This window comes from Silene latifolia, chromosome 3 (genome assembly GCF_048544455.1).
Source record: "Silene latifolia isolate original U9 population chromosome 3, ASM4854445v1, whole genome shotgun sequence".
In the NCBI taxonomy this organism is placed as follows: Eukaryota; Viridiplantae; Streptophyta; class Magnoliopsida; order Caryophyllales; family Caryophyllaceae; genus Silene; species Silene latifolia.
The window spans coordinates 133,613,432-133,685,520 of NC_133528.1; positions in this window are offsets into that span (position 1 = coordinate 133,613,432).

The following is a 72,089-nucleotide window of genomic DNA, read 5'->3' on the forward strand; positions in this document are numbered from 1 at the left end:
TCTACTCCTAATCTAATCTAAAGGAGGATTTTCTACTCTCAAAACTTGATAAAGAGATGCCCCTTTGATTATTTACAAATGGGATATTTATAGTAGAAATTAGGTGGATGCATTAGGGTTAACTAAGGGCTAAACTAGTAATTACACTTTTGGGATTGAGCAGGGAGGAGCCGGTATTCCTTGAAGGAAGGGCGTCTTTCACGGAGCTTGAAGAAGACGAAAATGTGCTAGGCAGGAATCCGAGCGGATTGGGGTGAAGACGGGCGGATTGTTGAAGAGGAAAACGGGCGGATTGGGGTGAAGACGCACGGATCCTGTGTATTGGAGACGGCCGGATTTCAGAGAATCCGCACGGGTTGGACTTCAATTTTCGTTTTCTCCTCCATTCTTTCCTTTTATTTTTGTAAGCTTGGCCTTTAGTTCTTGCTTCCTCCTCATACTAGTCCATCAAATATCGTCAAGTAGCTTCCGAATACGCACGAAAGACGGGAATTTCCGCCTTATTCTCTTCTTTCCTACAAAACATATAGAATGCGATAGAAAAGCAAATAGGAAGGTTTTGACGGATAAAATGGCCATGAAATGCTATAATAGTATGCAAAATAGGCTCAATTAGGGGACTAAATGTGCGCAAATAATGTTCACATCACTTATAGCCGTCATTATTGTTGTTCTGCCCTTCACGATTGCCCCATGACCCAGATGGCTTGTTAATAATATAACTTTGGCTAAGAGCCTGCGAAAAGTTCCCCTGATAAGTCCCCGGAAAACCTCCTCCTCCTCTAGCACTGGTGCACTCATGCCTCTTATAACCCACTCCGCCACAGTTGAAACATGTAAGGTTGGAGTTGTCACTAGTACTCCGACCACCTCCTCTTCCCCAAGCCCGAGACCCCCCTGCATACCCAGACCCTTTAGAAAAAGCCCTAGCCTGACCGTGATTGCCCTTCTTGTGGCCCGAATGGTTGCCACCCTCACTCTCCGCCTTTCTCTTTTCATCATTCCTTTCCTTATCCTCCTTGGCCAACTCCACTAACCTCTCAGCATGCCTTGCTCGTGCATATAATTCTTTCAGGTCAGTAAGTACCCCAGTTGGTAGTCTACCATTATCTTAGGTGCCAACCCCTTTTCAGAACGAAGAGCTAAACCTCATTGACCCAACTGCATGTCCTCTGTGTAGCATGACAACTCTAGGAACCGGTGATAGTACTCAATGACGGTCATATCATCACCCATGGTGAAAGAATCGAACTCGGCCCTCAGCTTATGACGGATGTGTTCCAGCATAAAATGCTCCCTCATAGCGCTCTTGAAGCCTGCCCATGGTATAGCATTGTGTCCTAGGTCCTTGTAGTTTGCTCTAGCATCCTCTGTTACATTCTGCCACTAGACCTCAACCTCACCCCTTAGGTAGAACGCAACCTATTCTACCACCATCTCCGCCGGACACTTCACGACCTCTAGAAGACTCTATATCTTGTGATGCCAATTATCGAGCAACTTTGGCTCACCGGTGCTCTCATAAGTATAGGGGTGGAAGAAAGAAATGGTGGTGCTTAGTTGGGATGCGTCCACCGGTTTCTCACTGCCCTTTCCCACGTTCTTGAGTGCCTCCATGAGCGCATCTTGCTGCTCAATCATACATGCAATCTCATCCACAGTCATCTCGGTATCTTGAATGTAAGCAACTGACCTCTTTGGCGGCATTTTGAACTGATATAACCAAGGAAATGTAAGCACATAGCCTACGGGTCATAATAAACAAACCCTCCTCTAAAGAATTACTCGGCAGAGTACTGTGAAATACTTGGTCGAGTAAGGACTACTCATTCGAGTAATGAGACAACTCGACCGAGTATTCCACACAAGTAGCCAACCTCAAAAACACATAAAACATACTCGATCGAGTATACATGTTACTCGGTCGAGTATGCCTCACTCGGTCGAGTACCCCTCTTACTCGGCCAAGTGATCACAACCAGTAGCTACTGCTTCATACACACAAATAAACGCTCGATCAAGTGCTTGGTTACTCGGCCGACCAATCCCCAACTCGGTCGAGTACCCGCCTTGCTCGGCCGAGTCATGCCAAAATGAGCTATCTAATTACGGAAAACATACTTAAACATGCATACGATACTTCTGTGGACATGGGTTGTCATTTTAGCTAAATGAAATGCATATTTTGTAATGTAAACTTTTAGTTTAGCCCAAAGAAGTGACATGGGACTCAAAATGAGAATAATCATGACATTTTATGACATCCTAACCTTAGGTAGACAAGCACATTGCTTTAACTCGGGATTTGACGGTTTTAAGAAATGAAGACGGTTTTTGACCCGAACTCCAAATGAACTCTAATTACTGCCAAAACGACCGTAATGATACCTAGATGACGACCTTGAGGTAGAAACAAGTATTTGAGCGACCACTTGATGATAAACTTATGAACTGTCACAAATCATTCCGCGTACCAAACATGCGGCCCAATCATCACCAGGTGGTTTGCGGGAGATGCAGAAATGAAGTGTCTACAGAGCCCCCACTTTGACTGAGGCTTGGACAAGTCGAAATTCAAAGTATAGCCATCAGGTCAATCAAAGATTACAACCTGACAACTATGGCGTCGCGAGGCGGCTTAAGGGGTCTGAACCAAAGACCTGTCGTCGGAAACATTTTAGAGTCTGTCGACTATCGGGGAGGGTCGTTTAAAGTCCATTAGACTACGTAAGGAGGCTCGCCAGCCATAAGAAGAGACCATACCTGAGATACCCCTGGGTGAAACGGGACTGATGACGCTTCGGCAAACTCTTTGGTTTGAAGATAACTTGGTGTCTGAAGGCATTAGGGGTCACAGGGATTCTGAAGAAACTTCTTAACACTTTCGAAGGCTAACTCTGAAGGCTATCTCTCACTAAAGGAAAGGGTGAAGGACAACTCTCTCTAAAGGAATGAAAGGGGACTTAACTGAAAATGGGTTATCTGAAGGTTACTGAAAGGATTATCGTGAAGTGTCTGTAGAAATAAAGGATCATCTGAAGGGAGGAAGGCTGAAGGAAGGATTATGTTTCAAGGGATAAGGCTGAAGGAGGGATTATCCTGAAAGGGTTATCTAAAGGTTATCTAAAGGGTCATCTAAAAGATTAAGGCAAGTTTCTGAAAGATCTGAAGAATTTATCATGAAAAGGGTTACCTAAAGGGATGAAGGATCGCCTGGGGGTATCTGCCTGTCTCTGTCCTCAAGCAAACTCTCATTGGGGAATAAAACGATGATTTTGGGGAATCTGCCTGTCTCTATCCTTAAGAAAACTCTCGTTGGGTGATTATTGTGGTTGAATTTCCATGTCTCGAGAAGAACAGTGAACTCTTGCTGGGGAATTGTTGAGGTGTGTCGAAACATCGTCAGATAAAATCCGCTCGTTGTTGCAAGCGAAGTCTTGATAAAGTACTGCTTCGGATACTTACCTACATGGTTAGTAGCCACACAAGAATGCAATCTAATATATGCACGTAAGCAATTATCACATGGACCTCGAATGAGGGAACACATAGGCTTTGCAAAAGTCGTTTCTTTATAAAAGTCGTTTAAAACTTGTTCAAAGAAGTTTGTCGTTTGTAATGCGTTATGCATATTCAATGGGCTTTAGACATAGGACTTGACATGACACATACCTACTAGGACACGACGCGAAATGTAGACTTAGGTTGGACTGACGCGATACTAACTTAGATTTGACGCGACACAGGGATGACTTTGACAGAGTTTGTTTAAGTATGCGCAACCCCTAGCCAAATATGGGTGACAATGCATATCAGTTCCAAAGGTAGAAGAATTGCAAGAATGATGAAGGCATATTAAAGGCAAGGCATGAGCCATGAATCATCTGTCTACTAGGACTTTTTTCACCACCGTTTACTGTAAAAGAGACCCCTCTTGAGGCACGATGACTTGGAGAATTGATCTAAGATCTTTGTCATTGTCCGGACCGAGCACTAGCTAGACTTACAGGAATAAAGAAAGGGTGGCATCTTGGAAGAGAAGCCCCCAGGATGAGAAGATGACTCTGGACTTTGGTGAAAAAGAGGTTGGGCGACAATAAGGAGCCCCCGGTATAAAGGTGTTGGTTGAGGAAGGGTTGTTAATTGAGATTGGAAGGTTGGAAGTTGGGATGGTTGAAAGTTGATAATTGAGATGGTTGAAAGTTGTTAATTGAGGTGGTTGATGGTCGAGGTTGAAAGTTGATAATTAAGGCTGAAAGTTGGGATGGTGGTGTCCTTGAGGACTGCCTACGTATTCACGTGAAGTGAAATCAAACCAGATCGTAGTTCTGAGGTTTGGTTAATTTTGTTTGGGTGTTATGGTTGTATCCTTCTTGTGTAAGAAAGGACTGCCTACGTATTCACGTGTAGAGGTGAAATCAAACCATGCTCGTAGTTCAAGTGTGTGCCTAAGCTATGTTGTTAGGACCTTGAAGTGCAGGGGTCACAAGGGTATTTTCCTTTGGTGACTCGAAGAATCGATTTGAGATAACTCCCTCTGATCATAGACCAAAGAGGTATAACTAATTTTGTAAAAAAAAATTCCTTGTCATATGAGCGCACTTAGTGGACCCTAAGGATGATATGGGTATGTCCCGTTCTAGGTTGCAAAGTATTGAAGACTCCGTGTCTGGGTCAAGGTGAAACTGGATTAGATATTTGGAATGTGGAGCTCGGTAATAAGAGGCTTTGATGAACAAATCTCTGGAGCTTGATTTTGTGGAGTTAAGGCTATATGGGGCTATGGCTTGTAATGTGGTTTGGAAATGGAGTCTCTTGGCTTGATGCAGCCTGAGCACATAAAGGTAGGTTAAAATGACGTGGGTTCAAGTTTCCATGTCTTGGCCCTAAGGGATGGGTATACTCGACAAGCTTGAGAGGATTCTCAAAATTCCTAACTATCTCCCCGTAACGGTATCGAGAAGGACTTAGGGTGTGTGATGTATGAAAGGCTAAATGAGGGTGCTAGCTGACCATCTTCATCGATGTCTTGATTCTTTATAGACTTTAGCAGTATTCCGTTTATCATTTGATTTCAGCCTTGTTCTTGATTCAGACTCAGATTCTTGGTCTAGAATATATCTCGGATTTGATTTAGATTCTTGATTCAGGTTTTTGAAGATAACTTTGACTTTGGATATTGACTTGCTTGATTGAGCCTTCTTCTTTTGATTCTTTTTTCTTGGATATTGATCTTTGGTCATTTCTCCTGATTGAGCCTTTGGTCTTTGATCATGGCTCGTATCGTCTTGGATTTGCTTGTTACCATGGACTTGGGTTAGACTAGCACCTTTGGTGTGAAACGGGTTGGTATTTAGTAAAGAGGTGGTTTATTGTGGGGAATGGGCTTGCCTTCCGTCATGGATCGTTAACAAGGAAGACGGTCTGGATTCGTCCTAAAATCTCTTGAGATAGGCTCGTCCTAAACTAGGGTTATAGTGAGGTTTCTATTGCCAGACATGGAATAGGTAAGAAAAGAACACGGAGTTTTGGATCCTCTACAACTTGGAATGGAACATCATTTAAGTGTACTCACATCGACTTGCCATACGTTGTTCGTTTTAAAATGTCTCAAATCAATTCTTGTTGTCACAGGAAAAGGGTAAAGGAAGAGATGTGGATAGAATATATGGATTGAATAGGGTACTTTTATTGAAATGAATAATGAATGTATTTAACATAGACTCGAGGAGACACGTGACTCATGGGACAACCCCCAGGTTGTCACTAGGAATGAAAATTGAGAAAGATACTAGAACAAATATGAGATAGAAAGCCTAAGCCTCGGACTCGGACCCGGACTTTGACGCGATCTTAGACCTAGACTCGTAATCATCAGCCCATGCTTGAGCATTTTCCCTTCCAGAAACTGGCTTCGACATCCGGCTTTGAGCATTCACCCATTTGAGCACCTCGTCCTCATCATTGGGAACACTGAAAGGATAATAGTCAAGAAAAGTTTCCTAATAAGTTGCATATCCATGAGGATCGCCTAAGCTACCTTGTGGGTTAAAAGTTGAGAGGGACAACTTCCCGTTTTCGATAATATCCTGAATGACATTTTTTAATTTGTAACTGATACGTGTATTTTATATAGTCTTTTTAGCCTATTTTATGCACGTATTTCTATGCTTTTATCGTGGTTTTAGGCTACGAAATGCCCCGAATATGCTACTTTGGGTTACTTTGTCTTATTTGCAGGAATGAACCAGAAAGTAGCGAAATCAAGTCATTTACCGTCCGTTTAGCATGCATTTGGAGGAAGAGATAATTTGGAGCGGGAAATATTGCTGTCTTGGGATGCGTGAAGGTGTTTCGGGAGCTAAAAGGACAAGTCAAAGTCAAATTGACGAGAATGATGAGCTGCTGAAGTCAAGTTTCACTTGATCGAGTGATTTATTACTCGATCGAGTGGTTTTAGGTGCAATAGATAGTCGATCGAGCACATTATTTAGTCGATCGACCAGTTCCTTATATAGCCTTACTCGATCGAGCACATTACTTAGTCGATCGAGTAGTTTTGAGTCCAGTTTGCTCGATTGAGTGGTTGTTTTCACTCGATCGAGTGGATTTTTGCTGACGGGCTGGGCTTTTAAGCTCTAATTCCGTCATTAGGTTTAGCAATTCCTATTTTCTTATAAATAGGAAGCTTTAGGAGTCATTTACACACACTCTATACTCTCCCTTTCTCTCTGGTTCGAATACACTGCTACTCTTGTTACTGTTACTTTGCTCTTATTTTCCGGATCATTTATATCAGTAATTTCTTCTCTCCTTTCTCTCTTTTTATTCAATGTTTATTGTTCCCTCTCCTTCTTTATTTATTGTTCTTATTTATTCCATGTCTAGCTAAATCCCCGTAGTATGTTAGGATTAGGGAAGCCGTGGTAGCGATGTTTTAATTGTATTAAATAGATTAGCCCTGCGATAAGAATTGTATTAGGCAATTTAACTGTTATCCGGTCGAATGAATGCATGCAGGAGACCATAAACCTAGTTAACCCCGACCTAGATCGAAAGATTGGAAGGGAAGGCTTGCTTAATTACAATAGGGTATTGCAGCGAGGGCGAAAGTTAAGCTGTTTACGCTCTAGGGCGGTTTAAGGACCGAAAGGTGACGACCATAGCTCTTCTTATCAATAGTCTAATCGCCTTAGTATTCCCGATAGTATAAGATCTGATAGCTGCCACGGTGGACCGACTCCTAGCATACTCCCTTCTCTCTTGCTGTTAATTTCTCTTATTTATTTCCCTCGCTTTAGTCTTTAGTTTAGAATATCACTTTCAAAACCCCCACACTGTGACATCCGACAGATCAAATTAGACAGATATTTAGCAACTTAGCCTCCTTGTGGAGATCGACCCTACTTGCTGCTAGCTTCTGTTAGTTGTAACTTAGGTATTTATTTTTGGTACGAAACGACAGTATCAAATTTTGGCGCCGTTGCCGGGGAGGCGACGCTTTGTATCTGTTTTATTTTGTTTGTCCTTTTGCCTCAAGGGAAGACTAAGTACCTTGAGGCTGTTCTTATCTTTTTCTTTAGTGCTGTTTTGATAGGCCTACAGGTTTATTAGACAGCACGAGGGAGATTATCGAAGGGAAGGCTTGAGTACCTTCGATCCCTCTTGCCAAGATGACATCTGTCTCCCGACTAATTGCTCAGTTTGAAGCCCAAGCTGAAAAACCTGCTAGTTGGGAAAGGAAGAAATCTTGGGGATGTGGTACTGCTGAGCGCAATGCAGCTGTAGTTGTGCCGCCACATCCACCCTATCAATGGCCACCGCAACAAGATCCTCCTGATATACGAGAAGAAGAATTTGCGGAGCTGAAATCCTTGATGGAGACACTTGCATTCCAAGCGCAAGAGTATGTCTCGCGAGTTGATAATCTTGAGTCTGTAGTTGCTCAGTTAGCAGCTGAGATGGAGAAAGAAGAAATCGCGGAGTTGACATATTCAATGGTAACGCTTGTATCACAAATGCAAGAGAGTGATAGATATATGGACACTCGAATCCTTGCGCTGAAGTCACAAATAGCTCAGTTAGCAGCTGAGATGCAAGAAGAAGAGGTTTATCTTGCTGAGAGCGGTTTTTCTCCTGAGGAATCCGTGTTGCCCAATGATGAGGATGACTTCTATGACTCGGACGACGAGTTCCTATCATATTTCACTGCCCCACACGAAGATTTCAGCCCTATGCAGAAAGAATCACTCGATCGAGTGACTAAAACTAGTCGATCGAGTGCAATTTCAGAAGGAAGCCCTCGATCGAGTAGTATTTTTACTCGATCGAGTGGAATGCAGGAGGATGATTCTCGATCGAGTGATTTTCTTACTCGATCGAGTGAGATGCGGGAGGAAAGTGGTCGATCGAGTGATTATTCTGCTCGATCGACTGAATTGGCCATTGGGAGCTTTAATTCGTCACTTGGGTTCATATTGGATGACGAGTTTGACGATGATGAAGGTTACGGTGAACCTCCCTTATTCACAGCCGAGTCGGATACACTTGAAGCTGCGATCTACGGGATGGATTCCACTGAGGAGGTTGATGAAGAAGCAGCTGAGACGGTAATTGCTCCTAGCACGGATGAGGTAATCCATTCCTTTGTCAGTGACTCCGTCGTTGAGAGCGACCAACCCGAGGTAGTAAGCGATAATTTCATTATTGTTTGTTTTAACAGTATATTGCCTCGTTTAATTTGTGCTCCTTCTTTTAATGCTACACCCTCTCATAAGTGGACGCATAATTTAACGAATTTTCACCGTCCTTATCATTTCAAGTTTGCTAATCTGAATCGGGACCCTTATATATTGACAATTGCTCCCGCGCTCCTTTATTTTGTGGATAAATTTAGGAGCGCCCATAGGAAATTTATTCGGCTTAAAAAGTTAAACATTTTTATTTCCTATTTCTGTATTCCACTTTGGTGCTACTTATGCTGTTGTGTAGCACATGCGCAGCTATTTGACAGGTTGCTGCGCGCTTTGAGCTGTTTTGATTGTATTTAATTAGAGAGGCTCGAAGAAAAGAAGGTCGAGCTGGGACCTGTCTGAAGCTAGCGCTACCAGGGAGGCAACCCGGCGATTTTATTTTGCATTTTTATTTACTTTCAGTTGTAATAAATGGTTTTATACCATAGACTATCTCAGTATGCTTGTTTTTGTCAGTTGCGGGCTGTTTTTCATTGTGTTTTGCAGGTACACGCTGAGGATCGCTCGATCGAGTGGTTTTTCCACTCGATCGAGTACTTTTTCTGAGAAATCCTCTCGATCGAGCTACTATTCTTTTCGATCGAGTGCCTGCAGGAAGAAATCCACTCGATCGACCACTATTCCAGTCGATCGAGCAGTTTTTGAGCGCCCATGTTACTCGATCAGCTACTATCCCTCTTAACCGAGTATTGTTGACTTGGATTAGCTTCCTGAGACGGTTTTCCGGACCTTTAGCAACCTCCCATGTTCATGGTCGGTTTGGGGAGGTCCCTTATTTCGCATATTCTTGTAAGTTTTCCGCATTTACTCTCTTTATCCTTTCAGTTTGCATTTCCTTTCCATGTTTTGGTACAATGAGGGCATTGTACAGTTTGGTTTGGGGAGGTTATGCATCCATATCTGTGTCTGCATATTGTTTTTATTTGCATTTCAGTAATCACGTTTAATTTCCGTTTGCATTGTTGTTTATTCTTATTAAAATTTGAAATTCCATAAAAATCGGAAAATTGTTCAAAATTTCAAAAATTCATGTTTATTTAGCATATAGGTTGAGTCGGAACGGTAGATTTCAATGATGATATTGCTCTGCAACTGTCTTTTTGCTTAAGCCCTGCATTGAACTATTATCTTTTTAGCTTTGTCTTTTGCATATCTACGAGTTAATGTTTAATTTAGCTGAACGAATAGACTTGACCTGAAATTTTGGCAACCTACTTATAATTTCTAAGATTTAGAGCCGTATAAACTGGTGTCATTTGTGACCGGTTTCATGTAGGATTGTGAGTAGTTACTCCTTGCATAACATGTATCATCAATTTGCACGTATATGAAATTCAATTGCTTTTTGCCGTCATACATTCGGGTTAGTGGTTGGTGTCACTGCTGGGGAGGTGCTTACATTCCCTTTCTTTCATTTTTACCCATTTAACTCCACATTAGCCAAATTTGCCAGTTGACCCTTTAGCTACATCCAAATTTAGCCTGCCTTGTCAAGCTAGTTTAGATTGTTGTTTTGCGGTATATATTTCATTGTATCAAATATTGGCGCATATTCTATTGAATCGGAGTTGGTAATCTATGAAGAAAGGGAGGATGATGAAAAGAAAAAAAAACGTGATGAAAAAAGAAAAAAAATGACGTGAAAAAGAAATGAAAAATGAAAAAAAGAAAAAAAAAATTCGAAGAAAAGAAAAAGAAACCGAAATAGAAATAAGAAAAGAAAAGAGAAAAAAAGATGTTGTTTGGTTGACGGTTTCTACTCCTATGTTCTATCTTACATAATTTGAGGAGTATGTTTGGTTCGGTTTGGTGAGATTTTATGCCAAGTAAGGGCATGTGTTTATTTCATAATTGAGTTGGAAATGGATGTTGATATATGGTTCTGTTTAGGTACTAGCTTGATCACCTATACCTCCACATTCCCATAATTGTTTTGCCTTTTCTTACCCATTGCCTCACTTTACCATATTTTTGTAAGCCCTCGGCTGTGACAGGACCTTGTTGGTTGGAATGTATGTTCGGTAGTTAGAATTGTCTATCATATGAGTTGCATGCATGTTTATGTGGGTCGTAGTTTAGGTGAGCGACTATTTTTCTTTCTCTCTTATACATATATATGTTCACCCTTTGCTTCATGAGAGAAGAGTGATCCGCGAGAGTCCATTATTAAAGGTCTTGCAAGGTCGACGGTTCAGCTTTATTTATAAACATCTTATAACTCGTTTGCATTTGACTGTCTTGCTTTAAGTGTTAGTTTGCTTGCATTAAATTGGCTTAAGTGGGCATTTGTAGCTGGCTCTGAGTTATCTTTTTCCGTTCCTTTAGTTGCATTTTAGTTTACTCGGGGACGAGTAAAGGTTTGGTTTGGGGAGATTTGATACGTGCATTTTATATAGTCTTTTTAGCCTATTTTATGCACGTATTTCTATGCTTTTATCGTGGTTTTATGCTACGAAATGCCCCGAATATGCTACTTTGGGTTACTTTGTCTTATTTGCAGGAATGAACCAGAAAGTAGCGAAATCAAGTCATTTACCGTCCGTTTAGCATGCATTTGGAGGAAGAGATAATTTGGAGCGGGAAATATTGATGTCTTGGGATGCGTGAAGGTGTTTCGGGAGCTAAAAGGACAAGTCAAAGTCAAATTGACGAGAATGATGAGCTGCTGAAGTCAAGTTTCACTTGATCGAGTGATTTATTACTCGATCGAGTGGTTTTAGGTGCAATAAATAGTCGATCGAGCACATTATTTAGTCGATCGACCAGTTCCTTATATAGCCTTACTCGATCGAGCACATTACTTAGTCGATCGAGTAGTTTTGAGTCCAGTTTGCTCGATCGAGTGGTTGTTTTCACTCGATCGAGTGGATTTTTGCTGACGGGCTGGGCTTTTAAGCTCTAATTCCGTCATTAGGTTTAGCAATTCCTATTTTCTTATAAATAGGAAGCTTTAGGAGTCATTTACACACACTCTATACTCTCCCTTTCTCTCTGGTTCGAATACACTGCTACTCTTGTTACTGTTACTTTGCTCTTATTTTCCGGATCATTTATATCAGTAATTTCTTCTCTCCTTTCTCTCTTTTTATTCAATGTTTATTGTTCCCTCTCCTTCTTTATTTATTGTTCTTATTTATTCCATGTCTAGCTAAATCCCCGTAGTATGTTAGGATTAGGGAAGCCGTGGTAGCGATGTTTTAATTGTATTAAATAGATTAGCCCTGCGATAAGAATTGTATTAGGCAATTTAACTGTTATCCGGTCGAATGAATGCATGCAGGAGACCATAAACCTAGTTAACCCCGACCTAGATCGAAAGATTGGAAGGGAAGGCTTGCTTAATTACAATAGGGTATTGCAGCGAGGGCGAAAGTTAAGCTGTTTACGCTCTAGAGCGGTTTAAGGACCGAAAGGTGACGACCATAGCTCTTCTTATCAATAGTCTAATCGCCTTAGTATTCCCGATAGTATAAGATCTGATAGCTGCCACGGTGGACCGACTCCTAGCATACTCCCTTCTCTCTTGCTGTTAATTTCTCTTATTTATTTCCCTCGCTTTAGTCTTTAGTTTAGAATATCACTTTCAAAACCCCCACACTGTGACATCCGACAGACCAAATTAGACAGATATTTAGCAACTTAGCCTCCCTGTGGAGATCGACCCTACTTGCTGCTAGCTTCTGTTAGTTGTAACTTAGGTATTTATTTTTGGTACGAAACGACAGTATCAGTAACATTTCTCTGTATCATGCCCATTGCCTCTATGATATTTGCAGTAGGCATTCTCATCCCAGAATTTGGATTTCTTCTCTGGGTTAGGCGTAGGTCCTATAGGCTTCAACATTCGTTGTTCCCCGAGTCTCTGAAAGGCATCGGCGTATCTAATACCAATGTTGGTAAATTTCCTAGGAGGTGTGCCCTTCTTTTCGGAAGCCTTTGTGAGTGATCTTGGAGGGTTGTTAGGAATAAATCGTTCACTAGTTACTTTCTCCTTAAGACTGTCAAATTGAGGGTTTGTCTGGACACTTTTCATCTTAAGAGGTTGGGCATCAAGCTTCTTACCCATTTCAGCAAACTGTTTCTCCATGTTGGAAAGCCGAGAGTTTAGAGTATCAATGGCTCCTTCTATTTTGGAAAATTTATTGTCAAAGGCCCTGAAAAGCATGAGCATTCCATTTTGGATATCTTCGCCTTCGAGGACATTGATTTCTTTGTCATCATGACGATCGAGGAGATGAGAACAATCCAGGAATGATTCTTCATCATGTTTAGTGATATTGGACCCAAGAGGGTCGGTCTTCTTGGATTTCTTGGCGGAAGGTGGCACAGGAAGCTTGCGATCCTCGATCATATCCTGAATAATATGCTTTAGACAAAAGCATTCCTCCGTATCGTGTCCCCTACCTCGATGGTACTGACAATATGAATCGCCCTTCCATCTAGGGAATATCTTTTCAGGGTCTGGGGTTGGACCAATTGGTTGAAGTTTTCCTTGGGAAATCAGTCTTTGTAGAGCTACTTCATACGTGGTTTCGAGGTCATGGAATTACCTATGAGCTCGTCCCGGCCTTCTGGGTGGAGTTTGCAAGAGGTTAACTCCCTTGCCTTCATTGGCCTTCTTAGATGGGTGACTCGTGTTGAAGCTATGCCCTGGCCTTAGGGTATGAGAAGATGGTAAAGGTTTCATCATATCTATCTTGTTTTCCATATTGATGACACGAGCGCTCAAGTCTTCAATGGTGGCCTGAAGCTTAATGATTGCAGCACTTAGTCCCTTGACGTCGACAGATAAACGTTCTTGAACACTTTCATTGGAAATTGCGGAATTCCTACCGAGAAGAAAATGATGCGCATTACAACTTGATTTGACATGGGATCACGCATACTAAGGCAACAAACAAAGGACATGCAACGAGACACGATGACTAGACTCTTGATTTGTGAATCCAGGAAATGTCGTGAGTGACCTCCCGTGTTTGGACTCATGGTGTTTTGACCTTGACCTTTAGACTCGAGTGTTGATTTTGACAGAGTGACATTTATGTGATTGACCTTATTGACGAGATTGATGACACGTGTTGATTCTAATTTGTGTGTTTAAGACAGACTTGACTCGAGGTTCGGGTATGTGTGTCCCGAACGTGTACTAGGAGAATTCAAGGAACGGATATGGGAATGACTCGATGTGTTAGCCTCGAGTGTGTGAGACTAGGTTTGGAAATGTGATCTAGCTCCTAATTGAGTTGGGGTAGGGAGTCCAAAATGACGGCGTGACGCCTTAGGACTTGACTTGAAATTTGAAAAGACCCAAAATGTAAAGAGAGACGGGTTTATGACTTGACAGAGTTCCGACTAAGACATAGTCGCTTTGAACTTTGACTCTAACTTAGCCCAATTGAATTTACACATTTACATTTACACGGTTTGAAAATATTTTGAATAAAACGTTTTTGTTGCTTTTTTTTTTCGGACTTTTTATTTTTCGGTTTCTTTATTGGACTTTATTTCATTTTTTTTTTTGAATTTTTTTTTCGTTTTTTTTTGCACAGGTTTTGCAATGGGTATTAGGCCCGAAGTTTGACTCGATATTTGGACAGAGTTTCGGCTTATTTTGTGCTATTTTGAAAATGTTTACATTTTGAAAAGGATTTTATTTTATAAAATTTCGTCATGGTTTTGTTTATAAAATGGTGATCACATATGATACAAGCATATATACAAGCATTATAACGGGATGCTGAGTGCATTTAAAAGGGTTTTGGTTTAAAGGGTGGGTTGCCATACCGAACAATCAAACCCGAAGTCTGTGGAGAGGCTCGTACCAAACAAGAGTGAGGCCGATTACTAGTCCATTTCCTCAAGTAGTGAAAGTCCTTGATACAAACAAGAGTAAGTACCATGGTATGGATGACGTCAATCGCTATCCATCCTTAGGCCCAAATAAGAATTAGGACCGTTTAGACGGGACGATTGGCCGAATGGGTTGGGATGGGCCTAGGAAGGCCGAATAAACGATCTAGGAAGACCGAGTTATGAAAACCGACAATTGTCTTGTACAAACTATTTCCTAACCTTATTCAAGTTTCACCTTTTTGGCTACACGTAAGTGTATATTATCCCCAGCGGAGTCGCCAAACAGTGGACGCGGGCCACGGGGGCGCTTGGGAAACAAGCGTTTGCATTTGTGGAGTCGCCATCAATTTATTGTGGAAAATTGGAAACTGTTCGAATACCTCGTGCCATGTCAAGATACAAAGTAGTGACATGAACACCAAGAACTCGTTACCCTTAGCATTCTATGTCTAGAATGACTCTCGTGGATGCCAATGAACATGGATGTTCACAGAGATCTGGAGTAAGGGGTGAGGGTATGTATTAGGAAGCTCTTTTGATCGAACACCTAATCCCGCCCGCTTCGATAGCGGCCTCTACTAATGATTAGGGAAATTATTTATACTTGATATATTGTCGATTATATGCATGCAATGCAACATCCATTAGATTAATCCTAGCATGTGAGAATTAACTAAGTCGGTTATCACGTAATTTAACATGCAATAAATTTCGAGTCGGGGTTTAAGTCCAATTACATGTGAAGGCATGCAAGTGATACAATAATAGAAATACAATAAAGAAAAATTACAATAATTACATCGGATTAAATGATTTATGTCGAGAATACATTCAAAACGGATAATTTGAGAAAGAATAAATAAAAAAATAAACGAACAGAAATTAGGGTGATAATACGAGTAATAGTTAATTAATACGTAAGCTAAAACTAGGTCAAAGCAAGACGGGAGTTCAGAGACAGAAATCAACCAGGAACAGGCGCAGCAGAGCTGCGCCCTTTGGAAGAGGCGCAACAGTTGTTGCGTCCGTTCCTTGGCTCAGTTCTGGCTGTGAAGCCGGAATTGCAAATCGTTAATGTTAATCGGTGATTTTAAGGCTTGATTATACTATTTGACTCGGGTGAAAGTGATTAGCAGATTATTTATATGCGATTAATGGTTATGAAAGCAATAAACATGGGTGAAACCGACTAATATGAATTAATTGTATGATTAAAAAGGGTTAATTAGCAAACTAAGAACTAAACAAACTAATTAGGTTAAATATGATGAATTAACGATGGACTAATGATGAATATGATAATAAACAGGTTAGAAATATATCAAAGATCGAATTCCGGAAACTCAATATGAATGAATCGAATTTCTACAACCCGGTTTGACTTTAATGACGAAAACCCGCAAATATTGGTTATTTGGGATTTGAGTCGGGGATTAATGATAAATTATTTGTTAATGATGATGAACAATATGTTAAATTTTCACGTGGATGAAATAAGAACAAAAAAAAGACGAAAGAAAACAAAAGGACGAAACCAACAGAAGACGAAGGAAGAAGAAGAGAAGCAAGAACGGCGGCAACCTCAGGAAGAGGTGCATCAAGTGCTGCGTCCTTTCCAAGAGGCGCAGCAGTTGCTGCGTCCCTTCTCGACGTCTGTCTCCTGTTAATCCGTAAAAGGGTTTAAACAAAGGGGTTTTAGAAATCGGTTTTAATTGTATTTTCGACATAAATCTTACAATATTATTACAACAATAAAGAACAATAAATAAAAGAAGGATTTACACCCTCAGACTTACATGTTTGAGGAAACGAGATGAACTAAGTTTACGATTAGTGATGCTCGACTCGAATGTAGACGAAAGTGCCCTCGTAAGAGGAAAGAAACAAAGTTGAATAAAGTTGATTATGGTGTAGTTGGTCAAATTGGTAGGTTATGCAAAACGAGGCTGGTACTTAGAAAGATCCAAGCTTACGTGGTCGAAAGTTCAAGCACGTAGACGCCAAAAAGTAAGAATGTGGTCTAGAATGCAAAGGGAGAAGAGAAGGGCGGACACTCGCGTAAGAAATATGAGAGACCAAAGGTCTCTATTTATACTAATCACGGAATTAGGGAAGGAGAGAAAGATCCGGAAATAACCGACTTAGGTTAAACACGGAAACTTGGACAAAAAGAAAACCTTGAGGAAAAGACGCAGCAAGTGCTGCGTCCCTTGGAAGAGGCGCAGCACTTGCTGCGTCCTTTCCTCAGCGGGTTCCTCCTGCGCAAGAAAGCGAGTTTGACAGCCTGTCGTATTTTCTGCATAACTTTATCTACAAGACTCGGAGTAAGGTGATTTTGGTGGCGTTGGAAAGCTAAGAAAGATATCTAGAACTTTTTGTGAAATAGGCCTGACCCAAAAAAGTCGTTATCGCCTCGTAAAACGGGCCTAAAGGTCGGGTTGTCATTTTAGCTAAATGAAATGCACATTTTGTAATGTAAACTTTTAGTTTAGCCCAAAGAAGTGACATGAGACTCAAAATGAGAATAATCATGACATTTTATGACATCCTAACCTTAGGTAGACAAGCACATTGCTTTGACTCGGGATTTGACGCTTTTAAGAAACGAAGACGGTTTTTAACCCGGACTCCAAATGAACTCTAATTACTGCCAAAACGACCGTAATGACACCTAGATGACGACCATGAGGTAGAAACAAGTATTTGAGCGACCACTTGACGGTAAACTTATGAACTGTCACAAATCATTCCGCGTATCAAACATGCGGCCCAATCATCACCGGGTGGTTTGCGGGAGGTGCAGAAATGAGGTGTCTACAACTTCCAACATATTACTACCCTTCCAAAACCAAGTAATAAATCATACATCATGTTCAAATACTACCATGTTCATGATACGTATTTCACTTTCTCATTTCATCCAACAACTTCATAAAAATTATGGTTACAAGTACGACACAAAACGACTCCCAAGACACCCCCATGTTCACCGGCTCGAAATTGTAAGGTCCTCAATGTGACTTCGGGACATCTCCCAAGTCTTTGCGGTAGCTCCAAACAAATCCTACCTAGGTTCATTTTATTTAAACTCTCTATGTTCTTTAGGTTCATTGGTTTTAGGTTCCAGAATCGTCGCTATTATACCACTTTGTAACACCCTCACATACCAAGGTGCCTTAACAAGGACCACCCTAGCATGAGAAGCTGTAACCATCTCGGTTACCCGAGGCTAGTATATCAAAAGTAACCATTCCAAAACATTTATTAAAGTATAAGTTAAACGATTATATTGTCTGAAAACCAAAGCAAAAGAAAGTGTATATGAATCTCAATACAACTGAAACCAAAACAGCTAAAATCATAACAGCGGAAGCTAAACTCGAAGTGAGGACATCTGATGAGTCATAATTATATACATATTTATGCCTCCCCTTAATTGCTTTTGATACGATTTCGTGCTGAATTATGTCATTTACATGCCTTTTATGTTAGAATGTCGATACTTCCGCCTTTTGATGTTTAATGCAGGAATGATGCATTTGAGGAGCAAAGGAATGAAATGGGCATCACGGAGTGGGCATGAAGGGATACACGAAGCATGGCACGAGTATCCAAAAGAATGAAGGAAGAGAAGTTAAGAAGAAAACACGAAGAAAAGAACTTTTTATTACAAGTGCCTACTTTGAAGAGCCATATCTCAAGTTCTACAACTGATTTTCAAGTGATTCCTATTGGAGATGAAAGATTATCTTCTTAATCTTCCAACGCCGCAAAAATCGCTTGTTTCTGATAAGCAACGAAGAAATGGCGGCCGTTTGAAGTTCAGTGCGCGAAGCAGGAAGTTGGTGCCTCGATCGAGTACAGTGAGGCTCGATCGAGGAACTTCATGATCGATCGAGTACACCTTGAGCTCGATCGAGGAACCAACCTAATCAATAAACTTTGCAATGTCGATAGTTGGGGTATCTGGGAATTGGTGCCTCGATCGAGTGCACCTAGGCTCGATCGAGGAACCACTTGTTTTCATAATATTCCGCAAATTTCCTTAAGTTGGTTATGACTACTATAAATACCTAAACTCGTTCTCTAGGTTATTTTTATGCTTTTATTTCAGTAGTTTAGTATAGCTACCTTAGAAAACTCTCTCAAATACTTAGTTTAGTTTATTTATTGTTCTTCCTTCCAGATCTAAACATTGCTATTTTACGGTATTGTTCTAATCTTTCAATAATTATTATTTCAATTACTTGTTCATCTTTTATGTTCTTAATTATGCTTTCTTATATCGTTATTGTTGTTATTGTTATTAGTATGAGTAGCTAAGCCTTTAATCTAGGGTGAAAGGGGATCTAGGTTGTTAGAAAAAGGGATTATTATGAGTTGATTGTTAAATTGCTTTTAATTGTTGTTTGATTATCGTATTACTTCTAATTAGTTAATTACTGATCAGAATTGATTAATTAGTCTTGCATAAACTAGGATTATCACCGACCGGGTTAAGACTAGTATAGGCCACGATAATTGAATAGAGATAATTTAATGATAGCGATCGCATGTTAAATTAGATCTAAAAGAAATATTGAATCGACTGATCATATGACTTTCAACAATATAAATTGCTCAATCAATGAATTAAATTCCACCCTTTGATGACTACCTAGTGAACCCGAATCCCTAGACTCTTTAATATTATTGTTATTTATCTTTTAATTACTTGCAATTAGCTGTTAGCATACAAACAATCAAATCCCCCACAATTGGTTACTTTAGGACAGATTTAAATATAAACAAGCTAGATAATCACCGCCTCCCTGTGGATTCGACCCTGACTTACCGCTAGCTATTTTGTTAGTACTAAGCTAGGATTTATTTTGATTAAGGTGATACGACTTAAAATAACGTTATCAAATTTGGCGCCGTTGCCGGGGAGGCAACAATTGTTCTGTTTGTTTCTGTTTATTTTTGTCTTTTGTTTCAGGAAACTTCAGTTCCTTGAGACAATTTTATGTTTTCTTGTTGTTTTCGTGTATGCCCAGGTCTAACAGGTTAGAGATCCTACCGTTTGATCCCGAGCCAGAAAAGACTTTTCGCTACAGACGAAAATTTCAAAGAGAAGTAAGTCAAGTGGAAGACTTGAGCACACTTGACTACGAGAAGTATACTTTCCCAGTAGACTCGTCCTTAGAAGAGGACACACTTATTTCTGCAGTTGTGACTTCTACAACACCAAAGATTCCTACATTAACAAGTCACTCTGAACCCACGGTTGATTCTATTCCTAAAGGCTTCAAGTTCCCTACCGCTGATAAGGGAACTTTTGAGATCAAGCCTTCTTACATAAGTTTGATAGAGAGGAATTTATTTGGAGAAAAAGTAGGAGAGGACCCCGCAAAGCATATTGAGAAATTTGTTACTTATTGCTGTTCTTTTCCTTTGACAGCTGGGGTGTCTCAAGATCAGGTCAAGCAAACTTTATTTCCTTTCTCTTTGAGAGACGATGCAACTGAGTGGTTAAAGGACTTGGATATGGAGACCGACGCAATTACCAACTGGACTTCTCTAGCACTTGCATTCTACAAGAGGTATTTTCCACCACAGAAAACTAATGCATTGAGAAGTCAGATTACAAGTTTTAAACAGGGTCCTACTGAGGATATTAATGAAGCTTGGATCCGTTTCAAAAGACTAGTTCGCTCCGTCCCTCACCATGGTTTTGAGATTTGGTTCCTTTGCAACCAGTTTTACAACGGGTTGTATGATGATCATAGAGCTTTACTTGATTCTTCTGTTAATGGGAGATTCGAAGATAACACTAATGACAGTAATGCTTGGAAGTTGATTGATCAGATAGCTACTCACACAGCTGAGTATGGTAATCCCAGAAGAAAGTAAGAGATGAAGTGGCTCAGATAGTGCGGTTGCGGCACAGTTTGAGACTATATTGGCTCAAATAGCTGAATTGAAGACTACTCAATCTTTGGGTAAGCAAGAGATGGTTCATATGGTTCAACAAGAAGTGTCCTGCGAGAGACGTGGTATAGATGGCCACACTGCGGCCAAGTGTATGAGTACTATTGAGCAAGTTCATGCATTTCAGTCTTTCAAGCAAGGTACTCCATATTCCAACTTCTTCACTGAAAGGAGTCCGATTGCTTATGCTCAAGCTCCTTAACAAAATCCATATATTATTCCTCCAAACCGTGGTTATCAACCACAAGGAGGTTATCAAAGGCCAAATCAAGGAGGTTTTCAACAATTTCAACCTCCTCCTCAAGTTCCAAGTAATGAGGTGTCGGAGTTAAAAGCTCTATTGCAACAAACTTTGATGATGCAACAAAAGCAAATGGCTCAAATCTCCGAACTTATGGCTCATAACAAGATGTTGGATACTCAAGTTGCTCAAATGGCGGCTCAAAATCCTTCAAAACAGTCCGGCCTTCCTCCTCAAGGTAAACAAGCACATGAGCACGTTAATTCTATTTCTTTGAGGAGCGGTACTTCTTATAAGGGTCCGGACATGCCCACTAATGAAGATGAGGTTCCCTACATGCATCCTAAGGGATTGGGGAATTTGGGGCTAAGTGATGACGAGAAAGAAAATTGCAAAGATCAAACACGGGTTGAGAGGAAAGACAAAAAAGCGAGGAAAAGCCAGGTTCCTCGATCGAGTAGACATGGGCTCGATCGAGGATCTTCCTTACTCGATCGAGTGCACATCGGGCTCGATCGAGGCACCTCTTTTGACAGTGTTTCAGCTACGACAATGGATAAAAATATGTTCCTCGATCGAGTAACTACTGGGCTCGATCAAGGCACCTCTGTAACTGACGTTGATGTTTCTAAACGTAATCCTAATGTAAAAGAAGCAGAGCCAATTAAAATTCAACTACCTTTTCCCCAAAGATTGCAGAAAACCAAACTTGAACAACAGTTTGGAAGGTTCATGGAGGTAGTAAAGAATTTTCAAGTGACAGTGCCATTTACTGAATTGGTAGCTTAAGTGCCGGCTTATGCTAAGTTCTTAAAGGAAATTTTGTCAAAGAAGCGGTCTTTTGATGAAGTGGAGACTGTCGCGTTCATTCATGAATGTTACGCCGCGTTACAAGCCAATTCTCCACCTAAGCTTAAGGATCCATGGAGTTTTTCTATTCCTTGTACTATAGGCCCTTTAAATATTGACAATGCTTTATGTGATTTAGGAGCAAGCGTTAGTGTCATGCCTTATAAAATTTGCAAGTAATTAAACATGACTAAGCTTAAATGTACTAATATGACTATCCAATTGGCTGACAGGTCTGTTAAGCACCCCATGGGTATCTTAGAAGATGTGCCAGTTAAGATAGGGAAGTTTTTCATTCCAGTCGATTTTGTAGTGATAGATATAGCTGAGGATTCTCGTGTTCCTATTATTCTAGGACGACCATTCTTACATACTGCAGGAGCGGTTATAGATGTTAGACATGGGAGTCTTACGTTTAGTATTAGAGAATATAGTATCACTTTTGGTCTTAACAAAGCATCACGCCCTCCTGATTTAAAAGCTTCTTGTCATATGATTAATGCTCTTGATCCTACTTTTGATGATTGTCTTGCTTGGTGTTTTGACAGGAATCCACTTGATGCCCCTGCTGCTGCGTCATATCCATGGAGCAAGAAAGTGGACGAGATAAAGAAGCTTATTTATGGAGATGATCCTCCTCCTGAGATGATTTACAGCTGTGATGAGAATGTTGACATAGAAGCTGAATTGGATGCTTTTGAAGCTGAAATTTTCAGAGAAGAGCCAGTTAGAGTTTTTGATGAAGCTTCTATGACAGACGGAGTGCCTTATCTCCTTCCTCAAGAGGATGACCTGAAAAATGATAAACATTGGTCATATTTTATAATAAACTTTGAGTTTGATGAGCCAGGACATTTTTCATTGTTTTTATTCTTTGCTTGGACTATTTATTGGTGCTACTTATGCTTGTGTGTAGCACATGCGCTACTTTTTGATTTACTATTACGAGCTTTAACTTGCATTGATTATGATTTGTGTACGCATTTATTTTAAATGTAGGAAGTCGTTCGTCCAGATGGTTCCTCGATCGAGTAAGACGAGGCTCGATCGAGTAACCACGTCTTTTGGGTATTTTTCGTAGCTGGCGATGATAGGAATTGCGCGGATGATTAATTTCCCCTATTTTTGCAGCTGGGTTGGGGGAATCATAAGCTCTTACCCGATATTCTCTTCCCTTGTACCTTCTTTAATTGTATTATATATTTCTTTTCCATTCCTTTTGTTAGTTGTGTCGTTTAGGTTGTTGGATTTGTGTGTGATTGCTATGTTGTAGGTGTCACAATGAGGACACTATGACATTTAGGTTTAGGGGAGGAGTTTAATTATGTTGTGTGATTTATTTATGTTGTGTGATTTACTTATTGTTGTGTGCATTTATATAAAAAATCCATAAAAATTAAAAAATTTCAAAATATAAAAACATGTTTTTCCTTTGTTTTAGGTCGAGTCTTGGTGAATTTAAAAACAATGATGTTAAAATTGCATTGTTTTTGCATTTGAATCTCAAATAGTTGTTCATGTACATTGTTTTGACTCGTTAGCCATGAAAACAAAGCTCATAATTCAAGTCTTAACCGTATTGACATGCCTTATATTGATTAGATTTGACACAATTATGTTGGTAAACTACTTAAATTCTGAGATTTATAGAGCTTCCTAGGCCAGGAACATCAATAAACTGGTCTCATTGTCAATTAAGCTTGAGTGTGGTTTCTCCTTGTGAAATATGTAATATCAAACTGCATAAGTGTGACATTGATTTCTTGATACTTTTATTGCTTTCATTCGACTAAGTACATGTGGATAGGCGGTTCTTACCGTTCAAATAAGCCTCACAATTGCCTTTTTGTTAGCCCGTTTGAATCCTTGTAGCCAATCTCAAATTACATCTTATGAGCTACAATCCAAGAATTTGCCTAGCTTTTCGGGACAGTTTCAGTTGCTTATTTATCATGTTTATTTTGCTATTATGGTCGGGTTGGGACTTCTTGTTGTCATGTGGGTTTAGCAAAGTATTTATTTAGCAATTGTGTTGTATCCTTGTGTTGGAAAAAGAAAAATATGAAGCGAAAGAAAAAAGAAAAAAAAGAAAAAAAAGAAAAAAAAAAGACAGAAAAAATCGAAAAAGAGGAAAAGAAAAGAAAAGAAAAGAGATTGCTTCAAAGAAAAGAAAAGAGATTGCTTCATTTGGTTTTTGTCAAAGATCAAAAGGATGTTTGTTAGAGTCTAATGCATAATTGGAGAGTAGTTTGTTAGCTTTCATATGTTGTAAAGTTGAGATCATTTCTCTAAGTTGGGTTCATTTATTATCAAAGATTTGGTTTTGGTTTAGCGCTACGACTACCGTCTTAGCTCCACATATCCATAACGTGCTTTGGCACAAACCACTTCTATTCCTTTAACCCATTTGCCACCCTTATTGTCCTTGATACATGTACTTTTGTCTACATATGGTGATTGCATATTAGTTGGGGAAATCTCTATCACATTAGATTGCATGCATGTTTCCTAATTTTAGTGAGTGTTTCTACTTCTTTCTATCTTCACATATAACTCACCCTATATACTTATGAGTGCATGAGTGAATCCGCGAGAATCCGACTAATTTGTCTTACAAGATCGAAAGGTATTTGGCATTTGTCTATAGTATGGTGACTTGAGACTTGAGCTACGTTTTCTATTTCCCGTACCTTTGAATTTGTTTTATTGGTACACATTTAGTCATACTTTGTTACAGATATGGATGGCTAGGGATTTGTATGTGCATTAAACATTAGCTCTGAGTTGTTTATTCGCCATTTGTATGATTCCCTATTGTATTGTGTGCTGCTTTGCTTGAGGACAAGCAAAGAGATGGTTTGGGGGAGTTTGATGAGTCATAATTATATACATATTTATGCCTCCCCTTAATTGCTTTTGATACGATTTCGTGCTAAATTATATCATTTACATGCCTTTTATGTTAGAATGTCGATACTTCTGCCTTTTGATGTTTAATGCATGAATGATGCATTTGAGGAGCAAAGGAATGAAATGGGCATCACGGAGTGGGCATGAAGGGATACACGAAGCATGGCACGAGAATCCATAAGAATGAAGGAAGAGAAGTTAAGAAGAAAACACGAAGAAAAGAGCTTCTTATTACAAGTGCCTAATTTGAAGAGCCATATCTCGAGTTCTACAACTGATTTTCAGGTGATTCAAATTGTAGGTGAAATATTATCTTCTTATCCTTCCAACACCGCAAAAATCGCTTGTTTCTGACAAGCAACGAAGAAATGGCGGCCGTTTGAAGTTCAGTGCGCGAAGCAGGAAGTTGGTGCCTCGATCGAGTACAGTGAGGCTCGATCGAGAAACTTCATGCTCAATCGAGTACACCTTGGGGTTGATCGAGGAACCAACCTAATCAATAAACTTTGCAATGTCGAGAGTTGGGGTATCTGGGAATTGGTGCCTCGATCGAGTGCACCTAGGCTCGATCGAGGAACCACTTGTTTTCATAATATTTCGCAAATTTCCTTAAGTTGGTTATGACTACTATAAATACCTAAACTCATTCTCTAGGTTATTTTTATGCTTTTATTTCAGTAGTTTAGTATAGCTACCTTAGAAAACTCTCTCAAATACTTAGTTTAGTTTATTTATTGTTCTTCCTTACAGATCTAAACATTGCTATTTTACGGTATTGTTCTAATCTTTCAATAATTATTATTTCAATTACTTGTTCATCTTTTATGTTCTTAATTATGCTTTCTTATATCGTTATTGTTGTTATTGTTATTAGTATGAGTAGCTAAGACTTTAATCTAGGATGAAAGAGGATCTAGGTTGTTAGAAAAGGGATAATTATGAGTTGATTGTTAAATTGGTTTTAATTGTTGTTTGATTATCGTATTACTTCTAATTAGTTAATTACTGATCAAAATTGAGTAATTAGTCTTGCATAAACTAGGATTATCACCGACTGGGTTAAGACTAGTATAGGCCACGATAATTGAATAGAGATAATTTAATGATAGCGATCGCATGTTAAATTAGATCTAAAAGAAATATTGAATCGACTGATCATATGACTTTTAACAATATAAATTGCTCAATCAATGAATTAAATTCCACCCTTTTATGACTACCTAGTGAACCCGAATCCCTAGACTCTTTAATATTATTGTTATTTGTCTTTTAATTACTTGCAATTAGCTGTTAGCATACAAACAATCAAAACCCCCACAATTCGTTACTTAAGGACAGATTTAAATATAAACAAACTAGATAATCACCGCCTCCCTGTGGATTCGACCCTGACTTACCGCTAGCTATTTTGTTAGTACTAAGCTAGGATTTATTTTGATTAAGGTGATACGACTTAAAATAACCTTATCAACATCCCATCTCGTCCCCATAACTAAAGACAACCTTTACCTGTCACAATCTGCTCACCATCCCTGAATGGATAACCACATTTTTACAAAACAACGGGGTTAGTTCACTGCATAATTAAGATAAGAAAAATACAACAATATCGATAACAACTATTCCACAACCATTCACCCTTCCCAATCATGCCACATAACTGACTACATACTTAAGTGTGTAGTCTTGCCAGATCACTGCCGCAACAAATGATCCACACCGCTAGTGGGGGACCGCAGCCTTGCCCACCTAAGCCCCGCTCATCGCAATGAGCAATAACCCATGTTCCTTAATATGCACATCCCCTTTGTGGCGGGTTCCACAAGGGGCGAATCAAGGGCGTGAAGCCACTCCCACAAGTGACTCCACTCAGCCGAGGACGCACCTCACAATCATAATCAATCCATCACAACTCCAATACTCCAGAATACAATCAACAACAACACTTAACATATCAATTAAAACACAACATCACATCTTAAATCAATTATGCAATACTCTGAGTAGGGAAATCCTACCTTAGAAAACAGATCCAATTACGAGTCAACAATGAAAGCTAGAATTGCTCTTCTACAAATTCTCTACCTAGCAACAATCACAATAATCCAATCACTACATGCAAAACATTTCTTTTTCCACAACTTCCAATACTAGGGTAAAACCCTAAAAGACAAGACTAACAAAAAGTATAAGACTAGTGACTTACCGACACAATCGACGCAAGAGAGGAATGAAAAAGGTCTCACGAATAATCAAAGATCTTAGAGATCTTAGAGATGATTAGAGTGAGATCTTTGAGATGATTAGAGTACGTAGAAATGTTTTAGGTTTTGGTAAAAGTGAGAAGTGAAACTATTAATCGTAATTTATAACTCTAATTATCTTTAATCAAACCATGTAAATAGTTCCCGTCAGACCGGATACTCGGTCGAGTATTGAGAATTCCTGACCGAGTATCCCTTACTCGGTCGAGTATTACCTTACTCGGCCGAGTATTCATGTACAGTAGCCTGACCAGAAACACATGACGCATTAGTCGGGCGAGTAAGCCCTATTCGGCCGAGTAACAGGACTTAGAAAAACGTGGTATTACAGATTGTGAGTGTGTAGTTGGTCAAATTTGGTCAAACTATGGCTTACGTTGTCGATTCATCAAGCACGTAGTTGTCGGTATCAATAGCATGGTCTTAGAATGCAAAGAGAGAAGAGAAGGGGGGATATTCGCGTACCAAAAAATAATGCTGAAGGTCTCTATTTATAGCTACGTAAATGAGAGGATGGGTTGAACTTTGAAACTACAAAAAGACAGGACCCTTGGAAAGGGCGCGACAGCTGCTGCTCCTTCTGCGTTTTCTTTTGAAGAGTTTCCTTCTGACTCAAAAGAACGCGTAAATGCGGATTCAGAGAAAAAGATATAGTTTGGTTATTTTATTAGATCTGATGTTTATGTCGAACTCTAATCCTAAAAAAATATTGGCGATGCTTTTCTAGAGTATTCTGATTCGGAACGAAATGGGATCTGAAAGTGGAGACAAGTTTTGACCCAGATTTCAAATCGACTCTACTTAATGTCAAAACTACCGTATTGGTACGTATATGACGACTAAGGGGTAGATACAAGTATTCGAGTTACCTTTATTAACCAATTTACGAAACGTTATAAAATTTTATTATATGCTAGACATGCGGTCCAATCATTATTGGTTGTCTTGAGGGAGGTCCAGAGCGAAGTATCTATAATAGATTAGAGAATCCGATTGTATGTGAAATTGTAGTAAACTCGACTCATTAAGTTATGGTCAAGTATAGTCATATTGGATCAAGTTTTTGGGTTTAATTTTAGGAGACAATCATCATTTCATCTCATTCCTCTAAAATCTTAGCTCATTTCTTTATCCAAAACCTCCATTAAACCTGAAAAATTCAAACTTCTAAGATTGTCATAAAAACATCATTTCTCGATGGATCTCCGCCATTTTTGCGCCATTATTCTCCTCTCAGCGTTATTTCTTCTAGTATAATAAAAACTCCATATTTCTCATCTTTATGAAGTATGGTTTTTTTAAAAAAGATTTTGTGCTATTGCAGGTAAGTGTTGTCTCTAGTGACCTGGATATACACCTATAAAAGATTGACAAAGGTTTAAGAGATTGAAGTGCAAAAAAAGATAACAGTGATGTGTTGCTTGATATTACATCTATTTTGTGTATTTATATGTTAGAATCAAGTATTTTTAGGGCTCGTTTTGTTGCCCACCCAATTCAAGGGAATTCTAAAATCCCATGAATTATGTTTTTTTGGAAGTTGTTTGATTACCCCATTATTTGAAACATAGGAAGTTTCAAACTCTATAGGAGTTTTCAACTCCTATATAATGGGAGAATTAAATTACCTAACTCCCCCAAGGTCATTGAAAACTCATAGGAAAAAGAAATTCCGGCATGGTAACCAAACATAAAAACGCAATTAAGGTGAATTCTAATGTAGGACATTAAATCATGTGAATTACAAACTAACACACAATTTTAAATCCCTTATGAAATAAAGATGCCTAAGTGTAAAAGTTGACACCTTTATGTTAGGTTTGTCTTAAAAACTGTTATTTGTGAGCGTTGGACAATGATATATGATTTATTTGCACCGAATTTCCTTTCTTCTTTTATGCATTATGACTCATATCAAGTCGGTTTTGTGTGCTTTGCCTTGCATTTTATGCCCGATTCCCGTATCTGTGATTAGGTGTAACGCTCTTGCAGGAATCAAGGCGATTATAGAGGAATTGGGGCAAGGAAGGCGTTTCAATGTCTAAGCATGAAGAAAAGGGAGATGAGGAGCTGAAGCGAAGTTCTCTGCCGGCAGGCCGGCAACCGGCCCACCGGCAGGGGATATTGCTTTGTGGAGAAAAGAAAGAAAAGTAGCTGAGAGGTATTCTCTGCCGGCAGGCCGGTCCACCGGCAAGGAACAGACGCCCAACACTTAGCCATTTTCAAGTTGAATTTTGGGCCAAGTTTTGAAGGACTCGCTACCGGCAACCGGTCCACCGGAAGTGAATAAACCAGGTCTATTTTTCCCCAGAATTTGAAGATGTCGCTACCGGCAGAAGCAGCCGGCTGGCCGGCACAGGATGACACAACACGCAAATGGGCTTTATCTCATTTCTTCCTTTAATCCAATGAAACACTATAAATACCCCTTCCCTAATCAATTGTAAAGACAACCCTAGATCTGAAAACTTTCCCTAATTTATGTAATCTTTCTTTAATCAAAGCACTAATCTTTCCATAATTATTATTAATCCTTTAGTAAAATTAGCTTAGTAGTAGTTATTATCAATAGTTTACATTTGGTATTTGGATTGTATTGGGAGATATTGAAGGATTCTATTCATTAATTCTATCAATGCAATCATCTTTACTCTTTGTTGGTACATCTCTTCTCTTATTTACTTGCTTAATCAATTGTTTACATTTTAACTTGTCTTTTATAATTGTTGGAATCCTTACCATGCATGCCATCTCTTTTGATTGTTTGTTCTTTTTCATTTATTTGTTTGAACATTTTGAACATGAGTGAGTAGTAATCTTTCTAGGGTTTATGGGGAGTCTAAATGGAATTAATGGGCATGATTGTGTGATTATTTAAGTTTTGGGTGAAATTGTTTATCTTTCTTAATCTTTCACACAAGGTGTTTGATGATTTGCATGAGTGAAAGCTTGTGCCTTTTTTCATTGTTGCTTAATTCCTCCATTGAATGAAAGTTTGTGGTGGTCTTGTTGTTTGCTTAAGAGAGGTGTGATTCTTAATGAAAGTTATTGGTCACCCTTAGGATAATCAAGACATTGATTCATCATCCTAGGATAAACTCTTACCATAGACCCTTTAAATCATCATGTTTCCCCTTAAACCATTTAGATGAACCCGAAAGCCCTAGCCTTTAATCAATCGTATACATATCCTCTCAATTGCTTGCATTAGTTACATCTAGTAGTTTAAATCAACTCCCTTCCTTTTATTTTTGACTAGACTAGACTCCTAATTAAGCTAAGTAGAAACCCCTCCTTCCTCGTGGTTCGACCCCGATTTACACACTAAATTGGGTTAAAATTATTGTTGGTGATAAGAGATTTGACCCTACCTATATCTTACTCATCAAATGGCGCCGTTACGGGGATAGCGTTAGGTTATATTTAGTTTATCAAGAGCCTTTGCTTTAGTCTTATCTCACTTGTTAGTTTGTTTTAGTAGTTGTGTGTTTCATTGTAGAGTGTGTGATTTCTTGCCCTCCCCTAGTGTGTAAAGACACTAGGAGACTAACGGTTTATTGAGTGCATGACTAGAAGGAACCACCAAGCTCTATTCTTCAATTCCGACCCCGAAAGGCTTTTTAGAACCTTGAGGACAACGACCCTTGATAGAGTTCGGAACCTTTCACAAGCAAACATAGATCAACCAAACCCACACACCCTACAAAACATTGATACCACAACCCCACTTCAACCAAACATCACAATTGAGACTCTATTAGAAAATCCATTTCACAACTTCCCTCTTCCAAATAGCCCACCTCAAACACCACCCCCTCATATACCAAATCCACCACCACAAATGGCTTAACGAGATCACAACCGGCCTAACCATAATGATGCTTGTAACCCGATCAACTTTGGCCCCTTGGTTCCTAATAATTTCGAAATGCACCCAGCTCAAGTGAGCTCAATAAAAAAGGATTGCTTTAGTGGGAATCCCGACGAAGATGCTCATGCCCATCTTAGGAAGTTCAAGAGAAGGTGAGCATGATGAATAGAAATGGAGTGTCCAAGGAAACTTTGAGGTTGATGTTATTCCCTTTCTCTCTAACGGGGAAGGCGGATCGTTGGTTGAATATCCACCCACCAGACACGTTTACCACATGGGATGCTTTGGCCAAGGCCTTCCTAGCAAAGTATTACCCAACATCCAAGACCGCTATGCTCCAGAACGAAATTCATACCTTTCAACAAGAGGAAGGAGAGTCCCTTGGAGAGGCATGGGATAGGTACCTAGATCTACTTGCTAGTTGTCCTCATTATGGGATCCCGGCTTGGTACGTGACTCAAACCTTGTTTCAAACTTTGCTCCCAAGGACCAAGGACATGGTGAACGCCTCCGTGAAGGGAGGGTTCGATCATTTGGGTGAGGAAGAGGGCACGACTCTTATCAAGAAAATGGTAGATTCGGAGGCTAACTATGGTACAAGAGGCAATGTGCTTAGAAGAAATGGAAGATATCCCAAGGAGACCCCCTCCAACTCCGAGACAAATGCTAAACTCGACTTACTCACGAAACAACTTGAAAAGCTACAAAGAAACCAAGTGCACCAAGCCACCACCTCGCATGGTCCACCCATGGAGGAAGTGGTTCAAGCTTCAAGTTGTGAACTTTGTGGAGGGAGCGGTCACACCTTTGATATGTGTGCCAATCTCCCAACAACTATAACGGTGGATATGAAGAGAATGTCCAAGATGTTAATGCTTTCCAAAGCTATAACAACAATATAAGACCACCAAGACCACCCTACAACAATCCCAATATCTACAACCCAAACACTAACTTCTACCATCCGGGTTTAAGGAACCACCCCAATTTTAGCTACAAGAGTACCAATGTTCAAAACCCACAACACCTTCGACCACAAGCCCCTAATAATCCACCCGGTTTTTCTCAACCAAGGGGAGGATTCTCCAACCAAAGAAGTAACCCCGAAAATCAAAACCAATGGCCAAACAACAATCAAAACCAAAACTATGGGAACCAACCACAAGGGTACCAAGAGTTTGGAGGCAATCAAAACAATCAAGGGTTCCATCAAGGGAACCAAGTGAACCAAGCTAATCAAGGATTTGAAGGGTATGTTTAAGGGTTTCAAGATCAAGGCCAAGGATCAAACTTCAACAACAATGGTCCTAGGGGTAATTTTCAAGGGGGACAAAACAACAACCAAGGTTCCAACACTCGGTATGACTATGGGTTCCCTTTACCTATAGACAACCAACCTTATCAATAACCCCAAGGTGATCCCTCCCAAAATGAGCTCTTAAAGATGATAAAGAACATGCAACTTTAACATAGTCAAGAAATGGCTAATTTTGCAAAGTCAACCCAACAAGAACAAGCAAAGTTAAGGGCTACCTTCCTTATAGATATGAGAGAAATGGAATCAAGGATGGCCTCTCATGCTATGGCTAACCCTCAAAGGCCACCCGGTGGTCTATTAGCCCAAGGTCAAAGTTCTAAGGACGCCTCAAATAGCCACCATGCTCATGCGGTAGTGTTGAGGAGCGATGTAGAGCTTGAGGACCCCTACAAAGATCTTGAGGTAGAAGTTTCTGAGGATCCCAAGAGGACTAGGATGGAAATAGGTGGTGAAAACGAAAGTTCATCCATAACATCGTCGGCTAGATTGAGTGAAGCCAAGAAGGGTAAGAAAGCTTGTGAAGAGTCTTCAAATGGGAAAATCCAAGTGGAAAAAGATGTTGATGGATATGTGGAAGACCTCCCTTATAAGGAAGAAGCTATTGAAGAAGTGCCTTTGCAACACACCAAAAAGGTAACAAAGAATTCGGTTCCTCCAAAGGTATCTTCCAATTCTCAACTTGTGTCTAATATTCCTTACCCATCAAGAGCCATTAAGAGCAGGGAAAACCTTAAGTATGCCAAGTTTTATGATATGCTTGAGAAACTTGAGGTTACCCTACCCTTTACGGAAGTGATAATGAACATGCCGACTTACTCAAAATTTTTAAAATACATCTTGACCAAGAAAAGGGTATTGGGTGACCAAGAGATAATGGCTATGGAAGAGGCATGTAGTTCTCATATCCTTAACAAAATGCCCACTAAACTTGGTGACCCGGGAAGCGTTTTAATCCCATGTGTAATTGGTGGTGTTCCTATATCAAGAGCTCTTTGTGACTTGGGAGCAAGTGTGAATGTCATTCCTTTAAAAGTTGTAAAGAAGATTGGCATTCAAAACCTTGCTCCTACTATCATGACTCTCCAATTGGTGGATAGGTCCGTCAAGCGCCCTATACGGTGCTTGAAGACGTACCCGTCAAGGTTGGAAAGCTTTTAATCCCCGCCGATTTTGTTGTCCTTCATATTCTGGAGGATAGCCATACTCCCATCATTCTAGGTAGACCATTTTTTGCTACCAGAGGAGTGCTCATTGACGTGAACAATGGGCGGCTAACCTTCCAAATTGAGGGTAACAATGTCGAATTTAACCTCCCACATTTGATGAAAGGACCAAGAGTAGAAAGGTTGAGCACTATTGAGATGATTGATGAGGTAGTGCATGAAGTAGCCCGAAAATAAGTGGAAATGGAAGAGGTTTTTCAAATCTCCTTGCATGATGAAGCTATGAAGAAAGATCATGAAGTTGATGAAGAGCTTTTGAAGAAAGTGGAGGGCTTTCTCCCTCCAAAGGTACAACTCAAACCCTTACCCCCCCTCGCTCAAGTATGCTTTTATTTATGAGGGGGAGGCTTACCCGGTGATCATAAATGCTAACCGAAGTGAGTTACAAGAAATGAAACTTTTGCAAACCTTGAGAACTCATAGAGGCTCACTCGGGTATAGCATAGATGACATCAAGGGCTTGAACCCGAGTTTGTGCATGCATAGAATTGTCTTGGAAGAGGGGAGTCAACCCAAAGTAGATGGTCTTAGGAGGATAAACCCTAAAATGGCCGAAGTAGTTAAAAATGAAGTTTTGAAATTACTTGAGGCTGGGATAATCTATCAAATAACGGATAGTAAATGGGTAAGTCCGGTTCACGTGGTACCAAAGAAGGGAGGGGTACAAATGGTTGAGCAAGAAGACGGAACCACCCTACCTACTAGACCGGTGACGGGATGGCGCATGTGTATTGCCTATAGGAAACTTAATGTCGCCACCCTTAAAGACCATTTCCCGATTCCCTTTATAGACCAAATGCTTGAGAGGCTCGCAGGACATGCATATTAATTCTTTCTAGATGGTTACTCCGGGTTCTTCCAAATCCCCATTCACCCCGAGGACCAAGAAAAAACAACTTTCACATGTCCCATAGGAGTCTATGCTTATCGTGGGATGCCATTCGGGCTTTGCAATGCGCCCGGCTGTGGACAATGGGCCCATGAGGGCGCTTGGGAAACAAGCGTTTGCAATTGTGGAGTCGCCACCAATTTATTGTGGAAAATTGGAAACCGTTCGAATACCTCGTGCCATGTCAAGACACAAAGTAGTGACATGAACACCAAGAACTCATTACCCTTAGCATTCTATGTCTAGAATGACTCTCGTGGATGCCAATGAACACGGATGTTCACAGAGATCTGGAGTAAGGGGTGAGGGTACGTATTAGGAATCTCTTTTGATCGAACACCTAATCCCGCCCGCCTCGATAGCGGCCTCTACTAATGATTAGGGAAAATCATCTATACTCGATATATTGTTGATTATATGCATGCAATGCAACATCCATTAGATTAATCCTAGGATGTGAGAATTAAGCTAAGTCGGTTAACACGTTATTAGCACATGATTGGGTCTAAGTTGGGATTTAAGTTGAATTACATGTGAAGGCATACAAGTGATAATAAAGAAATACAATGATAAATACAATAAATAAAAAATTACAATAATTACATCGGGTTCATTGATTTATGTCGAAAATACATTTAAAATGGATAATTTGGAAAAGAATAAACGAATTAAATTAACAAACAGGAATTAAGGCAATAATACGAATAGTAGTTAATTAAATACGTAATTAATACTAGGTCAAAGCAAGACGGGAGTTCAGAGACAAAAATCAGCCAGGAACAGGCGCAGCAGAGCAGCGTCCCTTGGAAGAGGCGCAGCAGTCACTGCGTCTGTTCATTGGCTCAGTTCTGGCTGTGAAGCTGGAATTGCAAGTCGTTAATGTTCGTTGGTGATTTTAGTGATTGATTAATATTATCTACTCGGATGGAAGTGATTAGCAGGTTATTTACATATGATTGAGGGTCATAAAAGCAATAAACATGGATGAAACTAATTATAACTAATTATTACAAGATTAATGAGGGTTAATTAATAAATTACACAAACTAATTAGGTTTAATATGATGAATTAATGATGGACTAATGATGAACATGATAATAAACAGGTGGAAATATATCAAAGGTCGAATTCCAGAAACCCAATATGAATGAATCGAATTTCTACAACCCGGTTTGACTTTAATGACGAAAACCCGCAAATATTGGTTATTTGGGATTTGAGTTGGGAATTAATGACGAATTATATGTTAAATGATGATGAACAATATGTTACGTATTAGAATTATCATGCTTAAATCGTCATATGAACAATGAACAATAAACGAAAGAAAATAAAAAACAAGCGAATTGATAGAGGACGAAGGAAGAAGAAAGGAAGCAGGAACTGCGGCAGCCTCACGAAGAGGCGCAGCAGGTACTGCGTCCCTTCGAAGAGGCGCAGCAGTTGCTGCGTCCTTTCTCGACGGTCATCTTCTGTTACTCCGTAAAAAGGGTTTAAAGAAAGGGTTTTAGAAATCGGTTTTAATTGTATTTTCGACATAAATCTTATAATATGATTACAAAAAATGAATAACAATAAATAAAATAGAGATTATACACCCTCAGACTTACATGTTTGACAAAATGAGATGAACTAAGTTAACGTTTAGTGATGCTCGACTCGAATGTAGACGAAAGTGCCCTCGTAAGACGAATTAAAATAGATTGATTAAAGTTGATTATGGTGGAGTTGGTCAAATTGGTCGGTCATGCAAAACGAGGCTGGTACTCAGAAGGATCCGAGCTTACGTGGTCGAAAGTTCAAGCACGTAGACGCCAATAAGTAAGAACGTGGTCTAGAATGCAAAGGGAGAAGAGAAGGGTGGACACTCGCGTGAGAAATATGTGAGACCGAAGGTCTCTATTTATACTAATCACACGGAGGAAGTAGGGTTTTCGGAGAAACTTTGGAACTGAATCTCGAAAAAATATGAAAAAGATTCGAAAAATACGCAGAAAATGACTTGGGAAGAGGCGCAGCAAACACTGCATCCCTTGGAAGAGGCGCAGCACCTGCTGCGTCCTTTCCCAGGTGGTTTCCTCTTGCGGAAGAAAGATTTCCGTGTTTAGTTTATGGAATAACGGAATAATTTGGTTTTCCTTAATTTTTTGTTTGAATATTACGGGAAATTGTTTAGCAAAGATTAAAAGATTTATAAAATATGGAATAGAAATATCCGGAACATTCCAGAACATTCCGACTCGGCATTTAAATGGTTATCAGAAAATGAAGACGGTTTTAGGCCCGGACTCCAAATGTACTCTAATTACTGCCAAAACGACCGTATCAGCACGTAGATGACAATTAAGATGTAGACATAAATGTTTGAGCGATCACTTGACGATAAACTTACGAACTGTCACAAATCGTTCTGCGTACCAAACATGCGGCCCAATCATCACCGGGTGGTTTGCGAGAGGTGCAGAAATGAGGTATCTACACCGGCACCTTTCAAAGGTGCATGATGGCAATCCTTTCGGACTTTCTAGAGAAAAGCATGAAGGTTTTCATGGAAGATTTTATTGTCCATGGGGACTCATTTGATCATGGTCTTGACAATTTAACTAATGTGTTGAAGAGATGTGACGAGCACAACCTTGTCCTAAATTGGGAGAAATGGCATTTTATGGTAGAGGAGGGGGTTGTACTCGGTCACGTTGTCTCTAGAAGGGACATTGAGGTTGATGGTGCTAAGGTTGCCATTATAGAAAACCTGTCACCTCCTTCCAATGTGAAGGGAGTGAGGAGTTTTCTAGGCCACGCCGGATTCTATAGGCGTTTCATTAAAGATTTTTCAAAGATAGCAAAACCATTAACTTCATTACTCCTTAAAGATGCCCCTTTTGTATTTCATGAACCTTGTCTTGAAGCTTTTCATAGGTTGAAGGAAGCATTGGTCACGGCTCCAATAATCCGGGCTCCGGATTGGAACCTTTCTTTCGAGATCATGTGCAATGCTTCGGACTTCGCGGTTGGTGCGGTCCTTGGGCAAGTGGTGGATAGGAAGCATCATGTGATTTATTACATAAGCAAGACCCTTGACCAAACACAATGTGGCTATTCTACAACCGAAAAGGAGATGTTAGCGATTGTTCATGCCGTTGAAAAGTTTCGGCAGTACCTAGTTGGATCTAAGGTGGTGGTTTACTCCGACCACACTGCCTTGAGACAATTAATGGTGAAGAAAGATGCAAAGCCCCGACTTTTGAGATGGGTCCTACTTCTCCAAGAATTCGATTTAAAGATCAAGGATAAGGCCGGCACAGAAAATGTTTTAGCCGACCACTTATCAAGATTGACCGTTGAAGATCATGGGATACAAGACAAGAGTGGACCCATCAATGAGTGGCTACGGGATGATGGGCTCATGGAAGTTAGCACCAAGACCCCTTGGTTTACGGATCTTGCAAATTATCTTGTGAATGGCTTCATTCTCGATGACTTCGAACCAAGGGAAAGGAGGAAGTTGTGGCATGATGCTAAGAGATACTTTTGGAATGACCCACACTTGTTCCGCAAGTGTGGGGATGGAATGTTTCGAAGATGTGTTTCTAGAGAGGAGGGTTTAAAGATTGTTGACCGAGTGCACAATTCCGCTTATGGGGGATATATGGCAACCTCTAGAACTATTGCCAAGGGGGATTCTATCGGCCCTCCATGTTTAGAGACATTCATTATTTGGTGAAATCGTGTGATGCATGCCAAAGGGTTGGGAACATTGGGAAAATGAATGAGATGCCCTTAACCAACATATTGGAGATTGAGCTTTTTGATTGTTGGGGCATAGACTTCATGGGACCGTTTCCCAACTCTCGTGGAAATGACTACATCTTGGTTGCGGTGGACTACGTGTCCAAATGGATTGAAGTGGTCACCTCTTTCACCAATGATAGCAAGGTTGTGATAAAGCTCTTCAAAGGCACGATTTTGCCAAGGTTCGGAACACTAAGAGTAGTCATAAGTGATGGCGGATCACATTTCCGCAAAAGTACTTTCAAAGCTCTTCTTAAAACACATGGAGTGCGGCACAAAACCTCCCTTGCCTACCACCCTCAAACTAGTGGGCAAGTGGAGGTTTCTAACCGCCAAATTAAGGCCATTTTGGAGAATGTCACAAACAAGAGCCGGAAGGATTGGTCACAAAAGCTCCCGGATGTGCTATGGGCATTGATAACCGCCTACAAGACACCCCTTCGTACCACCCCCTATAAGCTTGTGTACGGGCAAGCTTGTCATTTGCCCATTGAACTAGAGCACAAGGCTTGGTGGTCTCTCAAGGAGATGAACTTTGACTTTAATGCCGCCGGATAGGTGCGCTTTCTCCAAATGAATGAGCTTGAGGAATTGAGATTGGAAGCTTATGAAAGCTCCAAAATTTACAAGGATCAAACAAAGAAATGGCATGATGGCAAGATCATGAAGAAAGATGTAAGTGTTGGAGACCTTGTTCTCCGTTTTAACTCCAAGGTTAAGGTATTCCCGGACAAGCTTAAATCAAGATGGCCGGGACCCTTCAAAGTGATGCAAACATTCCCTTATGATGCCTTTGAGCTTTGGAGCGAGGAAGGAGGAACCTTTAGGGTCAATGAGTCAATCGCTACTATGATGGTGACAAAAAAGGACCGATTGAGGTGCTCTACCTCGGGGAACCCTTCCCCGAGGAGAGGGCAAATTGAAATTTTTCTCGAACAAGATTTGGTTTGGTGGAGTTCCTCAAGAACCACCACTTGTACATAGCATGCATATAGTTAGTACTTGATATAGTTTGGAGGTATCATTCTTGACAAAATTTGGGTTGCAAGGCGAGACCCTTAGCCTTACCCATAATCCCGACATGAGGCGTCAGTTTGAAAGCTGAAAACTCGCAAAAATGGGTAAGTGAAGGAGTCGGTAATTGATTTGATAAGTCAAAGGAGGGAAACACGCTGAAATTGACTCTTTGTAACTCTGTGCCGGTGGACCGGAAGCTGGTGCCCTCCACCGGTAGCGAGCTGTAAAATTTTTGAAGAAAAAAGAAGGAAATAAGCTGAGGAGAAGTCCCGGCCGGCAGGCCGGCAGCCGGCCCACCGGCAGGGAGATCCATATTTATCAAAAATGAAGAAAAATTTGAATAAAGGGTATCCTCTGCCGGCAGGCCGGCAGCCGGCCCACCGGTAGAGGAATTGCCACATAGGAGGAGTAAGGAAGAAAACCAACAGAGAGGAAGTCCCTGCCGGCAGGACGGCCCACCGGCAGGGGATACGCTGAAGACGAGAAATGAGATTGAGAGGTGTTCTGTGCCGGTGGACTGGCAGACGGTGCCCTCCACTGGCAGCGAGATAAAATTTATTTGATTGAATTCAAAATTTTTGGAAATATTGGGCGTGTTCCCTGCTGGCAGACCGGCTGCCGGTTCGCCCACCGGCAGGGACACAAAAATATCACCACAAAAACTGCCCGACACCCCCTTTCTTTCTCATTCTTTTCTCTTCTTTCTTCTCTCTTCTTCCTCCTTCCTCCACTCCATTACCACCAAATCACATCAAAACTCCATTAAACCACCCCTAACCTTCATCCATCAACCATCAAACATCCTTCCTCCCTTAAACCTTCACTCATCCTTCCTTCTTCATCCTTCAAACTACCAAAACTCATGGCAAACAAGAGGACAAGGGCGGAGTTGGCACTTGCACAACAACGGCTAGTCGAGGCAGCGGCGTCCGACACCAACCCGGATCCCGATTTTCCGGATGTGGTGTTTCAATCCCAAACACAAAAAGGTAAATTCATCATGTTCAAAAATCACCCCTTAACCCCGACTAAATTCATTTTTCGACCGGCTATGAGGAATTTGGGTAGAGACACGGAAACTTTTGAATTGTTTAAAGGTGTTGGAATGAAAGGCTTGTATGATATGCACGAGGAAACCTATCCCCGTGTCACGTGGGAATTCCTTAGTAGTTTTCGCCTAGATAAGCACCGGAAAACTCAATTGGTTGCCCAAATTCACTTCCGATTAATGAACCGGGACCATTCCATATCCCTTTCTAGATTGTGCCGAACTTTCGGTCTCTGAAATCCCCCAAACTATAAGCCACCCGAGGATGCTCACATTTCTAGGTGTGGAAAGCCATTTCGGGGTTAGATGATCTAAATGGCGTCAAAAGACCGGAAATTGCATGTCACAATGCCCCCATGCGAATATGGCATCGATTTGTGGGGGGCTCCATTTTTGCAACTCACGAGCCATGGGTATTTAAAGTCGTTGAATTGGAAATTCTTGGCTCTTATTTGATCACCACTCCGACCTCCTATGAGATTAATGTGGGCCATCATTTGACCCTCCACTTGAACAAGCTTGCTAAATCGCCGGGGTAAAAAGTCCCTCTCCATGTGGGTGGCATTATCATCCAAATTGCCAAGTGCCGACCGCCCGGTGGACTTAACCAACTTAAGGTGGATCTGGGGGGGAAACCTACATCACGAAGGATTGGATAACGAAAAAGCTAGAGTGGATTAAAACCAATCCTTTTGATGGGACCGATTATTGGCAAGTGCAAAAGAAAAACTCGGTCCCAATTCCTAATGCCTCTAAATTTAAGATTAAGCCTGGAGAAGCCACCTACCTCCTTGAGATTGAGGAGGATGCCGATGAAACCCAATGTGACGCCCCCATATACCAAGGAGCCTTACTAAGACCTTCCCTAGCATATAAGGAAATCACCATCTCGGTTGCCCGGGGAAAGTAATCATCAAAGGTCAATAAAAGAACATTTATAATAGTTTTACAAGTGATACAACCAACTACCGATACAAAAGGTACATCTCGTCAACTCTATAGACTACATCTAGCTTTACTCGTGAGGACTCATCCCGCCAAGACTCCAGCTACCATCACAGACAACACATGCGAAGACAGACTGCTCACCATAAGGGATCACGGCAGACACAACAAAACAAACAAGACAAACCACACAAGGTCAGTAACTGAGGTAAGACACAACACCAACTGTCAGTATACTACAAACACAACCAAGCACACACACCAGATACAACCATTCCAACCAATCACCGTCACCGACTGTCCACTGGACCAGCACTGCCAGTGGGGGACCGCAGTCGTTCCCACCTAAGCCCTACTAATCATATCGAGTGATAACCCTGTCCCATTAATGTGGACATCCCCTCCCGTGGCGGGTTCCACGTTGGGCAAAACTAGAGCGTGAAGCCACTCCCGCAAGTGACTCCACTTAGACGAGGATGCACCTCGAGAACCAGAGACAAGTAATCACAGACAGTCGCAATACAACAACCAACGAAACAGCACAACCAACCAACCACCATATATACTCAAGTACATGAACACAACAACAAGGTATAATGATGACTGACACACTAGACAATCATTAGAAACTAAGTTGGCGAACCTACTTTTAAGCGACTGCAACGATTCCATGTCCACACACGCAACACCCAGCAATCAAGCAACATCTATACATACAATACAATCCTCTATCACTACCCTTCTAACCTTAACTGAAAACACAAAGACACGGATGATGATGACGACATACCTACATGTGGAAATCTGGGAAAGGAACTGCTACCCGACTCAAGCTATGCACTCCTATGGCACAATCATCCTCAAAAGCTCCCATGGAAGGTATTCAGTGAAGGGAAGAGGAAGGGACGACATCTAGGTTTAGAGGAAAGAGGCGGAAATGATTTGCGGTTTTCAGAAAACACGATTATAAACCCTCGCTGCAAAGACGCTACTCGATCGAGTAACTAACGTACTCGATCGAGTGGCCCCTACTCGATCGAGTATCCAAGCTACTGGATCGAGTAGCTTCTACTCTATCGAGAACCACACGCAATTAAAGGAAGTCAAGGCACACGGCAACTCTGGCATGTATCACTAAGGACTATTACCTGCTCCCAAGGTCTGTCAACGCTGGTCAACGAGTCCCTAAAAGGACGGGTATTACAGTCTTCCCCCCTTAAAAGTAACTTCGTCCCCGAAGTTCAACTCACCCTTCCCAATGCACAAGACACGGAAACAAGGTCGACACCACCGTTCTTTCGACATGAGTCACTACTCTCTAGAAGTACCATCCCACCATGTCATCATCATCAACTGTCTAACACCGTGTACTCCAACTTCTACAAATTACCACGTTAAATACCAAATTCACCACATATACTAACACAACCAACGACCATACTACTACTCCGAACTTTTAGCCACGCCGCCAAGGGACTATACTCCCACTAGCTCATGATTACCAACACAAAACATGTCACATAACAAAAACATGCTACCCAACGATCCTATTATAATGCATGACTCAAGGTTGTACTACTTCGTTATCGTTCCTGACAAACACACTTTTACTTATAAACATACAAATTACTCATCAAACAATGAAAACAATTATAGCTTCGTACTAGAAATGTAACAGAAACAATAGAAAACATTATAAACAAACAACAAAATTATTATAATATCGACCTTTTTATTTTGCGACATTACTTTTCCTCTCAAAAAGGAAATTCGTCCCCGAAGTTCACCACCGAATTATTACACACATTACTAATACTTATTTCTTGTCATTTACCCAACACATATAATTCCTTGACGACATTACTCATTGATCATAATAAACATGAATTTATAAATGCATCTTCTACTTTACTCGAATGTTTAGCGACAAGCATGAGCACATGTACATATTCATTTGTATAGAAAGGAAATATGCGAATTCTGTGAAATAAATAACGAGTCTTTTTGATAATAAATAAGTTAGGCTACTAAGCTAGTAGACGTTGAAGATGTAAAATGAATGCAATAGGAACCAACTACTACTTGCACTATTCGTCACAAATCTGCATTCATAATCCAAGCACGAGTTCCAACATATCAAATTAGCAGTCCAGACATGTTACTAATTGTCAGCAACCATGTTAAACATCGAAGCATGCAAGAATATAAACATTAAAACAATTTTAATTATCGAAATTTCCCTGAAACAGTGCTACTCGATCAAGCTGACCCTACTCGATCGAGTGTCTTAGTTACTCGATCGAGTAGCCCGAGATCAGAACACTCCTTACCTGTCACACCTGCAGCTACTCGATCGAGTGAGGGGCACTCGGTCGAGTGACCACAGGCCAAAACTCCTCAAAAACTCCCTAACATAACACAAGATATATGTATAATATCGCATAACCGCGAGTCGGGATGATAACCCGACCCAAAATCCTGCAAACAAGTCTAAGCTAGGCAAATACGGCCTTATGGCCACTAATACAAACTGAATATAATAAGTATGAACCGAAATAAACTACTATCCAATACAACCAAGAACCATAAACAAAAGAGAAAGAAAAAGGAGTATCACTCCTGCTGCTGTTGCTCATCCATCACCTCCTGAGGTGCCTGCTCCTGAATTCCCAAGACCCGCATCAATCCCTGCTCCAACCTCTGGACTCACGTACCATGGGGTCAAACCGCCAAAAGAAAAAGATTGTGGTGCTCCCCACGCGGACATGTCCACCCCGTAGGAGTGGAAAACCCCGTTGTAGTCTCCAACTCCGCTCCACCACACTGGATGCGGTCCCTCGGTCCCGATACCCTGAGTATATGCCATTTCGTGCATGTTCCGGAGCGTCAAGGTAGAGGACACTCTCTCTGCCAAGTAGCTCGCACGTATCTCTGGAGTATCAAGGTAGCGATAGTAAGGGAATGGGTGCTGTGGTGGTGCTGCTGGCTGTGGCTGGGTCTCAGCCGTCCTCTCCCTCACACGACGTGGTCCTCTCCCTAAACTGGGTCTATCCTCCGCCGCTCTCACATTCTCCCCCTTCTTCGGCTCGGGCATAACCTGAAGGATCGTATCATCAATGAGGTACGTCTGTCTCATCCGAGGTACATCCTCATCCTCCTCCTCATGAGAATCAGCAGCTACCACTACCGCATCTAACGGCTCAGTCGGTGGGAGGGGCTCAGGAGCCGGTATCCTCATCCAACTCATACCGCACACCCTCCATGCTAGGCTACCATCCGCCAAAGTTCTCAACCATTTCAGGTCGAGGAAATAATCTCTATCCATGGTAGGCACCGGGGTGGCTAAGGTAACGTACTCGAAGGAAGCCTCAAAAGAAGCTAGCTTTTCAGCTAACCGGGTGGCAATAGCACCACAACTCAGGTACCTGGTACTAGAAGAGGCCATCAAGGCAAGGCTGGCACAAACCATAGCGGGAGCATTGAAGACCAATATCTCGGTCCGCTCGGGGTTAAGATAGGCCATCAGAAGCAACAACTCGTGAGAGTTCAACTTACTTATATCCGACCTCTCGTAAAGAAGGCTCGACACAGCACGTAGGAAGATCCTCAAGGTAACATGTTGCACATCATTAATCAACATGTTACTAGCGGTGGGAGCTGATTTCCGGTAATGTAGGGCATAAGGCGGCAAACCCCGCACTCAGCTGGAATGTCACGGAGAGATCCCTTGGGAGGCTTAGCTAAACCAAGGTGGGAGGCAAACAGGTCCATGGTTAAAAGGAAACTGGTGTTCATAAGATGGAATTGCACAGTCTGCTCAACCGGCTCATATTTAAACGAGCTCATGAACTCAAGGGTCAGAAAAGCATAAGAATGCTTCCGTAAACGATATAGCCCAGTGAACCCCAAAGTCTCGAAAATGTGACGGACATCCGTCTCAATACCCATGTCCTCTAAGATGGTCGTGTCAACACAACGGGTTGGTCTCATCTTGCGAGACTGTAAAGCTACAAACCTCTTCCGTCGGTTAAAGTCTACAAAAACTATCGAAGGGTACTCTGGTACAACTGGTACTACTGGTCCGCTACCCTCCCCAACTTCGGGCTGAGAAGCCCTTCCCCTCTTACTTTGTCCGGTTCCCAAGTTTAGTCTCGGCATCTGTTCAACATATAACTTTTAATATACCAACACATATGCACCAAATCATGTTAATTACACAAATTATGCCATGACAGAAACATCTAAGTACACATTATCACCAACAATTCCCAAATTACTAATAAATTTCAATTTCTTATAGCTAAGACGGTCTTTACAGCTGTGAAAATTTTGTCAAAATCACCATGAATTAATTCATCTATTACAAATTCTAGGACTCCTACATTCAAATTACATTCATGTACAACACAAAATCCCAATCATATGAAACGGATTTCAATTTGAGGCACTTTTAAGACGGAGTTTTAAGGCAAATTTTGAGGTGAAACTCACAAAAATCAACTTCCCACATGACATATACAACATACATTACCCAAATTTCATCCTTCAACATGTAAAAGACAACCAAAAATCAATTTAATTTCTCAAACCCTTGAAAATTCGGCCCCAAATATATGCAATTCCTACTCGATTTTAGCATTATAAACAACAACAATCATAAAAGGGAAGCATCTAGATCATATTACAACAATTACAAGCAACTTTCCTTCCATATAAATCGAAATTTCAGATTTTCTACCATTCTATTTGTTCCTAATTAATGGAAAACATCAATATATAAGAGAAATTCATACGTTAAGCAATTAGGAAGTGAAAGAATGAATCAAAGCAATGAAAATCACCCAAATAAATCACCACAATCACAAGTATTCAAGAGTTTGAGAGAGGTTTAGGAGTTAGGGTTTGCGAGATGTGGGGAAGAAATAAGAAGAATGAGGAACAAAAAGGGTTTATGAATCCCGCAGAAGTTCCTGTACTGTAGCCTACTCGATCGAGTGTCTCGGGTACTCGATCGAGTGCCCTCTACTCGATCGATCGAGTAGGCGCTATTTGATCGAGTATTCGTGGGAAATTCCTACATCCTCGACGTCATAGCCTCCTAACTAGATCGAGTGAGGTTTACTCGGTCTAGTAAGCACTCACACTCGGTCAAGTAAGGTTGGGTACCTGGTCGGAACTTACGAGTTTAACTTAAGATTCCTGCAAAACAACATTACGTGTAAATTTCAAACCAAGTCCGGAAGTCGTCACTGGTTATCGTATTCATTCACATTATACCATTACTACTCAAATATATTGCAACGGTTTCACCAACTAAGATTCATATCACATTATTTCATAACGAAATTCACACAACATAGTTTACCCTACCATTGAGTCATCCATGTATGCAATTAACTCATTATATCATGTCTAAACTTTTGTCTACAACATCGCTAACAAACTGATAATCACCTTACTCTGAACACATGTTTAGCATTAACTTTCCATGTGTCATCCAAATGCATTAGCAACATATTCATGCTTCAACATAAACAAATTAATCTACTCAAATTAATCACGTCACATGCGGAAACTTTCAGCCATACATATATCACATTCATCCATTAACGTTTTATAATTCTCATTACAATTCTATAACTATTTTAATTACTAACATTAGCACTATTGTAGGACTTATAAAATCGTATAAAACTACCCTTACTAACAAGCTGAAGCAAATATAACCGTTACCACATTCCAGATCACATCACACATTTCTACTCTTTCGCATACTTCTATCATATTAGACCTTTTCATGATCCTCATTATCATCCCACTCACATATAAGTTCCAACAAAATTTTGCCATATAGACTTCTAACTTAAATATTACGCACATGCTAACTTCAACAGGGACTCTACCACAATCAATTCTAGCATAGTCACCATATACATTAAACACATGATTACCGACTCTACATTTCCATACCCAGTGACTGGCTTAAGCACAATGGGGCCACGATTTTGAAATGAGGGCGCCTACTCACCCAAAATCTAGCATCAGCTGGGCTCCCATTATACATACACCAGGTTCATTTTATTAGACTCACTACGTTCCTTGGGTTCAATTGTTCAGGTTCCAAAATCGTTGCTCTGATACCACTTTGTGACACCCCCATATACCAAGGAGCCTTACTAAGACCTTCGCTAGCATATAAGGACATCACCATCTCGGTTGCCCGAGGAAAGTAATCATCAAAGGTTAATAAAAGAACATTTATAATAGTTTTACAAGTGATACAACCAACTACCGATACAAAAGGTACATCTCGTCAACTCTATAGACTACATCTAGCTTTACTCGTGGGGACTAATCCCGCCAATACTCCAGCTACCATCCAAGACAACACCTGCTAAGACAGACTGCTCACCATAAGGGATCACGGCAGACACAATAAAACAAACAAGACAAACCACACAAGGTCAGTAACTGAGGTAAGACACAACACCAACTGTCAGTATACTACAAACACAACCAAGCACTCACACTAGATATAACCATTCCAACCAATCACCGTCACCGACTGTCCACTGGACCAGCCCTGCCAGTGGGGGACTGCAGCCGTTCCCACCTAAGCCTTGCTCATCATATCGAGCGATAACCCTATCCCATTAATGTGCACATCCCCTCCCGTGGCGGGTTCCACAGAGGGCGAAACTAGGGCGTGAAGCCACTCCCGTAAGTGACTCCAGTCAGCCGAGGACGCATCTCGAGAACCAGAGACATGTAATCACAGACAGCTGCAATACAACAACCAACGAAACAGCACAACCAACCAACCACCATATATAATAAACTACATGAACACAACAACAAGGTATAACGATGACCGACACACTAGAAAATCAACAGAAACTGAGTAGGCGAACCTACCTTTAACCGACTGCAACGATTCCATGTCCACACACGCAACACCCAACAATCAAGCAACACCTATACATACAATACAATCCTCTATCACTACCCTTCTAACCTTAACTGAAAACACAAAGACACGGATGATGATGACGACATACCTACACCTATACCCGACTCAAGCTATGCACTCCTATGGCACAAGCATCCACAAAAGCTCCCATGGAAGGTATTTGGTGAAGGGAAGAGGAAGGGACGATATCTAGGTTTAGAGGAAAAAGGCGGAAATGATTTGCAGTTTTAAGAAAACACGATTATAAACCCTCGCTGCAAAGACGCTACTCAATCGAGTAACTAACGTACTCGATCGAGTGGCCCCTACTCGATCGAGTATCCAAGCTACTCGATCGAGTAGCTTCTACTCTATCGAGTACCACACGCAATTAAAGGAAGTCAAGGCACACGGCAACTCTGGCATGTATCACAAAGCTAAGGACTATTACCTGATCCCAAGGTCGGTCAACGCTGGTCAACGAGTCCCTAAAAGGACGTGTATTACACCCAACCTCCTCCGGTTCACCCAATTCCATATGGTAAGGACAACCGGAGGGAGACCCCCTCTACCCTCAACTACACAATGCCCTCCTCCTCTTTCCAACCACAATCCTTCCAACCTCAACCATGGGGGGGCAACTTTGGTGAGGGCTCATCTAGCCATGTTCCTCCTCCCCCGCCACCACTTCCTGCCGATTTGATCACCTTTATGAACGACATGCGGTTTGGTTTGCAAACCGCCGCTAATGAGAGGCGGGGCATTGAACAAAGGTTGGACCGGTTCTACTATGACAACTCCGTGGGTCAATTTCCGGTCTACGATGATTACATGAGGAGGAACTACGAGCATCCTTCCCACCTCCACCCTTCTTACTACCTTGAGCCGGATGGTGGGTATCATAGCAAGGGGACATTTGTCTATGCCGACATCAACCTTCGGCCGGATTACTTTGCCGCCCCGGTCTTTCCCCCTCCTACTTCTCAAGAGGAGGGGCATGATGCTCAATGTTTTGGAGGTACCCCCACCATTTTCTCCAACCCCGAGGTTGGGAGTGGCTCGGGGGCGGGCGACTTTATCGCGCCCAACATGGTTTTCGGCGATTCCTCCGGTCCCATGAACATCGACGACTTCCTTAGGGAGTCCGAATTCGGAACCGGGGATGATGATGATGATGATGAGGACAATGAGTCCTAGACGGCCACACACTTGGCCTATTTTTGCTCCCTTTCCAATCCAAATGTCAATTATGTTTCCCTACAATCCAAACTTCTCATTCATATTTCAATTTCGTATGCATTTAGTTTGTTGTATAATAGGTAGAATAGAAGCATATAGTTGCATTCATCTAAGATTGCATTATATTTAAATTTTGTAAAATATTGTCACATTTAGATATTGCATTCATATAGTATAGCTTGCTTTGTAATTTCAATAGCGCATGTAGCCTAGTTCATGCATTGCATCTTCATTTAGAAAATACAAAAAAAAAATCGAAGAATTAAAATTCCCACAAAAACATGCATTTTCATTTTAGAATCTCCTCCATACACTATGTAAATAACAAGTGTGGGGAGGAGATTCCTTATAATAAAAAAAAAATCAAAAACATGTCTTTCATTTTCAAAAATCAACAAAAACCCAAAAACATGTTCTTTTCATTTTGAATAAAATTTGCCTCTTAACCACACTTCATCCGTCATTGGATGTTGTAAATAACAAGTGTGGGAAGGAGGCCCAAAAAAACCACAAAAACAAGTTATTTATTTTCAAAAATCCAAAAATATGTTATTTAAATTCGAAAAATTCCAAAACCACCAAAAATATGTTGTTTATTTTTTCATTCTCTCCCTATACTTTGTTCCATTGAGGACAATGTAAATTTCAAGTGTGGAGAGGGAAATATCCACTCTTGTGAATATTTATTTATATTTGTAAATACTTTCAAATTTGATAAAATTTCAAAAAAAAATCCATAAAAATTGAAAAATTTCAGAAAAAAATACAAAAACATTTGCATTGTATATATATATGTCCTTTGTGTAACCTTTGGCATAGCGCATTGAACATTTGAGGCAAAAATGAGCTAGAAGACCGCTTGGTATAATCCTTCCTATTTCTTTCTCCTTTCACTATTCTTTCTTTTTGGTATCTTGGATGTTTTGAAGGAGAATGAGAATTTTGTTGCCTTGGGTGTATCCTTGGGAGACCTGTGGATTGTTGGATGTTGATGTGTGCTGCTAGGATTAGACATTATTTACATGTTAATTTTCACGTTCTTTCTATTCCCGCTTGCATTTTGTCACATGTGCATATGTGTTGTGGTTAGACTTAGTTGCACTTAGTTTGTAAATGTTTTGCATAAGCATGGTCGAGGAAGGGAACCAAGTACCCCCATGATGAGCTATATCTCCAATTGTGCCTTTCCCCTTCCCGTGACTTACACCCGTGACCTCTTAGTTAGCCGAGGGAGGTGGGCTTGACCAATGAGTTTAGACCGACCTTGTGAGACATAGGTCATAGACTAGACCTAGGGCTCGACTTAGCCACTCAAAGGTAAGGGTAGAGCCTCCTAGGGTGGGTAAATTCATACCCCACCCTCATCTAGGTTTGAGAGTAGGCCTCCTCGCGGGGCGTGTCACATCAAGACGCATAAGTGTGTCATTTCGTCCTTAGACCGTGAATTGCATTTCATTTTTGTGCACATGTTATGAAACAAAATCCGTTTGTATGAGCCTCATATAGCCAAATTAGCTTAGTTTTGTCCCTTACATTGATTTCCTCTTTTGATTCACCCCTCTGAGCCTTACCTATTCCCTTTGGCATACCCACTAAAAGAGCTACATTCCAAAAACACCCCTCCTTGATCAACAATGGGTCGTGATTTGTAGAAGTGTTTAGGTGTGTAGATACCTCATTTCTGCACCTCCCGCAAGCCACCCGGTGATGATTGGGCCGCATGTTTGGTATACGGAACGATTTGTGACAGTTCGTAAGTTTATCATCAAGTGATCACTCAAACACTTGTGTCTACCTCTTAATTGTCATCTACGCACCGATACGGTCGTTTTGGCAGTAATTAGAGTACATTTGGAGTCCGGGCCAAAAACCGTCTTCATTTTCTAATAACCGTTTAAAATGCCGAGTCAGAATGTTCTGGAATGTTCCGGATATTTCTATTCCATATTTTCCAATCTTTTAATCTTTGGTAAAATATCTCCCGTAATATTCACACAAAATATGAAGGAAACGAGATTAATCCACTTTTCCATAATAAAAACACGGAAATCTTTCTTCTGCAGGAGGAAACCACTGAGGAAAGGACGCAGCAAGTGTTGCGCCTCTTCCAAGAGACGCAGTGCCTGCTGCGCCTCTTCCCCAGTCCTGTTCTGCGTATTTTTCATATCTTTTCGAGATTCACTTCCAAAGTTTCTCCGAAAACCCTACTTCCGTCGTGTGATTAGTATAAATAGAGACCTTCGGTCCCTCATATTTCTCACGCGAGTGTCCGCCCTTCTCTTCTCCCTTTGCATTCTAGACCACGTTCTTACTTTTTAGCGTCTACGTGCTTGAACATTCGACCACGTAAGCTCGGATCTTTCTGAGTAAAAGCCTCATTTTGCATTACCGACCAATTTGACTAACTCCACCATAATCAATTTTAATCAACTTTGTTTCTTTCCTCCTAGAGGGCACTTTCGTCGTACATTCGAGTCGAGCATCACTAAACGTTAACTTAGTTCATCTCTTTTCGTCAAACATGTAAGTCTGAGGGTGTAAATCCTTCTTTTATTTACCGTTCTTTATTATTGTAATCATTAATGTAAGGTTTATGTCGAAAATACGTTTAAAACCGATTTGTAAAACCATGTTTTAAACCCTTTTTTTACGAATTATCAGGAGACAGACGTCGAGAAAGGACGCAGCAACTGCTACGCCTCTTCGAAGGGACGCAGCACCTGCTGCACCTCTTCGTGAGGATGCCGCAGTTCCTGCTTCCTTTCTTCTTCCTTCGTCTTTTGTTAATTCGTTTGTTTTTCTTTTGTTTCCATTTGTTCTTTGTTTCTTTAATATAACAATTTGAACATAATAATTTGATCTGTAAATTATTCATCATCATTAGTATTTAATTCATCATTAAATCCCGACTTAAATCCCTTATAATTCATATTTGCGGGTTTTCATCATTAAAATCAGATTCGGGTTTTAGAGGTTCGATTCATCCATATTGAATCTCTGGAATTCATTCTTTGATATATTTGCATCTGTTATTTACCGTCACCATCATTAGTTCGTCATTAGTAACTTGTTTAACCTAATTAATTTATTTAGTTTTTTTAATTCATTAATTAACCTTGTAACTTGTAAATACTTCGTTCGGATTAGTTTTATTCATGTTTTATCACCTCAATCACATGTAAATAATCTGTAAATCACTTTCATCAGAGTCAAATAACATAATCAAGCAGTAAATCACCAATGAATATTAACAATTTGCAATTCCGGCTTCACAACCAGAACTGAGCCAAGGAACGGACGCAGCGACTGCTGCGCGTCTTCCAAGGGACGCAGCTCTGCTGCGCCTGTTCCTGGTTGAGTTCTGTCTCTGGACTCCCGTTTTGCCTCGACTTAGTTTATTAATTACGTATTTAATTAACTATTCTTCGTATTATCACCTTAATTCCTGTTCGTTTATTTGTTTATTCTTTCTTTTCTAAAACCGTCCGTTTTAAATATATTTTCGACATAAATCAATAAAACCGATGTAATTATTGTAATTTTCTTTATTGTATTGTTATTGTATTTGTTTTATCGCATTGTTTGTATGCCTTCACATGTAATCAATCTTAAACCCTACATCGACTCAATTTTATGTTAATTATGTGATAACCGACTTAGTATTAATTCACATGTTAGGATTCAAACGTTGGATGTTGCATTGCATGCATATAAATCGACAATATATCGAGTATAGATAATTTCCCTAATCATTAGTAGAGGCCGCTATCGGGGCGGGCGGGATTAGGTGTTCGATCAAAGGAGCTTCCTAATACGTACCCTCACCCCTTACTCCAGATCTCTGTGAATATCCGTGTTCATTGGCATCCACGAGAGTCATTCTAGACATAGAATGCTAAGGGTAACGAGTTCTTGATGTTCATGTCACTACTTTGTGTCTTGACATGGCACGAGGTATTCGAACGGTTTCCAATTTTCCACAATAAATTGGTGACGACTCCACAAATGCAAAACAAAAGAAAAGCTTGCTTCGGTTTTCGCCCTCGTGGGCCCGCGTCCACAGTTTGGCGACTCCGCTGGGGATAATACACTTACGTGTAGCCAAAAGGGTGAAACTTGAACAAGGTTAGGGAATAGTTTGTATAAGACAATTGTCGGTTTTCATAACTTGATCTTCCTAGATCGTTTCATTCGGCCTTCCTAGGCCGAACCTAACCCATTCGAGCAATCATCCTGTCTAAACGGTCCTAATTCTTATTTGGGCCCAAGGATGGATAGCGATTGACGTCATCCATACCATGGTACTTACTCTTGTTTGTATCAAGGACTTTCACTACTTAAGGAAATGGACTAGGAATCAGCCTTACTCTTGTTTAGTATGAGCCTCTCCACAGACTTCGGGTTTGATTGTTTGGTATGGCAACCCACCCTTTAAGCCAAAACCTTTCTAAATGCACTCAGCATCCCGTTATAATGCCTGTATAAATTCTTGTATCATATGTGATCACCATTTCTAAACAAAGCCATGACGATTTTTTGTAAAATCAAAATCCCTTTTAAGATTTAAAATTTTTGAAACATAGGCCTAATATTAGCACAAAACAAGTCGAAACTCTGTCCAATTGTCGAGTCAAATTTCGGGCCTAAGCCCATTTCAAAATCTCACTTCGAGTCCACTCCTACAACTACACTACAGTTTATTAGGACAAACATTTTCAAACTTTGTCCTTTCTTCAAAGCTCACTTGACACAAGTGGCACACTCCCACTTCACAAGTCAAAACGTTTTCTAGTAAGTGTGCTAGAATGGTCGATCATGTTTTGATTCGTGGTCTATCTCTTATCCAGTTTCCAAGATGCCTGAAACAAGCGACGTGAGCAACGACCAACCCCAGAATGGTAATGATAAAATCCTAACCGCACTAGCTCGTCTCCAAGTTACTCAAGATCAAGTGTATGATCGCCTCGACACAATCGAAGGCCGAATATATGCCGTGGAAACAAGGTTGCCTCCTCGGGAAAGTGAAGTGTCTGATGAATTTGTGAATAACTTCGGGGACGAAAAGCCTCCCGTAGGTATGACTGCAGCTGAGAAACGACTTCAATATTTGGAAGAACAATTGATGTATCTCAAAGGGGATGATATCTATAGGGAAAATAATCGCAAATCTGAGGCCGTGAGTTCCAAGTTTCCAACCAACTTCAACATGACGGATATCCCTAAATTCAAGGGGCATGAAAACCCTTTGAACCATATCCGTGCTTTCAAGGATTACATGTCTATCAATGGCATGAAACCCGAGATGTTCTTAAGGATCTTTCCTTCATCTCTTGACACCATCCCAAGAAAATGGTTCTATTCTCTAGAGCATAAGAAGATCGCTACCTGGGACAATATAAAGCCCATCTATGCAAGTCATTTGAGGTACCAAAACATCAAGACCTTCAAAGACTTAACCGTACTAGGAACAAGGATCGAAGATGACATCCGTAAAGGGCTCTTGTCCAAAACGGTAGGTCGTGGATATCAAGGCTCAACAAGTCATTCTTACGGCTCTACTAGCAAGACTGATGAAGTTAACCTTCTCGAGCCATCTAAGAAGAGTACCCCACCAAGGAAATTCACAAATATTTGGGACACATACTCCAATGCTCTAAAAAGGTTGATGAAACTGGGCAAGCTTCAACCCATAGGCCCTACACCCGAACCAGAAAATAAATCCAGGTTTTGGGATGAGAATTCATACTGCGAATACCATAGAGGTAAGGGACATGACACAGAAAAATGCTACAAACTGAAAAATGTACTTCAAGACATGATTGAAGACGGTCGCCTACCAATACCGCCTGGAGATAAGCCCAATAACACTCAGAATCCTCTTGGAATTCTAGTGATTACAAGTGAAGAATCTACCATAGATTGTTCACACCTCATTTCTCCACTCGAAGATGAAATTCATGCAATAGAGAATGAAGGGAACTACTCCACCATTTCCCCAACCATCACCGATTTCATCGCATGGGCAAAAAGTGTGAATAGGCAAGTCATGGGACTAGAGAGTGTAGTGGCAACCCTACGTGATCCCAACGCAACACCTAAAGAACGTGCGCCACTAATTTTCTCTCAAAATGCTACAATGCAAGAAGTAGTAGCCGTGGTTGATGAACTAATCGACCAAATCATCCAATTAGAGGCTGAGATCATAAGGATAAGAGAACTTGCTACTGTCAATGGAGTATGGTCCGACGATGATGAGGATGAATATCTCACTGAACACTACCTAGTCAAAATCAGTGAGCAAATAGTCCAAAATAGTGAAGATCAAGATGTGGATCACCTTACTCGCTCGGGACGTCCATACCAAAATACTTCTCAAAATGGTCCCATAGCGAATGGTCCAACAAACATTGTCACACCAAATGATAATGAAGATGACTCTCCTGACCATTTACTAAAGCAACTACAGAAGACAAAGGCTGATCCTTCAGTCAGGCAACTAGTGGCAAGCTCATTCCCACATCGCCAAGCTTTACTGCAAGCCTTGGCCAAACCAAATGTGGCACATAACTCCACGCTCGACGATGTAGTCAACTTCGTCTTCCAAGAATCACCAAAGCTAAGTAATCTTATTACTTTCTCAGATGAAGATTTGCCACCCTTTGGTGCTAGTCATAACTTGGCTCTTTATATCACTGTCATTTGCTTAAAGAAGAATGTGCCAATGACTTTGGTAGATGATGGCTCCGCAGTCAATGTCATACCCTTGAAAACGGCATACAAATTGGTCATGAAAGAGTCGGATTGGACCCCTACCAACTAAGGTGTTCGCGCATATGATGGTACACGACGAAAGGTTGTAGGACTTGTTAACCTAACCATAGCCATAGGGCCGATTGAGCGAAAGGTTAACTTCCAAATAGTGGACATTGAAGCATCCTTTAACATACTTCTAGGAAGACCTTAGATTCACGCTTCCAAAGCGGTAATGTCCACCCTCCACCAGAAAATCAAAATCCCACTAAATGGCAAAGTGGTGACGATCACTTCGTCACCCATCAAAGCAATAATCGAAAAGAGGTCAAGTAACCAAGTCCCTGCGGATCCAGTATATGAACTTGGGGGCTTCCATAGCATAAATGTCATAGAAAGTGAGTTGGCACCATTATACTTCAATCCCTACTCCAACCTGGTGGTCAACCACATACTCAAATCCCAGGGATACTTCCCGGGAATGCCTTTGAATCCTATCCGAAGAAACACCTTTGCACCCTACAAAGAAGGCAACTCACAAAGAATACCACTTGGATTAGGATACAAACCCACTAAAGAGGAAGTGCTCGAGATGCTCGCTCAAGTTCAAAACCGTAAGAATGTGGGAATCCAAATGCGACCCTACCTCCCTACGCTAAATGGATACTTCGTTAGGGAAGGAAGTCAAGAACTCTTTCACGGATTTCCCGAACCTTGGCACTATCTCGAAAGGAAGCTAGCCGGAATCGAGTTCTTTCACGATTGCTACTTCATTCCTCCAGAAACGGTTCCTACCGTCAAGACTCGTCAAGCACCTTGCTTGGATGAACAAGCCGTTAGTCTACTATTTGGAGAAGATCGATTTTTTAGAGCCGCGCAGGATGAGATCATTACCATGATACTTCAAGATGATCACTTCAACCATACCGCGTTAATCACAGAAACTAACGCAAACCAGCAGAAAGGATGGAGAAAATCAATCAAGTAGACAAACAACCAAGGAAGACTTTTCAAGCTCACCACTGGAGAAGGAGAAATGTTTAAAGGAGAACCAGAAGACGATGAATTCGAGTCAGAGTCAGAGTCGGAGTCTAGAGAAGTTCCTAGAGAGTCTCCTCCTATCGGCATTCCCATTCCCCTTGTTTCTCCTAGCTTAGCATCAAGTAGTAACAGTAGTTTGGGAAATGTCCCAACGACCGTCCCTTTACCACCACTGACTACAGATCAGATGGCTTCTTTGTTTCAACTTTTCTCAAACTTTAATATGAATAAATCAGGTTCTGCTTACTCTTTGTGTTATCTTGAATGCTATTCTGTTTACGATGATACTGAGGATGACCCAGACCTAGACTCGATCGAGATACCTCCCTACATAGCCAAGGAAATACTACAAGAGGGGGAAGGGGGACCAGTAATAGAGAACACTGAACCCATCAACGTAGGAACCGAACTAGAACCCCAAGAACTTAGGATATGGACGACTTTGAGCTCTACTGAAAGGGCCAGTTTCATAGACCTCCTACACGAGTTCAAAGACGTTTTTGGTTGGTCCTACAAAGACATGCCAGGGATTGACAGGGACATCGCAGAGCATAGAATCCCAATCAAACCAGGTTTCAAACCCGTAAAACAGAAGCTTCGACGAGTGAGGACGAAATGGGCTCTTAAGATCAAAGAAGAAGTCGATAAGCAATTCAAAGCCGGGTTCATCAAAGTTTCCGAGTACTCAGACTGGGTAGCTAACATAGTACCCGTACCCAAAAAGGATGGGAGAATCCGTGTTTATGTAGATTTTAGAGACTTAAACAAAGCGAGTCCTAAAGATGACTTTCCTCTACCACATATCGACATATTGGTGGATAATACAGCAGATCACGCGTTACTATCTTTCATGGATAGGTACGCGGGTTATAACCAAATCAAGATGGCCGAAGAAGATATGCATAAGACCGCCTTCGTCACTCAATGGGGAACCTATTGCTACATGGTTATGCCGTTTGGGTTAATCAACGCTAGAGCTACATACCAACGCACTGCAATTACGCTCTTACATGACATGATGCATAAAGAAGTTGAGGTATACGTAGATGACATGATTGTCAAGTCCAAGGATAGAGAGGGGTACATTGCGAACCTTAGCAAATTCTTCTCAAGGCTACGAAAGTACAACATGAGGCTCAATCCTCAGAAATGCGCATTCGGAGTAACATCTGGTAAACTCCTGGGATACGTTATTAGCCAACAAGTAATAGAAATAGACCCTTCCAAGATCAAAGCTCTAATCCAAATGCCGCAACCTCAAATGGAGAAAGAAGTTAGAGGATTCCTAGTTAAGGTGCAATAAATAAGTAGATTCGTATCGAAACTCACAATGATCTGTGAACCTATCTTCAAAAAGCTCAAGAAAACAGATCACACCATGTGGGATGATGACTGTCAAAAGGCATTTGAGCGAATCAAGGAGATACTAGCCAAGCCACCAGTTCTCATGCCACCTCAACGAGATCAACCTCTTAGTTTATATCTCACGATAACTGAAACAACCATGGGCGCCATGCTAGCTCAAACCGTAGAAAAGGAAGAAAGAGTTATCTACTACCTTAGTAAGAAGTTCTTGGAGTATGAGTGCAAATACACACCGCTCGAAAAGACATGCCTCGCTCTTGTGTGGGCAACAAAGAAGCTACGCCATCACATGCTTAGCTACTCTGTCAAAATATACTCCAAAATGGATCCTGTCAAATACCTCTTCGAGAAACCCGTTCTCAATGGACGCCTAGCAAGATGGACTTTGATGCTCTCAGAGTTCGACCTCAAATATGTACCTCTGAAAGTTATAAAAGGGCGCGCCGTTGCCGAGTTCTTCGCAGAAAATCCCATCAATGATACACAAACGATAGACACCTGGTCGTTTCCGGATGAGCATATACTCCAAACCGATGTAGACTCCCGGGACCTTTATTTTGATGGAGCATCGAACTTAAGAGGATTTGGAATATGAGTGTTGCTCATTTCTCCTGAAGGCGAGCATACACCAATCTCTGTCAAACTCGACTTCGAGGTGACAAATAACGATGCAGAATACGAAGCTTGTCTCATTGGATTACAAGCAGCAGTAGGTTTAGGCATCAAGAATCTTCGAGTACATGGGGATTCATCTTTGATCATCAACCAAATCACGGGATCTTGGAAAATCCGAAGTGAAAGCTTAGCACCTTATCAAGCCAGAATAGACCAAGTTGCCTAATTCTTCGATCAAGTAACCTACCTATACCTACCTCGAGAAGAAAATCAATTTGCAGATGCTCTTGCAAAACTTGCACCTTTGATTAACATGCCGGATAGCATGGTACAAATGCCTTTATGCATCGAATGACGATCAGAGCCAGCTTATGTGCACCAAATCACCGATGAAGAGGAAATCGCAGAGAAACCTTGGTTCCAAGCGATCCTAAACTTCAAACTCAACGGCACCTATCCACCGGATATGGACATATGGGGACAACGCGCTATACGCTTACTAGCATCCCAATACGTTCTCATGCAAGGAGAGTTATACAAAAGAACACCTCTTGGTGTAATCCTACGTTGCCTTGATCATTCACAGGCACGGAAAGTGATGGAAGAAGTCCATGATGGAGAATGCAGTCCTCATATGAGTGGACCCATGATGGCAAAGAAAATCGCACGTTTGGGGTATTATTGGACCACAATGGAATCCGATTGCATCAAATATGTAAGACATTGCCACAACTGTCAAATCTTCGGGAATGTGCAACATGTCCCTTCTTCACTGCTCTATACAATGACATCTCCCTGGCCATTTTCTGCTTGGGGAATTGATATTATCGGAAAGATCACTCCAGCCGGAACAGGAGGTCACTGTTTTATCTTAGTGAGAATTGCTTATTTCACCAAATGGGTAGAAGCGGCTTCCTACACTAGTCTCACGACCAAGAATGTAGCAAAGTTCATACCAAACAATATCATCTGTCGATACGGCTGCCTACATGAGATCATTAGTGACAATGGATCACATTTCCAAGCTGAGACTGAGCAATTGCTAGCCAAGTAAAAAATCAAGCATCACCACTCCTCGCCATATAGACCACAAACTAATGGCGCGGTAGAGGCGGCAAACAAGAATGTTGTCACAATTCTCAAGAAAATGATTGACAACTATCGAGATTGGCCAAGCAAGATACCTTTTGCTTTATGGGAATACCGTACATATGTTAGGACGCCCACTGGGGCCACCCCTTTTTATTTGACCTACGGCATGGAAGCGGTACAACCAGTCGAGCTAGAAATACCATCCTTGCGTATTTTACTCGAAAGTCAAATCCCAGAGGCCGATTGGAAGAGGGATAGATATGAAGTACTCATCCTCCTGGATGAACGTAGACTACGTGCATTACATAATGTGCAAACATATGAGGCACGTATCAAACGAGCCTTCAACAAAAGGGTTAAGCCAACGAACATCAAAGAAGGAGACTTAGTCCTCAAATCAGTTAGAGCTCTTTTACCTGTCGATCCACGAGGAAAATTCAAACCCAATTGGGTCAGGCCATTTCTAGTCAAGTCCATACTTCCAGGGGGTGCGGTTAGGATCACAGACTTAGATGGGAATGAATTTGCCAACACGATAAACCTCGACCAACTAAAACGTTACTATGCCTAGAATAGGAACAACAACGCTGTTGGGAAATGTGTCCTCAACAATAGTGCGATCACATGATTTAAATATCATTATTAAATCTCATTTTAAAGAATACAATTGGGAAGTAATATTGTTACTGTCAAATGGTCAACATATATCGGTAATGATTGGCTGACTAGAGTTTGACATTACATTGTCGTGTGACGGTGGTGATCATTGACCCCTAGGTCATACCTAAAGGGCAATACTCTTAATTGATTATTTAATTAATCGTATAACGTTGCGAGTTAATTAAATTACTTGAAAATTGACGGACGATTTTGGAAGTAAAATTTACGTATCAAATTGAAATGTGATTAAATGAGATACGGTCTGAGTAATTAAATTGTATAATTACTCGGATGAAATAATTGTTTAATGTAACAATTAAGTTGAATGAATTGTTATAAATACAATCAGTTGAAATTTATAACTGGTAAAATATTTTGGCACAAGTAATTATGAAATTACTAAGTCAATTATTGTACGTGACGTATTTTATTAATACGTTGATTTTTAATATGTTAAAAATACATAACAAATATATGTGACATGTAACATGTAACATATAGACAATTGACAAAAATAATATGGAATCCATATTATAGAATGGGCCGAAAATTAGAAGGGTTTAAGCTAATTATAAGTTGTTTGTAATTAGTGGATAAACACAATGATTAAAAAGCAACCTAGCCATGCAAGCCTATTGTTCCTTGTGAAGAACAATTTCTCCATGCATTGGCTCACCCATAAAGCTCCTCTTACACGGTTTTGGGGAAGCAAAATGATCATTGTTTTTCTCTATAATTTTACCTAATAATATACAAAAGCTAGTGTATTATTTTTCATTCTAACTCACTCATCCAATATACAAGTTCTAGTGAGAAGAAAATCCTCTCTTCTTCTCTCTTAAAAACCGAAAACACATAAGAGTTTTATAAAGTTTTTGGTTCAATTTTCTCCTAAATTAATATTATACTAGATCAAATAATATTAATTAGATTAAGTGTTAAGCCTTGGGTATAATACATAGGGAGAGATCTTACACTTAGATCTTTATTCTTCCATTGGAAAAGCTCAAGAACAAGAAGAGAAAGGTGATCTCTCTTGTGCCCTAATAGCCGAAATCTACTATGTAAGGACATGATTTCTCCTCTATTTATATTATTGTTTGCATGCATAAGATCCGTAATTAATTTTATGACAAATTATTTAGACATATAAGAGTATGTTTTATGTATATGAATCTACATTTTCTTCAATCGGTATCAGAGCCACGGTTGTTTGCATGCAAATTGGTTAAAAGTTTTTCCGAGTTATATGAATAACAAATAAAACTTGTAAAATTTGTGTTATTATGATATATCACGAAATTATTACATTCATGTTAATATTTCTGGTCCTAAAGTGTTTTAGGATATTTTGGTTAATTTTTCGGATTTTTATTGTTCATAATTTACAATAATGACATTTAAATGTGATTTTATGAGTAAAAATGTCATTTTTGGTCGAAAATTAGGTATACTTCGAATTTTAAGTTGGTTTTTGGATATGTTGTTACATATATTATTTTGAGATAACCTGCAAATTTTCATAATTTTTGGACTTGTTATGCTCGAAAAATAAATTTTTCATTATTAAATACGGATTTAAGAGAAAAATAGGTTAATATGAGTTAAATTTCGAATCTGGTCATAGAAAATTAATATGTTGTCACATGCAAATTTACAAGATGTGTGTAAAATAATTGGCTATAAAGAAGTCTTTTAGCATGATTTATGAATTTTTGAAGAAAAATAGCATAAATAGTGACATTATTATTGAAAAATTAATAAAACATAATCTATGACTTAGGAAAAACGTCTAATGTTGCATTTTATTATATTTTTCAGATCTAAAATTGAAAAGTTAATGAAAATAATTTTTCCATGTTTTTATGATTATTTTATTATAAATTGATAAACCGCAACATTGTTTTTAGGAAAAATTTGAAATCTTTAACCTAAGATTTTGAACATTATGAGTGTCATGGAATTTTTCCAGAATGTTCATGAATTTAAATTTCAAATTTTGAATTTATTTGAAATTTTGTGATTTATTTGAAGTCTAATAGCTTATTTTTGTAATTTTGGTCCATTTATGAACAATTTTGTAAATAAAAGTTAATTATGGTCAAATTATTAGTGAAGACTATATTTTGAGTCCTAAGAGGTTAGGGTAATTAACTTATGCATAAATATGAGTTTATGTATTTTTGTGATTATAAAATGTTGAAATCACGCAAATCCGTAAAAACCGAGTAATATATGATATTGGCTATTTAAAGGCGATTTAGCATAAAAATTGAGCATGTTCATACATATTATAATGCTGCATTTTTCTTTATGATTGTCATAATTTTAATTTATGTAATTTTGAATTATGTAATTTTACTTAGTATGGCCTTAGATTTTAATTGGTATTTCCCGAAATGTATGGGAATATCGATTCGGTTGTAATTTTTATTGTGATCTCGTATCACCGTTTTGTAATTTAATAGATTTATTTTATTTTAGTTACAAATGTATAATAGGAAATTATGTAATTTATTATGTAATTTTATTCATTCCGGAGTTCCAAAAGACGAATTCTTCAAGAATGGCGATACATAAAGACGGTGTTACCTCGAGATGCGTGAAACAACCGAAGTTCAAGGGACCAATGGAGTTGGTTTCCGAATATGTAATAGATTAATAGTTTTTCTTTTTTTAGGAAAGGCCATACTAGGATTTTTATCTTTATGCTTGCATTTTATTTTATGTCACATGCATCGCTAAATCGCCATAACTAAACATGCATTGTCTTTTATCGAGTTTATCGACCGTGTCAATTAAAATTATCGTAGTTCACCGCTTTAGTTCACTTAAAACGTGATAGATAATAAATTGACATGACCTCTCGCTAAAACAAACAATTGAGACATAGCCTTACCAAATAGTAGAAACCATGAAAACCTATTTCGCGAGGGAGTGCACTCGGCCCTACCGGGGTACAAACCTTGTTACGTAGGGGAAGTGGGTGATGAGTGTTAATCCACCGAGTTCATGTTAATGAGGGTTTCATCGGCCATACCGTGCCCAAGTTGATGTGGATTTGGATAATGGACACATTTATTCGAAATTTGGATTGAGCTCAACGGAAGTATTCGCGACCGTAGTTGCATGTGTTCCGGGCTATAGATAAATATTAGAGTAATTTTATCGACCAAGAGTTCTAAAAGTAGAATCGATTAAAACGTTAATCCACCGAGTTATATTGATAAGGGTTCCATCGGCCATACCGTGCCTAAGTCGATATGAATTTGGGTCTTGGAATCATTTATTATAGTTGGGTAGAGGTCACTATATAAATGTTCATATCTTGTTAAATTTGCAAGTATGATTTAAAAAGACAAATGTTAATATTTCCTTTCCTCCATATTTGTAGTGCAATGAATCCATCAAATGCTACCGCACCAATTACTATTGAGTCATATCACCATGTTCTTGACGACGTATGCTCCAACAATAATTTCGATACAACTAGAGAACTTCATTTCGGGATAGGTTCGGATGGAAACCTTAATTTCATCACCACTTCTAAACCACCCACTACTACTAGACCTCGTGTGAGTCCGTCTCAGGAAGACTACCTCACACAATCTATAGGGTCTTTGTCTCTGGAAGATAAAGATGCCAAAGTTGGTGGGAGCTCTAGCAATCAAGTTCTTGCTTCAAAGGGCAAGAGGTTCAAGAAGAAGGGAAAGAAAATCAAGAACTTCAAGCAAGTTAATGATGAGTGCCATTATTGCTATGGCATGGGACATTGGCTAAGGAATTGCCCTATGTATTTGCGAAATATAAGGGAGGGACTCATTACTCCAAAAGGTACAATTCCTAAAGAAATTTATGTTATTGATATAAATTATACTTCCACAACGACATGGGTACTAGATACCGGTTGTGGTTCTCACCTTTGTAATCATTTACAGAGTTTAAGAGATTTGGAGAAGCTTAGCAAGGGAGATGTGGATCTTCGACTTGGAAATGGAGCTCGGGTAGCGGCCGAATCCAAAGGAACTTATGTTCTAGCTTTGCCAAACGGTTTTGAGTTGTATTTGCATAATTGTTTTTATGTTCCTACGCTCTCTAAAAACATTATTTCAATCGCCATGCTAGACATGGACGGTTTTTGTTTTGTCATTAAGAACAATCGTTGCTCTATTTCTAGGAATGATTTGGTTATTGGCCAAGCTTCTTCCATAAATGGCATTTACATTTTAGAGACCTCAAATCCGACAAATGATATTTATAACATTCAATCAAAGAAACTCAAAACAAGTGACCCAAGTGAAGCGTTCATTTGGCATTGTCGATTAGGTCACATAAACGAGAATCGCATCAAAAGATTAATTTCTACTAATGTGATTACACCATTTGTTTATCAATCATTTGGTACATGCGAATATTGCCTACTTGGCAAAATGACTCGTAATCCTTTTAGTGGTAAAGGGACACGAGCTAGTGAGCTATTGGGACTCATACACACCGATGTATGTGGACCAATGAGTATCACCGCTCGTGGTAATTATGACTACTTTATAACCTTCACCGATGACTTAAGTAGACATGGGCATGTCTATTTAATGAAACATAAGAGTGAAGCGTTTGAAAAATTCAAGGAATTTCAAAATAAAGTAGAGAACCAATTGAACAAAAAGGTAAAAGCACTACGTTCCGATCGTGGTGGTGAATACCTAAGCCTTGAATTTGATTCACACTTGAAAGGTTGTGGTATTATATCACAACTTTCTCCACCCGGAACACCACAACTCAATGGTGTTGCCGAAAGGAGGAATCGAACCCTACTTGATATGGTTCGATCCATGATGAGCCAAACCGAGTTACCGAACTCGTTTTGGGGATTTGCGCTTCAAACCGCAATTAGATCTTTGAACAATAGTCCCACTAAATCCACCGAAAAGACTCCATATGAGATGTGGACGGGAAAAGTTCCTAATATATCCTATATGAGGATTTGGGGATGTGATGCTTACGTCAAGACTAAAGCCGACAATAAGCTTGCCCCAAGATCCGAAAAATGCACCTTTGTAGGTTACCCCTCGCATTGTCGAGGATACTACTTCTACAAACCTCAAGAAAACAAAGTGTTTGTGTCTAGTGAGGCTGTCTTCTTAGAAAGTCAATTTATTTCTAAAAGACAGAGTGGGAGAAATTTTGAACTTGATGAAGTTCAAGAGCCACAAACCGAGGTAGAGACGCAAGAAGATGTTCCTTCGTCGTCTAACGCGGTAGTACCTCCTCCACTAAGAAGGACGGGCCGAGTTATTCGCCATCCCGATCGATATGTGGGACTTATCGAGGAAGATGGAACACTCGATGTGTTGCTTATGGAAAGTGACGAGCCCGCCACCTACAAGGCCGCAATCTCTAGTCCTAATTCCAACTTATGGCTTGAAGCCATGAAGTCCGAAATGGATTCTATGCTTGAAAACCAAGTTTGGGACTTGGTAGATTTGCCTAAAGGGGCAAGACCCCTTCAATGCAAATGGATATTCAAAGTCAAGAATGGCATAGAAGGACATGACGATGTCTACAAAGCTAGGCTAGTGGCAAAAGGATTTACCCAAGTCCAAGGTCTCCATTATGATGAGACATTCGCCCCCGTAGCCATGCTAAGATCCATATGGATTTTGTTAGCAATCGCCGCATTTCATGATTATGAAATTTGGCAAATGGATGTCAAAACCGCTTTTCTAAATGGGCATTTAGAAGAGGAGGTGTACATGATACAACCCGAAGGTTTTGTTGATTCTAAAAATCCTAACAAAGTGTGCAAGCTTAAGAGATCCATTTATGGTCTTAAGCAAGCATCTAGAAGTTGGAATCATCGATTCAATCATGTTATAAAAGAAAATGGTTTCACTCGAAATGTTGAGGAACCATGTTTATACATGAAATTCAGTAGGAGCAATGTTGTGTTCCTAATTTTGTATGTCGATGACATACTACTCATTGGAAATGATATTCCAATGTTGTCTTCTGTTAAGAAGTGGTTAGGTAACCACTTCCAAATGAAGGATTTAGGAGAGGCACAACGCATATTAGGTATCCGGATCTATAGAGATAGACCCAAGAGGATATTGGCACTAAGTCAAGAATCTTATGTTGATAAGATTCTTCGACGATTCAGCATGGACAAATCCAAAAGGGGTTTGGTACCTATGGTAACCGGAACGATATTGAGCAAGACTCAATGTCCCTCCGAACCCCATGATGTTGAACGCATGAAGTTGATCCCTTACGCTTCCATTGTTGGATCAATCATGTATGCCATGATATGCACACGTCCCGATGTCTCGTATGCCTTGAGCATGACGAGTAGATATCAAGGAAATCCAGGTGAGAGTCACTGGATTCTGTCAAGAACATCCTTAAGTACTTGAGAAGAACTAAGGACTCTATCCTTGTGTTTGGAGGAGACACCGAGTTGCGTGTTACAGGATACACGGACTCAAGTTTTCAAACAGATAGAGATGACATGAAATCACAAGTTGGTTTTGTTTTCATGCTCAATGGTGGTGCCGTAAAGTGGAGAAGCTTCAAGGAAGTCAGAATCGCGGATTCGACAACGGAGGTGAGTACATAGCAAAGATCGAAGGCGCCAAGGAAGCTATGTGGATCAAGCAATTCACGGAAGGTCTAAAAGTAGTACCTACCGCCGATGATCCCATCACTCTCTATTGTGATAATAGTGGGACGATCTTCCAAGCTAAGGAGCCAAAGTCTAGTAATAGATCTAGACATGTACTTAGAAAGTATCATGTAATAAGAGATTTCATTGAAAGAAAGGAAATTGCGATTTGTAAGGTTGGGACGGATGACAACATAGCCAATCCGCTCACCAAGCCTTTATCGCAGGCTAAGCATGATGGACATGTTGCGTCCATGGGACTTAAACGTGTGCCAAATTTTTGTTAGATTTTGAAATGAAATAAAAGTGTTGTTTTTGTTCATGTTCATAATCGCATTTGTCTTTTATCTTTAATTTATACTTTGTTACATCCAAACGGGTTGTGGAGACAATTGAACCCCGTTAAAGTGAACTCGGATTAACATAGTATTTGCCCATAGTCACTTGTATGGGGTGACGTCTCGAAGTGACTAGAGTGTGAGGCGATTGATGGCAAGTTCAAGTGCCATAGAGTCATGTGAGATGACTGGTCGATCACATAGGCAGACTGTTAGGAACATTTTGTCGGGCCTAATGACCGCTTATAGAGTTCTGGCAAATTTATATAGCCTGGTCGTGGCGAGAGCTACTATAGTATTCTAATGAGTCGATTCTTTTGACTAGAGACTATTCGCCTAAGATGGCACAGTTTCAGATTAACTTTGATTTGTGTTACTACGACCTTCGTAAATGGGGTCAAATGGGCATATTTTGGGTTATGATGGCTGTGGCTAGTCGAAGGGAATGAGTGCGATAGGAATTGTCCACCCCTAGTCAGGGTTATAACAATATCTCAGGGCCACTCGAGGAGTAATCAATCGGAAATGCGTGGCCACGCTCGGAAGGTATCCGAGTGGATAAATCCGGTCAATCAGTTATTCTCCGGATCGAGGAAACCACTCTCGATATGATCACTTGCAAGTACGACCGAAAGACACCTTGCATTGAGTGGGAGATAGTAATAGGACAAGAGAATTGGTGACGCACACTTGTCGAGGACAAGTGGGAGATTGTTGGGAAATGTGTCCTCAACAATAGTGCGATCACATGATTTAAATATCATTATTAAATCTCATTTTAAAGAATACAATTGGGAAGTAATATTGTTTCTTGTCAATGGTCAACATATATCGGTAATGATTGGTGACTAGAGTTTGACATTACAGTCGTGTGACGGTGGTGATCAGTTGACCCCTAGGTCATACCTAAAGGGCAATACTCTTAATTGATTATTTAATTAATCGTATAACGTTGCGAGTTAATTAAATTACTTGAAAATTGACGGACGATTTTGGAAGTAAAATTTACGTATCAAATTGAAATGTGATTAAATGAGATACGGTCTGAGTAATTAAATTGTATAATTACTCGGATGAAATAATTGTTTAATGTAACAATTAAGTTGAATGAATTGTTATAAATACAATCAGTTGAAATTTATAACTGGTAAAATATTTTGGCACAAGTAATTATGAAATTACTAAGTCAATTATTGTACGTGACGTATTTTATTAATACGTTGATTTTTAATATGTTAAAAATACATAACAAATATATGTGACATGTAACATGTAACATATAGACAATTGACAAAAATAATATGGAATCCATATTATAGAATGGGCCGAAAATTAGAAGGGTTTAAGCTAATTATAAGTTGTTTGTAATTAGTGGATAAACACAATGATTAAAAAGCAACCTAGCCATGCAAGCCTATTGTTCCTTGTGAAGAACAATTTCTCCATGCATTGGCTCACCCATAAAGCTCCTCTTACACGGTTTTGGGGAAGCAAAATGATCATTGTTTTTCTCTATAATTTTACCTAATAATATACAAAAGCTAGTGTATTATTTTTCATTCTAACTCACTCATCCAATATACAAGTTCTAGTGAGAAGAAAATCCTCTCTTCTTCTCTCTTAAAAACCGAAAACACATAAGAGTTTTATAAAGTTTTTGGTTCAATTTTCTCCTAAATTAATATTATACTAGATCAAATAATATTAATTAGATTAAGTGTTAAGCCTTGGGTATAATACATAGGGAGAGATCTTACACTTAGATCTTTATTCTTCCATTGGAAAAGCTCAAGAACAAGAAGAGAAAGGTGATCTCTCTTGTGCCCTAATAGCCGAAATCTACTATGTAAGGACATGATTTCTCCTCTATTTATATTATTGTTTGCATGCATAAGATCCGTAATTAATTTTATGACAAATTATTTAGACATATAAGAGTATGTTTTATGTATATGAATCTACATTTTCTTCAAACGCGCCTCGCGTAACCTCACGTGTCGCTCCTGTGGCACGGAATAAACGGCCCCTGGCCAAGCTAAAATAAGCTGATGTCACCTTGCTCATGCATTTTGACAACTTGTCATCCTCATATCATCAAACAAACTGAATTGCATTTTAGGAGTAAGTAAAAGCTCATGCTTATTTTCTAAAGTTTATTACAAGCTCTTGCTTAGAAAAATTATTCTTTTACATTTACTTGAACTACGCGCAAGAGGTTTGATTTCATTTTTAAATGAATACGTAGGCAATCCTTCACAGGATACAACCCATTAATTATTTTAAATGTAAATAGAAGGACATTTGCAATTGCATTTGAAATTCGACAAGAATAATGATAGAAAATCATAACGGTTTCATAACCAATTAACCTTTTTTATTTCATTTCTAATAATAATAATACGCTACATAATAAAAATAATGCTAAAAAAAATAGGCTAGGATTCTAAAAACCCCACCTTCTTATTACAACAATAATAATAATAATAATAAATAATAATAAAGACTTAGGCTATTCCTCCATTTTCCCTTTGCCTTTGTCATTTTTATCATATTTCTTGTCTCGACCTCGAGCCGGACGCTCTTGCGCCACTTCAGACATAATCACCAACGGTCTCTCTCGTGGTTTAGCTTTGCCATTCTTGTCAATCACCTTGTCCACGGCAGGAGAAGTCTTCGGTTTCTTCGAAGGATGAACAATTCGAAACCCGGCTTCTTCCTCTCCCTCAGTCAGATGCTTCTCTTTCTCCTTTTCTACATTGCGAACCTTGTAATCAACAGGCTCGCGCTTCCTTAATCTCTCGCGCTCCTCTAGAGTAGAAGCTTTCGTCCACCGCAAATAGGAATCTGACACCCATAGAGCACTAACAGAAGAGTTCAAGAACCACATATTTCTTTGAGCCCATTTGATGGCCCATTCTCTTCGACTCTCAGTAGTAAGCGCCACGGCAATCTGCGGGACAGTGTCAAGCTTCGGAATCATCTGCTTCAATCCGGCCTGCCTCATCAACCTCTCCGGGAAGATGCATATCAGACACTCTAAGCCAGGAATGCTCACAGATCGGGTAGGATCCAAAGATGATACTCCAGTGACAGATTTGAGATGCCACCATGGTACGTTCCATCTAATCAAGGGGCCATCATCACTCTTCAGTTTGTTTTCCCAATAGTTGCAGACTCGAGTGAAGTCCACCATGTAGAGCCTAGTCCTCATTGCAATTGAGCGAGCATGGTAAGCAGGAACATTAACTGGGGGCTCGATCAATCGAAGACGCTCCATAAGCCAGACCTACCAAAAGCGGGTATTAGTGTAATAAAAAAACAAAAACAAAAAGAATTTTATTCTTTTACCTGCAAAATAATGGGACTTCCCAGATAAGGATGGTCGCGGTTGGCTTTCCTGTTATCTAACCCCAACAGGATCTCTCCTAAACACAGGCAAGCTGGGCTCTTGCGCAACTCCATTTGCTCAATCAGGCTCAGATAACGAGGATCACCTCTTAAATCCTCATCAACATGCCCTTGGAGGACATATACATGTAGTAGGCAAAATCCGAATGCCCTTCGCCTGGCAACATAAGAGATGGTGGGATCTACCTTATTGATGAATCGATCAATGAAGTCCAACATTCGCACTTCTTTTGAGGTCACAAGACGGTCAACCTCAGCTCTTGTCAACCCAAGAAAATCTCTGAACTTGCTCTTGTATCCTTGAGAAGTAGAGGGAATAGCAGGCAAATGTTCCGGGTCCCAACCACCAATCGAAGCAATTTCTTCAGGAAATGGGCAAATGTCGCCTCCGGGGAAGGAAAATACATGATAATTTTGGTCCCAATAATCAAGACAAGCATCTAGGAATGGTTTGACTACCTTGATCAACTTCAAACTCAAAAGTGATCCAAAACTATAAGCATCCATGTCATGTTTCTCCACATTGGAGAATTCATTTCTCTATTCTTTCAGACGAATTTCGAGAGTATTCATGATGTATGTATATTTTGAGAGCTTTATGTAATAAGACGGAAGAAAGACGGAAGAATTATGCGAATAAAACCTCCCTTGACGTCTCTATTTATAATTAAAGATGTTTCCTAAAATCCATCAGGACGGATACACTGGGGAACAGGCGCAGCACTTGCTGCGCCTCTTCAAAGAGACGCAGCTCTTGCTGCGCCTCTTCCTCAGCCTCTTTTCTGTGATTTTCCGCATTGGATCTTTCCTAATTCCTCAAATAATAATTTCCTATTCATACAGGTTATTATTTTGGTATATCCGTCAAATTACCATGTTTCGTGTTTCCTAATTCCACGGGCACACATTTCGAGGCGATATCAACATTTTTATCCGTCATTTTAGCACACTTATACATTTCTTTTTTTTAATTTTTTTTTTGGGGAATAATTTCACCAATTTAATTTATTCATTTTTAAACTTATAC